Source organism: Coffea arabica, chromosome 1e, assembly GCF_036785885.1.
Source record: "Coffea arabica cultivar ET-39 chromosome 1e, Coffea Arabica ET-39 HiFi, whole genome shotgun sequence".
Taxonomy (NCBI): Eukaryota; Viridiplantae; Streptophyta; class Magnoliopsida; order Gentianales; family Rubiaceae; genus Coffea; species Coffea arabica.
In genome coordinates this window covers 11,247,872-11,319,960 of record NC_092311.1, presented here as the reverse complement: position 1 = coordinate 11,319,960, position 72,089 = coordinate 11,247,872, and the positions used below count along the sequence as shown (strand labels likewise).

The following is a 72,089-nucleotide window of genomic DNA, read 5'->3' as shown; positions in this document are numbered from 1 at the left end:
CACCTAATCTATATGACCCATCTACAGTAGAAAATTTTTCAAATAAATACTACACTATAATTTTTCAAAAACACCTAATCCATACAATTCTTCTATAGTTTTTTAAATACAACACAATAGTGTATTTTTCAAAGTACCATTAAAAACACCTAATCAATATGATTTATCTATAGTGGAAAGTTTTCAAAAACAACACTATAGTGTAATTTTTCAAAATACCATTAAAAATACCTAATCCATGCGAACCATAGAATATCAAGGCTAGAAAATTCAACTGTACCTACAGATGAAACTAGAAATATACTTTAAGGGGCAAAGAAAACTTTGACGTATCTAAACTTAAGTATGTAACATAACACATTTTCAAGTTTTGGTTGAGGCAAGAGTTTAAAATTATATTAACTGTTTAAATTTGAGGACAGTTTAAACCCCTCCTCACTGCCCTCTACTTCTTTCGATGAATACATCTGTTAGTCATCATTTGTAAATTAAAAAACATAATTAGCCAGCCTCTTATATGTTGATACATTTTTTCAACATTTTTTAAATCTTGACTCTTGCACAAAAAAGCTACTCAATTTTCACAAAACAGTAATATTGGCATCCAAATTCAAGATGGAAAAGAATTTTCAGAGTCTTAATGCAAAAACGTTCTACCATGTCCTTAAGATTTTTCTTTTTTTTTTTTTAATGCAAAAACGTTAACTTTGGCTTGGAATGAGGTAATTTCCCTTTCTCCTTAATCTTTTCAAAAAAAAAAAAAAAGAAACTAAGAGAAGAATTATATACTTTCCTCTAGAAATTTGAATGTTAAAAGTATATACTTCCACCAAAAGTAATAGAAAAGGAAAAACTTCTACCAAAAAAAAGAGAAAATGAAAAGAACAAGAAACTATGTTTGACAATATCTTGAGCATTATAACAGAAAATTTAGTGTTTGAGGATCATATATATCGAACTTTTCAAACAGAAAACATTAAATGGTCATTTGGCAGAGTTTTGAAACCGAAAGAAATCTTGAAAAAAAACTATTTTATTCTACAAATATGTGTTGACCTAATCTTCTTGTATCGAAGCTTCCCATGTATTCACGGATCACGAGAATGGTTTTGCATGTGCCTGAACCTGAACGTGCATTAATGAATACCAAAAAACTATGGTTCATAACAAATTCAAATCCAATGAAATTCCATCCTAGAAGGAAACTCACTCCTTCTTCCCTATGTATATAGCTTATGCTCGTCTAGCAATTTGCAACCCTAAAACAAGCCATGGAATTCCTGGGGCATCTCCTTCTTGCTGCACTTCTAATTAGTTTTAATTTGCTTGCAGCAAATGCCCAACACCGTGGAGTATTTCCAAGTGCTCGTGCCTTCAATAAAATTGATCGTAGTGCTGTCCCCTTATCTCCAAGCTTTGGTATAGATGTACTCAACCGGAGCAGTTTTCCCAAAGGGTTCATCTTTGGGGCTGCATCTTCTGCTTATCAGGTTCGCGATCTATTTATATGTAGTATACATGTAGTTTAGGTGCTCTTTTTTTTTTTTCGAAACGATATTAGTAATATATTGATCATCAACTAAACTTTATACTTGGAGCAAAGGCTGATAAGTGAATATTTAACGTACATTTTGTACAAATTTGGCATGAATTTTTGGTATGTTTTGAGAAAATTAAAGCCATATTTGGACTTTTTTGGTGATAATTGCTTAAATATTGTTTAAAGGTTCAAAACTTGATAAATGAGTGGATTAATGCGTTAATTTGGTGAAATTGTGAAGGTTATTGATGTATGAAATTCATGCACAAGCTGAAAGAAATGTAAGGGTTATCCAGAGGACAAAGTACACAAGAAATTGGGAGCAGAAATGTAGAAAATGGGAAGAAGTGAAAAACTGGAAAATTGCTCAACACGGATCCGAGCACGGATCCGTGTGTACAAGAGGGATCCGAGCCCTCGTCTGTACTTCTGGCGGAGTGTATCCGAGGTCAGAACGATCCGACCTCGGATCCATCATGGGAAGTCCTCGGATCCACTGATCCGAGCTCGGATTAATTTTCAGCCCTCGGATCAGAGGCTCGGATCTGTCTCTCTCCTCAGCAAGTGGAGTGTATCCGAGGTCAGGACGATCCGACCTCGGATCCATCATGGGAAGTCCTCGGATCCACTGATCCGAGCTCGGATTAATTTTCAGCCCTCGGATCAGAGGCTCGGATCTGTCTCTCTCCTCAGCAAGTGGCACAGCTGTTTTTCTTTACCTTTCTCACAACTTTTCCAGCTATTTTGAGGGCCAGAAATCGGTGGCACATGCTTCTGCAACAAAAGAGAAGACCAAATGAGTGTAGAAAAGAAAGAAACATCATATCTTTGACTTCTTTTTACAAAATCTGAGTGGAAGAAATTATGAAGGAAAAAGAATAGACTTTCTACCACCTTTTATGCAGAAACACAGAGGAGAAGCAAAAAAAAAAGAGAGGTAGCTAGTTTTCCTTCTTGTAACAAATTTTCTCTCTAGCTAAGAGTTCTTAGAGAAGCATTTTGGAGTTTCACTTGTAACCATCTTGTACAAGAACATAGCAGGAATTGGAGAGCTTTACCTTCAATTTGCTAAGCTTTCTTTTACCTTTCTTATACTTGTACTTCATGATGTTTTGCATTAATAAACTTGTGAGTTTGATTGTTAAATCATTCATGAGTAGCTAATTTTCTTTATCTAGGGAGTAGATGAAACTTATGGCTAAATAATATGAATTGAAGGTGATGTACACTTGTTAGATCTTTTATTAACTTGTCTACTTGTGTAGCTGTGATTACTTGTTGTTGATTGATCACCAATAGCTTGTTATTAGTTGTTATTGTTCAATGAGGATTGGTAATAACAATGGAAACACATGAGTAGAGCTTGAGTTGTATGTTCATGAAAATAGAGATACACTTAGGTGGATTATTTAGCATTTCATGAAATAAAACAGAGTAGTAGTAGTATTTCACCATGAAAATAGGGAAATCTATATTGCTCTAGGCAATTTCATCATGAAAATGAGACTTGGTAATTTTGGAAATGAATCTCTGGTTAAACAAGAATAATAGCAAGAAGTAAATCCATTAATTTGTGTTGTTTATTGCCATAAGTGGAATCTACATCCCTAGAATCTTCCTTAAGTGAAATTTCGCTATTTGCATTCAGCATTTGTTGAACTAGATTTGTAGATCAGGTTTGTAGATTACAGCATTATATTTTCTCTGCTCAATTTAATTGTAAATCTAAATAATAGAGAAAACAAGGGCTTAGTAATTGTTTAAATTGCTCCTCGTGGGATCGACCCGATACACATCTTGTACTACAATTGCGACCTGTATACTTGCAGTCCAACGGGTGTAAATTCGGAATTAAACTTGCATTGATAGTAAAAACCACCGTCAAGTTTTTGGCGCCGTTGCCGGGGAGCGGCAATATTAGGGCTTAATCATCTCTATTAATTTAGATATTTTCATTGTTTTTATTCAAGTTGTTGAATTAAAACTGCAAAATTTCTCTTGTTTTTATTTGTAGTGTATGCACCGGGCGTCTCGAGAAGTTGTACTTTTCGATCCAGAAATTGAGAGGACACTACATAGACAAAGGAGGAACACATTACAACAAGAGGAACAGGGGATTTGGCAACCAATAAAGGAAATCTTAATAGAGCTTCCATTTGAAGAAGAAATGGCAGAAAACGAAGCAAACAGGCGAGTTCTACGAGATTTTGCTGTACCGGGAACACAAGGATCTCAAACGAGCATAGCAAGGCCTTCGGTAAATGCTAATAATTTTGAGATTAAACCATCACTTATCTAAATGGTTCAACAGTCTCAATTTGGAGGTAATGCAGTAGAAGATCCTAATACACACTTAGCTACATTCTTGGAAATTTGTGATACAATTAAAATGAATGGAGTTAGTGATGATGCTATAAGGCTAAGATTGTTCCCATTTTCATTGAGAGATAAGGCCAAACTTTGGCTACATTCTCATGCTCCTAATACTTTCACCGGATGGGATGATTTATCAAGAGCATTCTTGAATAAGTATTTTCCACCAGGTAAGACTGCTAAACTCAGAATGGATATCACTAGTTTTAGCCAATTGGAAGGTGAATCATTATATGAGGCATGGGAAAGGTTTAGAGATTTGCTTCGGAAATGTCCACATCATGGACTGCCGGAGTGGTTAATCATACAAACCTTCTATAATGGTTTAGTTTTTTCTACTAAAACTATGATCGATGCAGCTGCAGGTGGAGCTTTAATGGGTAAACTACCAATGGGCCAATGAGAGAGGTAATACAAGACGTCACGCAGGTATGATAGAAATGGACACTCTCAATATGCTGAGTGCTCAAATGAATAATATGATGAAGTTGCTAAGTAGACAAGGTGGAGTTGGTCCAAGTTCATCTAATGCACATGTAGCGTGTTGTTCTATATGTGGAGGTGAACATGATACTAATGAGTGTGTTGATTCTGAGCAGGTACAATTCGTTAATAATTACAATCGTAATGCTCAAAACAACCCCTACTCGAATACTTACAACCCAGGGTGGAGAAATCATCCAAACTTTGGATGGAAGGACCAAGGAAATCAACCAAGGCCAACCAATCCACCGGGGTTCCAATCAAGGCAACCACAAGCTGAAACTAAACCGGGTTGGGAGATTGCAGTAGAAAAACTTGCTAAAGTTACCTCGGACAGATTTGAACGAGTAGAAGGGAGACTGGATCAACTCACTACAATGTACAGGAATGTAGAGGTCCAAATTGGTCAAATTGTTAGTTCTTTGAATAATCGAAATCAAGGAGAATTACCTAGCTAAACAGAGGTCAATCCTAAGGAGCATGTGAAAGCCATTACTCTTCGTAGTGGTAGACAATTAGAAGATCCTCCAGTGGTGGAAGTTGAGAAAGATGAGAATGAAAAACAAGAAGAAAAGCAGAGGAACCAAGAGGCGATTGTGGAGGAAAATAGTTGGGAGAATCCAAGAGAAAAGCAACCATCATTTTCCACTACCATTCCAATACCTCCTGCGATTCCATTTCCACAAAGATTAAAGCAAAATAAGTTTGATAAAGAGTTTGAAAAATTTGTTAAACTGTTCAAACAATTGCACATTAACATTCCTTTTGCCGATGCTATTTTGCAGATTCCGTCTTATGCAAAATTTCTCAAGGAAATCATGACTAGAAAAAGAAAGTTGGAAGACTGTGAAACAATAGCATTAACGGAGGAATGTAGTGCAATTATTCAAAATAAGCTACCACCGAAGTTGAAGGATCCGGGGAGTTTTTCTATACCTTGCACCATAGGTAACATTGATTTTTCTAAGGCATTGTGTGATCTTGGTGCTAGTATATCATTAATACCTCTAACGGTGGCTAGACAATTGGGTTTGAAGGAGCTTAAAAGCACTAATATTACTTTGCAACTAGCGGACAGATCTATCAGATATCCACTTGGAGTGTTGGAAAATGTTTTGATAAAAGTTCAAAAATTTATCATTCCAGTGGATTTTGTGGTATTAGATATGGAAGAAGATGTATCTATACCAATTATTCTTGGTAGACCATTTCTAGCTACTGCAGGTACTATTATTGATGTCAAAAATGGCAAGCTGAAGTTTCAAGTAGATGAAGAAGAGGTAGAGTTTAATTTGCATGAAATAAAAAAATACCCTTCTTTTACCGATCATGCTTATTCTATTGGCACAATTGATAAACTAACTCAAGAGATGAGTCAAGTCAACTTTGACTTAGATCCTCTTGAGTATTGTTTGATGAGTGTAGGTAAGCAAGAATATGTTTGTGAAGAAATTGAAGAATTGGCCAAGTATTTGGATTTTCAAGCACCTTATAAAAGGGGTAATTTTATGAAAGTCTTGGCCAAGGAAAAGGGTTTTCACAACCTTCAGAAATTGAACCTCCAAAGTTAGAGCTCAAGCCACTTCCAACTCATCTAAGGTATGAATTTCTTGGAGAAAATAGCACTTTACCTGTAATTGTTAGTGCTGACCTAGATGATGAGCAGTGTGCAAAGTTGTTAAGAGTTCTAAGAAGGCGTAAGAAAGCAATTGGATGGACAATTTCAGACATTAAAGGTATAAGTCCTTCTATATGTATGTATCGAATTTTATTGGAGAACGGTTGCAAACCAGTGGTGGAAACACAAAGAAGACTGAATCCAAACATGAAAGAGGTGGTAAGAAATGAAATTCTTAAGTGGCTTGACGCAGGTATAGTTTTTCCTATCTCCGATAGTGTTTGGATTAGTCCAATTCATGTGGTACCAAAGAAAGGTGGAATGACTACAATCATGGGTAAAAATGATGAATTAATTCCATCTAGACTTGTGGTAGGATGGATAGTGTGTATTGATTATCGTAAGTTAAATACGGTAACAAGAAAAGATCATTTTCCCTTACCATTTCTTGATCAATTATTGGAGCGAATAGCTGGATATGAATTTTACTGTTTTCTTGATGGTTTTTCAGGATATAATCAAATAGCTATAGCTCCAGAGGATCAAGAGAAGACCACATTTACATGTCCTTATGGCACTTTTGCCTTTAGAAGAATGCCATTCGGTTTATGCAATGCTCCTGCAACTTTTCAACGATGCATGATGGCTATTTTTTCTGATTATATTGAGAAAATTATGGAGATATTTATGGATGATTTTTCTGTGTATGGTTGACGGGTTTTTACTTTAAGTGCAAGTTTAATTCCGAATTTACACCCGTTGGACTGCAAGTATACAGGTTGCAATTGTAGTACGAGATGTGTATCGGGTCGATCCCACGAGGAGCAATTAAAAACAATTATTAGATACTAATTTACTCTATTATTTAGACTTACAATTAATTTGAGCAGAAACTTCAGAATTTAATTCAACTACAAGAGTTCTTAACTAGAAAATTGCAATATCTCAAGGGGAGTAGAATTCACTAACTATTAAGATCTAGGGATGTAGATTCCACTTATGACACAAAAGATCTAAAATGAATTAATTCAACACTTGTTACTGCTCTTGTTTAACCAATGATTCATTTCCAGAAATACCAAAATCACATTCTCATGATAATAATGGGTTAAAACAGATTAGTTTGTCCTAATCTCTTGGTAAATACTAAATCTGTTCTTATTCACACATGAAATGCAGATTTCATCCACTTGAATGTATTTCTATTCTCATGAATATACAACTCAAGTTCTACTTGTGTCATTCCATTATTTTTACCATTTCTCAATGAGTAAAAACAACTATAAACCTGTTATTGGTGATCAAACAACAACAAGTAATCAAGCATACACAAGTAGACAAGTTAATACAACATATAACAAGAATGAATAACAATCAATTCATATCATTTGGCCATAAGCTTCATCTACTCCCTAGATAAAGAAAATTAGCTACTCATGAATGATAAAACACTCATAACTTCATTAATGTAAATCATCATCAATTACAAATACAAGAGGAGTAAAGAAAGCCTTAGCCAAGATATGGTGAAGCCTTCAAAAATCTTCTTTGTTCTTCAACTTAGATGATTACACAATGAGATCCCAATTTTTCTTGCAATTCCTAGGTAGAGAGAATATGTTTTTCTGTAAGAAGCTAGCTACGTCTAGATGTCCAGACCTCTCCCTCTATCTCTGCATAAAAAACACTCAAAGGCTTATTTTTCCAAGTCAAATTCCAACTTTTGATTCCCCAAATCTAACTTTGTTATAATTGTCAATAACCAATGTTTTTGACTTGAAAATAAGCCACTTTTCTTGCCCTTTTGTCTTCTGAAGCATGTGCACCGAATTCCCTTGCATCTTATAGCTGGAAAGTGGTATGAACAAGAGAGAATTGGCTGAGTCAAATTGCAGAATTTCGGCTATAAAACGCGCCTACACAAAACGCGGCATAAACTCGCGTTTTGTCTACTCGCGTTTTCACTCTAGCCTTATTTCAACTGCAATTTTCTCCATGATAAAGGCCAAACTAGCTTTTGTGCAAAACACAAAAGTTGTAGCCCTTTGCGTTAGCTTTCCAATGCTTCAAGAATCATCCAAATCGGAGCTTTGTAACCTGAGATATGATCGAAATACTGAAGAGTGTCAAAACTGTCTTGAAGTGCAATTCTTCATTTGAACGTTTTTCACTTCATTTTTCTTTTCACCACTTAATTTCATCACCAAATCTCTATTTTTCACCTCATTTGCCATCCTTTGGTGATTGAGTCATCATTCCTGCATAAAAATGAAGGTTTTATCATTAAAATCACTAAAAATGCAATATTATCCACTTTTACCAAAAATATATAATTTTACCAAAAACCTCTTTATTTTAATTATAAAACTAAATAATCAACTCAAAATTAACTAATAAAATGCACTTAAAAATACGTAAAATAAACTCTTATCAAATACCCCCACACTTGAATCATTGCTTGTCCTCAAGCAATATAAAATTCTAACCATCAATGATCCAAAAAAAATTGAAAATAAACATATGTAGTATTTCAACTCCATTTTCTTGAATCAAGGTAAATAACCCTTATGTGATCTTTCCATTAAATTCAAGTACTCATAATATCAAGCAAAGAAGAGCCAAATATACCATAATTTTTACCAATTCAACTCAACTTCTTATTTTTATCCAATTTCGCAAGCAAGCAACTCCTATAGTCAATAAAGATGCTAACTAATCTCAGGATCAACTTCTTATTTTTCTTTTAAAGAGGGATTTATCTTACTCTTTTTTTTTTCATGTATATATTTTAAGGGTTAAATATTACTTAAGTTGTGAAAAATGCCTTTTGACGCGAAGATCGACATTTTTAGATGAAGATCCCCGGTTACTCAACATTTCACATACTCAAGTTGCTTTTCGTACTCTTAATTTAAGTACCGTTTTACGCGAAAGTCGACATTTGTAGATGAAGACTCCCGGTTACTAAGTACAAAAACTATTAGAGTAGAATAACCCTTTTTTTATATATATATATATAATAAAATTCCCTCTAAGAATAATCATGAGAAAAGTATGACACTTATTGACCATATTAATTTCTTATCTTATAAAATCAGATAAAAAGAAGAATTTTCATCAAATATGCAAAAATATAGGCATAAGTTTCTCCACTTTACTAGATATACTTTCCTATAGATAAAAATTATAATCACTTAAAAATCATTTCCAAATTTCATGAGAAAAGAAGTTTCAAAACCACATATATTTATTTCAAAAGGATAAGTGACAAAATTTTATTTATTTATTATGGTTAATAACATATATATGTATAAGGTTTTGTAAAAATTTTGACAGAATCTCCCCTTAAAAGTGGACTAAAACTCCCTGCCAGCAACCACAAGAAACATAATTTAAGCACAAGAATTATATCAAACACAACTAAAACCACAAGTATCACACATATTTCTCCCCCCCACACTTAAATTACACATTGTCCTCAATGTGTAGGGAAGGAAATAAACAAAAGTAGAAAAGAAAAGAAAGAAGTACTCCCCAAGTCAATGGCTGAGATCCGTATCAGCCACTAATCACGGACCACTGTCAAAATACAAGTACCTACCACATAGAAAACAGAAAAAATGAAATGAAGTTAACATCTTAAACTCCACAAATTAAGATAATTAGGCAAGCAATTCCAGCAACTAAAGATAGCTTCTGCAGTGTGCCAAGTCAGTCATCCCCCTCGGCATCATCGTCATCCTCTGCATCACGATTGGGCGGTGGATGAATGCCCAAATGATCTTCAATTCGGCTTAGACGATTATGGAGTAAAAATGAAGATTTGTGAGTTGGGTAGAAGAGAAGAAGAAAAACGCGGCTGGAAAAATGGAAAAGTGAAGAAATGTTCGGGAAATCGCGTTTTTGAAGCAGAAAAATGAACCGAAAACGCGACTAAAAACGCGGCTTCAACGCGCGTTTTTAAAGCCGCGTTTTCTGCACAAATCTCGCAGAATTGAAAACGCGGTTACGTATGAAAACGCGACTTTAAGTCGCGTTTATCTGTGTCGCGTTTTCCAGTTTTGCTCAGGCGAGAAAACGCGACTTCCTCCAAAACGCGACTTCAAATCGCGTTTTAAAGGCGCGTTTTCTGTTCTGCAGGCGCAGAATTGAAAACGCGATTCTGAGAAACGCGACTTGTAGTCGCGTTTTCGTGGAAAACGCGTTTTCTGCTTCGATTTTTAGCAGAATTTCAACTTTTGAAAAATTACAAAAGGTACCCCAATGACTCAAAATGCATCATAGATCATTCGTTTGCCAATTTTAAAGACTGGAACAAATGTAAAACATTAAAAACATGCATTTTACCCCTTTATAATGAATCAAAAACACCTTTAACGCAAATCGAGGGGTTGAGTTGTTTGATCAAAGTTCGCCTTTTTTGTACTCAATTGGTCCTCCTTGCCTTCAATTGCCAACCCTACATTACAAAAACAACAATTTAGCTAAAACATTGATTCAAACCACAAAATCACACCAAGTTAACAAATATAACCTAAATATTGGGTTGCCTCTCAATTAGCGCTTTTGTTTATAGTCGTTGGCTCGACTGAAAAAGTTGAATCACTTTAGAGCATTTAGAGAGAGATTTTCTCCCCATGGGTCGAAACTCCCGAGCCAATCCACCATGTGGTGAACCATGCATTGATCTTCATAGTCCAATTTCCTCAAATGCCAAGGAGGAATATTAGACTTGTCATAGAGAGGCTCAACTTCACCTTGGAGTGGATTTTGCTTGTCTTTTCTGAATTGGCACAACTTTTCACCATTTTCTTCATGGAATGGAGAATTTATTAAGCCAACTTCCATCCTTATCTTCTCCTCCTTTGTTCCTACACCATGAAAGTTAGTACCAAGGACATTTATAAATTTAACTTCTTCGGTCCTTTCTTGGTTAACCTTTTCATCATATGGCATATTAGACACAAGAGCAGTTGGCTCTATACTTCCTTCTTTATTATCCAAATTGAATTCCAATTCCTCACCATTAACCCGTAATATAAGCTTACCTTTTTCTACATCAATTATAGTTCGTGCAGTGGCTAAAAACGGTCGTCCTAGAATAATTGGCATTCTCACATCTTCTTCAATATCTAAGACAACAAAATCCACAGGTATTATAGATTGTCTTACCTTTATGAGCACATTTTCCAAAATACCCATGGGACGTGTGATTGACCGATCCGCCAATTGCAATGTAATATTGGTAGCTTTTAGCTCTTGAAGTCCCAATCTCCGGGCAACCGATAATGGCATAAGTGACACACTTGCACCTAAATAACATAAAGCATTAGAAAAATGCAATTGACCAATAGTGCAAGGAATAGAAAAACTTCCCGGATCTTTCAATTTAGGAGGGAGTTTATTCTTAATCAATGCACTACACTCTTCCGTTAATGCTATCATCTCATTATCTACAATTTTCCTCTTCTTTGACATGGTGTCTTTCAAGAAACGTGCATAAGAGGGAATCTGTGTTATAGCATCAATGAAAGGAATGTTAATGTGCAATTGTTTAAACATTTTGAAGAACTTTTCAAACTCCCGATCCTGTCCATCTTTCTTCAACCTGTGAGGAAAAGGTATCACATTAGAATTTAATTTGGGATGAAGTGCATCAATATCAATGATAACATGATCATTTTGACTTTCTTGCTCCCCTTCAATTGCTTGCTTCTTGTCTTTTTCACCACCTGAATTTTCAAAATCGAATCCCTCAACCGTTTTACCGCTTCTAAGAATGATTGCATTGACCTGCTCTCTCGGATTCACTTCGGTTTTACTTGGTAATTCACCAGGGTTTCTATTGTTGATCACATTGGCAATTTGACCAATTTGAACCTCCAAGTTTCTGTACATCCCAGCTAATTGGTCCAACCGCCCCTCAACTCACTCGAATCTATCCGAAGTCACCTTAGCAAGTTTTTCCACCGCGATCTCCCAACTTGGTTTAGTTTCAGCCTGTGGTTGCCTTGGTTGAAATCCCGGCGGATTGGTTGGCCTTTGTTGATTGCCTTGATCTTTCCATCCAAAGTTTGGATGATTTCTCCACCCCGGATTGTAAGTATTCGAATAGGGATTAGTTGGAGCATTTCAGTTGTAATTATTGACAAATTGTACCTGCTCAGAATCAACACACTCATTAATATCATGTTCACCTCCACAGAAAGAGCAACAAGCTACGTGTGCATTAGATGAACTTGGACCAACTCCACCTTGTCTACTTAGCAATTTCATCACATTATTCATTTGAGCACTCAGCATATTGAGAGTGTCCATTTCTATCATACCTGAGTGACGTCTCGTATTACCTCTTTCATTGGCCCATTGGTAGTTATTTGCGGCCATTTCTTCTATCAAATTCTGAGCTTCTTGGGGTGATTTACCCATTAAAGCTCCACCTGCGGCTGCATCAATAATAGTTTTAGTGGAGAAAGATAAACCATTATAAAAGGTTTGTATGATTAACCATTCCGGCAGTCCATGATGTGGACATTTCCGAAGCAAATCTCTAAACCTTTCACATGCCTCATATAATGATTCTCCCTCCAATTGACTAAAACTAGTGATATCCATTCTTAGCTTAGCAGTCTTACCAGGTGAAAAATACTTATTCAAAAATGCCCTTGATAAATCATCCCATGTGGTAAAAGTGTTAGGAGCATGAGAGTGTAACCACATTTTTGCCTTATCTCTTAATGAAAATGGGAACAACCGTAACCTTATAGCATCATCACTAACTCCATTCATTTTAATTGTATCACATATTTCTAATAATGTAGCTAAGTGTGAGTTAGGATCTTCTACAGCATTACCTCCAAATTGAGATTGTTGAACCATTTGGATAAGTGATGGCTTAATCTCAAAGTTGTTAGCATTTACCGTAGGCCTTGCTATGCTCGTTTGAGATCCTTGTGTTTCCGGTAGAGCAAAATCTCGTAGAACTCGCCTATTTGCTTCATTTTCAGCCATTTCTTCTTCAAATGATAGTTCTATCAAAATTTCCTCTATCGGTTGCCAAATCTCTTGCTCCTCCTGCTGTTGTGTGTGCCTCCTTTGTCTACGTAATGTCCTCTCAATTTCTGGATCGAAAGGTGCGACTTCTCGAGACTCCCGGTGCATACACTACAAACAGAAATAAGGGATATTATGCAACTTCAATGGTAAAAAAAACTGATTACAATATAAGATTAAATATAATCTAAAAAAAAAATAAAGCTATATCTAAATTAATAAAGATGATTAGGCTCTAATATTGCCGGTCCCCGGCAACGGCGCCAAAAACTTGACGGGTTTTTACTTTAAGTGCAAGTTTAATTCCGAATTTACACCCGTTGGACTGCAAGTATACAGGTCGCAATTGTAGTACGAGATGTGTATCGGGTCGATCCCACGAGGAGCAATTAAAAACAATTATTAGATACTAATTTACTCTATTATTTAGACTTACAATTAATTTGAGCAGAAACTTCAGAATTTAATTCAACTACAAGAGTTCTTAACTAGAAAATTGCAATATCTCAAGGGGAGTAGAATTCACTAACTATTAAGATCTAGGGATGTAGATTCCACTTATGACACAAAAGATCTAAAATGAATTAATTCAACACTTGTTACTGCTCTTGTTTAACCAATGATTCATTTCCAGAAATACCAAAATCACATTCTCATGATAATAATGGGTTAAAACAGATTAGTTTGTCCTAATCTCTTGGTAAATACTAAATCTGTTCTTATTCACACATGAAATGCAGATTTCATCCACTTGAATGTATTTCTATTCTCATGAATATACAACTCAAGTTCTACTTGTGTCATTCCATTATTTTTACCATTTCTCAATGAGTAAAAACAACTATAAACCTGTTATTGGTGATCAAACAACAACAAGTAATCAAGCATACACAAGTAGACAAGTTAATACAACATATAACAAGAATGAATAACAATCAATTCATATCATTTGGCCATAAGCTTCATCTACTCCCTAGATAAAGAAAATTAGCTACTCATGAATGATAAAACACTCATAACTTCATTAATGTAAATCATCATCAATTACAAATACAAGAGGAGTAAAGAAAGCCTTAGCCAAGATATGGTGAAGCCTTCAAAAATCTTCTTTGTTCTTCAACTTAGATGATTACACAATGAGATCCCAATTTTTCTTGCAATTCCTAGGTAGAGAGAATATGTTTTTCTGTAAGAAGCTAGCTACGTCTAGATGTCCAGACCTCTCCCTCTATCTCTGCATAAAAAACACTCAAAGGCTTATTTTTCCAAGTCAAATTCCAACTTTTGATTCCCCAAATCTAACTTTGTTATAATTGTCAATAACCAATGTTTTTGACTTGAAAATAAGCGACTTTTCTTGCCCTTTTGTCTTCTGAAGCATGTGCATCGAATTCCCTTGCATCTTATAGCTGGAAAGTGGTATGAACACGAGAGAATTGGCTGAGTCAAATTGCAGAATTTCGGCTATAAAACGCGCCTACACAAAACGCGGCATAAACTCGCGTTTTGTCTACTCGCGTTTTCACTCTAGCCTTATTTCAACTGCAATGTTCTCCATGATAAAGGCCAAACTAGCTTTTGTGCAAAACACAAAAGTTGTAGCCCTTTGAGTTAGCTTTCCAATGCTTCAAGAATCATCCAAATCGGAGCTTTGTAGCCTGAGATATGATCAAAATACTGAAGAGTGTCAAAACTGTCTTGAAGTGCAATTCTTCATTTGAACGTTTTTCACTTCATTTTTCTTTTCACCACTTAATTTCATCACCAAATCTCTATTTTTCACCTCATTTGCCATCCTTTGGTGATTGAGTCATCATTCCTGCATAAAAATGAAGGTTTTATCATTAAAATCACTACAAATGCAATATTATCCACTTTTACCAAAAATATATAATTTTACCAAAAACCTCTTTATTTTAATTATAAAACTAAATAATCAACTCAAAATTAACTAATAAAATGCACTTAAAAATACGTAAAATAAACTCTTATCAATGGTTCATCTTTTGATCATTGTCTTCATAATTTGGAATTGATTTTGCAGAGATGCGAGGAAACAAATCTTGTACTAAATTGGGAGAAATGCCATTTTATGGTAAAAGAATGAATTGTCTTAGGACACAAGATTTCCTCCATGGGAATTAAGGTGGATAAAGCCAAAATAGAAGTTATAGAAAAATTGCCACCTGCAAGCAATGTCAAGGGGATAAGGAGTTTTTTAGGACATGTTGGCTTTTATAGACGTTTTATTAAAGATTTTTCTAAAATAGTAAAGCCATTATGTGATTTATTATGTAAAGATACTCCTTTTCAATTTGATGACAATTGTTTGGTTGCATTTGAAAGGTTGAAGAAGGAATTGATTTCGGCCCCAATTATAACTTCACCCGATTGGTCACTACCATTTGAATTGATGTGTGATGCAAGTGACTATGCGGTTGGAGCAGTTTTGGGACAAAAGAAAGAAGGACGATTGCACGTCATTTACTATGCTAGCAAGTTGCTAAATGAGGCACAACTCAATTATGCAACGACAGAAAAAGAGCTATTGGCAGTGATATTTGCTTTAGATAAATTTAGATCTTATTTAGTAGGATCTAAAGTTATTATATATACGGACCATTCAGCTCTTAAATATTTGCTACATAAGAAGGATGCAAAACCTAGACTAATTCGGTGGATTCTGTTATTGCAGGAATTTGATGTGGAGATAAAAGACAAAAAGGGTTCGGAGAATCTAGTTGCAGATCATTTATCACGTTTGGAATATATTCCAATCAAAGATCAGGTTCTAATTCAAGAGAATTTTCCGGATGAGTTTGTCCTAACATTTAGAAATTCTCCATGGTATGCAGATTTTGCTAACTACTTGGTCAGTGGAGAGATTACAAAGGGGTTTAATTATCATCAAAAGAAGAAATTCTTACATGATGTCAAAAGTTACTTTTGGGAGAAACCATTGCTATATAAACATTGTGCCGATGGTATGATACGTAGATGTATTCCCGAAGATGAGGTACATAATGTTTTATATCATTGTCATAACCTTGAAACAGGTGGTCATTTCAGTACTTCCAAGACTGTGGCAAAGATATGGCAATCAGGGTTTTATTGGCCAACTATGTACCGAGATGCTAGGGAATATGTTAAAAATTGTGATGCATGCCAAAGAACTGGAAATATATCTCGAAAAAATGAAATGCCCCTAACTACATTTTTGGAAGTTGAGTTATTTGATGTATGGGGTATTGATTTTATGGGACCATTTCCTAGTTCTTTTAATAATAAGTACATCTTAGTAGCAGTGGATTATGTTTCTAAATGGGTAGAAGCAATCGCTTCACCTACTAATGACTCTAAGATTGTACTTAGATTCCTTAAAAAGAATATTTTCAGTAGATTTGGTATACCCAAGGCCATAGTAAGTGATGAAGGGAAACATTTTTGTAACAAACAATTGGATTCCTTATTGTTTAAATATGGTTGTAGGCACAAGACATCACTTCCATATCATCCTCAAGCTAATGGGCAAGCAGAGCTAGCTAATAGAGAGATAAAGCTCATTTTGGAGAAAACTGTGAATAAATAACGCAAGGATTGGGCTACAAAGTTAGATGATACACTATGGGCTTACCGAACGGCATTTAAGACACCCCTAGGGATGTCGCCGTATCGTTTAGTCTATGGAAAAGCTTGTCACTTACCTGTAGAGATTGAGCACAAAGCTTATTGGGCAATTAAATCTATTAACATGGATTTTAATCTTGCAGGTGAAAAGCGATTACTTGAGCTAAATGAATTGGAGGAACACCGACTACATGCATATGAAAATGCCAAAATTTATAAAGAAAAGATCAAATATTGGCATGACAAGCATATTATTCCTAAACAATTTCAGGTAGGACAAAATGTACTTCTGTTCAACTCACGCTTGAGGTTATTTCCAGGAAAATTGAAGTCAAGGTGGTCGGGACCATTTGAAGTTACTCAAGTATTTCCTTATGGAGCAGTGGAAATAAAAGGAGAAAATGGTGCTCCATTCAAAGTAAATGGCCAAAGATTGAAGCTCTATTTGGCCGGAGAAAAAGTTCCTAAAGGAGTAATTTACTCCTTAGGAAATGCAATGGAGAGTTAAAGAAGTTATAGGAGAGTCGAGCCAACGACTATAAACAAAAGCGCTTGTTGGGAGGCAACCCAATAATAATAGTGTATTTGTGTGTTTCTTACATTTTGGTGTAATTTAATTGACTAATTAGATGTATTTCACTTGTTTGTAGGAGGTACGGGAGTTTTATTATCCATCTTGGAGGTGCACTTGAAGAACATGTGTGAAAAGGGAGTCTTTCTTACCAAATTTTGTTTTAAGTGCTTAAAATCCCCATGCATATACATACATTGTGCATTTCAAGTATATTTAAGTGAGTTTTGGTGATATCATGGTTATAAAGGCTCATCGACTCATTTGATGTATATTTAATGTCCAAAAGTGCCATTTTGATGTAAAAATGCAAAAATGATCAAAGAACCTCACACCTCGATTTTCAATGAAAATGTGTTTGATGTGTTTTGAGAGGTTGGATATTGTGTTTATGGTATATTACATGTGTGTGGGAGGTTAGAATTGATAAAAAGTTTGTCCAATGTGTGATTTGGAATTGGTCGGAAAAGGGAGAAAAAGTTTGAAAAATTGCAGTTTCTGCAATTATTGCAGAGAAATAAGGATCCGAGCTCGGATCCTAAAAAGCCCAAAAAGATCCGACCGCGGATCCATTGATCCGCGCTCGGATCCATTCTAACCCAGACAAATCCGAGGGGTCGTCTGTGTTTCTGTTGGGACTGATCCGAACCATGTCGGATCCGAGGCCCTCTAGAAACGATCCGTCCTCGGATCCGTTCGCGGATATAGCAGAAACGAGGCTTCGTTTCTGCACTTTTCAAAATTCTTCTTCCCTCTTCTCACCGAAACCCTACCTCTTTCCTCCAATTTTTCATTTTAACCATCAAATCTCCAATCTTTCATCATAAACACCTCCACAACCCTTGTATGATCAGAAACCCTAAACTATTTCACCACGACACATCATCAAAAGTGGATTTTGATCTTCAAAAGGGGATTTTGGGCCGCACGGAAATTCTTTGATTTCTGAGTGAAATTGGACTTGTTTGTTCCTCATTCTTCATCATTATCATCCTCTATCATCTTCCCACACATTTGAGATAACAATTTGCGAATTTCTTTGACATTTTATAATTTCTTATTCTACATATTTCTAGTTTTTGGGAATATTATGATAAATGCATATTTGTTGGAATTTCTTGATACAATTGTGCTACATTGTGCTTAAATAGATTGTACAACTATTTTCATGCTTATTTTTGAGAAAACTGTGGATTTGGTGATATTTTTAAGAATTTTTCTCAATTTTTGGGCTTGAGCATTTTAGTGATTTATACTCTTGAATTTTGCTTTCATTGAATATATGAACTTGTTCCGAGGAGTATACATCACTGTTATACCAATTGAAAATGATATGCTATCATTAGAGCAATAGCCCATGGGGTAAAAGAGTGTGTTCCCAATTAAGTTAAGCACATTGAACCACTTTTACTTGAGATAATTAGTATTTGTTTGGATGAATTGGAACTCATGTGTATGTAAATTGAGTGTTATGAGTGTTATGAATTGGATTGGAGATATTCTCAAGTGTTTGAGTGTTCATTCTTGCAAATGGATATAATTTTCAATTGTTTGCACTTAATATGCATGAAATGATTTCCTTATTGGTAATATCTTTTCTAAATGTGGGAATTGGATTTGAGAATTGTTAGGAAGTTATTTGTTTAAATTTGGGTACATTTTGGCAGTGAGTTTAACCCTTTTTCAAGGGGAAACTCTGCCGAAATTTTCTTAAATTCTCATTTCACATATGTGAGCAAGTTTCTATGATTTCTAATGAACGTTCATCTTATTTTTGTATAGGAACTATGACTCGCACAAGGGGGGCTCGCATTCGTACTCCTACTCCTTCCTCAAGTGAGGAACACACACCCTCTTTGCATGAGGAGTCACCTGAGGAAGAATCTCCTTCGTCGGAGCCGCCACCTCGCTCTCGCCGGAAGACCGCGTCTACTAGCCGTGCCGAGCCACCTCCGGACTACAATACCACACGATTCACATCGCTTGAAAACCAACAGTGGTATGAAGCCGGACTGGACAAGGAGATCATAATAGAAAAGCATTTGGCACCGGAGGTGGACGCGTATTATCACATTTCTACAGCATTCAAGAGACTTGGATGGGAGAACATCCTTCAGTTGCCCAAACACTACTATCCCAATCTGGTCCGGGAGTTCTATGCTAATGTAGAAAACAAACAGAGCCACAGTGGCAACCTCATCGTCTCATGGGTTCGAGGCAGGAGAGTGGCTCTCAATCGAGATACACTGAGACGCTTCGTCCAACTCAAAGACGCAGGCGAAGATGTCAAATTGACCAAGGAGTTCACGGCTCGAGACCCTTGGCAGGTGGGAGAGGCGGTTGGACGCCTAAAGGGCCAATATCGAGAGAGAGGAACTGCGAAGAAGCTTACAGTTTACGCCGATTCCTTCGAGCATAGGTACCACTTGATTTTCTACCTCTTTGCCTTCAATATGGTACCAAAAAGAAGTGGAAAACGGGAGCTCCGCAACAGTGATCTCTACTTCTTGGACAAGATGATGCATGGTGTGGGTGCGCAGTTGACCGGTATTCCTCTACCCAGCATTATCATCAGCTATATGCGGACCACAGCTCGCATGAGGGCCGGCGAGACTTGCTTCGGATTCCCTCGACTGCTATCCCTCGTTTTTGAGAAGCTCAAAGTTCCTCTTGGAACCGAGAGAGCGGTGGTAACTAGGTCTGCCGAGGAGGTAAATGCTTCTATACTCAAGGCTTTGGGTATTTCTACGGATTTTGGAGCTGCTTTGATCCGGGACACAGGAGAAGCATCGACTTCCACTCAACCTCCGCCTCACACTGAACCACAAGCAGAAACTCAAGAGACGGAGGCACAGCAGACTCTTCCTCCTCCGGTTCCGCGACTACCTCCTCAACCGCGCTCCAAGTGGCAAGAGCTCCTCAATGCCATGTGCTGTATGGAGACGCGAGTCGTCGAGCGCATTGACCAGACGGAGCGGATGATGACTGAGCGCTTCGACCGACATGATCGCCGTCTTCGTGCGATCGAGGATCATTTCCATATCCGACGGTCCCCTACTCCGACACCTCATCAGGAGGAGGGCCATATTGGTACCTCACATGGTCCTCATGGAGCCGAGGAGGCAGTAAACCCTCGTTCCGAGCAGCCATGATGCTCTTTAGCGGATTAGCTCTTTTATTTCTTTATTTTTCTTTTCTTTTGTTAAGACAAACTTTGTGATTTGAGTTTTCTTTTATTTGAATCATCTTGTGCTACTTATGGTGTTTGGTACCCTTGTTGTCTCATTTTGGGCAGAATTTGGATGATCGTGATGATTAAGGGCTTCAAATTGCATCACCACCTATTTGAGAGAAGTTTCAGTTCTTTTACCTTCCTCTACAACGAGGACATTGTAGATTTTAAGTGTGGGGGAGGGATTACTATATCTTATGGGTGATTGTGTCTTGAAATGCATGATTGTAGTTGTTTATGGCTTAAAAATGTTGGAATTATATTTGGAGATATTGTCATGAGGATAATTTTTGTGAAATTGAGGTTGTTGGCAGGGAATTTCATCCATTTTTATGGGGAAACTCTATCAAAATTTTGTCTAAAATATTTTCCAATATTTCATTGCAAATCTTCCAATTAAATGGCCAAAATGTTAAAATTTTAAGTATCTAATTCTTCCATTGGATAAAATGATATGTGTATTTTGGACAAGTTTAGTTCTTATTTGACTTGGAATGAGTTATTATGCAATTAGGATTTTTTACATTTTAAAAAAGTATATTTGGTTAAATAAGAAAAATTATGCTTAGAATTTTGCAAGATTAATGATATTTCTCATTTTTACTTAATTTTATAAGTAAGTGATTGATATAGTCAAAAACAAGGCCAAATTCTTCCTTTAATTATATTTAGAGGGAAAAAGAAATTGATTGTTAAAAAAAAAATTAATAATAATAATAATAAATAAATAAATAAAAATATATTATTATTAATTTTCTACTCCAATGATTCACATACTGAGTAACCGGGGGTTGGCATTTACAAATGTCGACATTCGCGTAAAAAGGTATTGGAATTAAGAGTATGCTTAGCAATTTAAATAAGTGAAATGTTGAGTAACCGGGAATTTTCACCTAAAAGTGTTGATTTTCGCGTAAAAAGATGTTTTCACTATTTAAATAAGATGAAATGTGAATAAATCCCTCTAAATTGTTAAGTTTTGGGATGAGGAAGGCCATAAAATTAACTATGTGATTTACTTATTTATGGAATTAGGATAGAATGAGAAAATTGATTTGAATTTGTTGAAATTAAGGCATAATTATTTTTATTTAATTGAATATTATGAGTATTTAGTGTAATCTGAGAAATGGCATAATGATTGGTTTCTAGGTTTTTGAGGAATTAAATTTGACAAAAATACGTGTATTGATTTATTTATTAAATCATTGAAGTTTTGTGTAAAATTGCTTGAGGACAAGCAATGATTCAAGTGTGGGGGAATTTGATAAGTGAATATTTAACGTACATTTTGTACAAATTTGGCATGAATTTTTGGTATGTTTTGAGAAAATTAAAGCCATATTTGGACTCTTTTGGTGATAATTGCTTAAATATTGTTTAAATGTTCAAAACTTGATAAATGAGTGGATTAATGCGTTAATTTGGTGAAATTGTGAAGGTTATTGATGTATGAAATTCATGCACAAGCTGAAAGAAATGTAAGGGTTATCCAGAGGACAAAGTACACAAGAAATTGGGAGCAGAAATGTAGAAAATGGGAAGAAGTGAAAAACTGGAAAATTGCTCAACACGGATCCGAGCACGGATCCGTGTGTACAAGAGGGATCCGAGCCCTCGTCTGTATTTCTGGCGGAGTGTATCCGAGGTCAGGACGATCCGACCTCGGATCCATCATGGGAAGTCCTCGGATCCACTGATCCGAGCTCGGATTAATTTTCAGCCCTCGGATCAGAGGCTCGGATCTGTCTCTCTCCTCAGCAAGTGGCACAGCCATTTTTCTTTACCTTTCTCACAACTTTTCCAGCTATTTTGAGGGCCAGAAATCGGTGGCACATGCTTCTGCAACAAAAGAGAAGACCAAATGAGTGTAGAAAAGAAAGAAACATCATATCTTTGACTTCTTTTTACAAAATCTGAGTGGAAGAAATTATGAAGGAAAAAGAATAGACTTTCTACCACCTTTTATGCAGAAACACAGAGGAGAAGCAAAAAAAAAAGAGAGGTAGCTAGTTTTCCTTCTTGTAACAAGTTTTCTCTCTAGCTAAGAGTTCTTAGAGAAGCATTTTGGAGTTTCACTTGTAACCATCTTGTACAAGAACATAGCAGGAATTGGAGAGCTTTACCTTCAATTTGCTAAGCTTTCTTTTACCTTTCTTATACTTGTACTTCATGATGTTTTGCATTAATAAACTTGTGAGTTTGATTGTTAAATCATTCATGAGTAGCTAATTTTCTTTATCTAGGGAGTAGATGAAACTTATGGCTAAATAATATGAATTGAAGGTGATGTACACTTGTTAGATCTTTTATTAACTTGTCTACTTGTGTAGCTGTGATTACTTGTTGTTGATTGATCACCAATAGCTTGTTATTAGTTGTTATTGTTCAATGAGGATTGGTAATAACAATGGAAACACATGAGTAGAGCTTGAGTTGTATGTTCATGAAAATAGAGATACACTTAGGTGGATTATTTAGCATTTCATGAAATAAAACGAGTAGTAGTAGTATTTCACCATGAAAATAGGGAAATCTATATTGCTCTAGGCCATTTCATCATGAAAATTAGACTTGGTAATTTTGGAAATGAATCTCTGGTTAAACAAGAATAATTGATAAGAGTATATTTTACGTACTTTTAGTGTGCTTTATTAATTAGTTTTGGTGTGTTTTATTTAGTTTTATAAATAATTAACTAAGATTCTAGTGAAAATATGCATTTTGTGGTTAAAGTGTGAAAATTGCATTTCTATTGATTTTTATGGTAAAAACTTCATATTTTGTAGGTCTAATGATTCAATCATCAAATGAAGTGCATTGAGAAAATATTTGGATGATTGAAGATGGATTAAAATGGTGAAAATAAAATATGAAGTGTAAAAGGAAGAAATGCAATTTGAGGACAAAAATCAAGAAAAGTCAGCTTTGACAACTCAGACACATTTTCGTATTTTGACTATATCAGGAGCTACAATGATCGGATCAAGGTGATCTTGGTACCATTTTGAAGCTAAGAGATATATCTGCATTTGGTATGAAGACATCAAAGTCCAATTCGGCTGTTTTCATGGTCAAAATGTCAAAATACAGAAGTCAAAGTCTGCTGCTGAGAGCTGAAAACGCGGAATTGACCAGTCAGTGGTAATTTTATCATATCTCGGTCTAGACAGCTCCAAATTGGATGATTCTTGAGGCATGGGACAGCTGTTTCAATGGACTACAACTTCTATGTTTTGTACAAGAGCTAATTCAGCCGTAATCATAGAGAAAATAGCAGTTGAAGTAGCCAGATTCTGGTCAGAAATAGCTGCTGGTACAACCTGTTTTCTCCTTCAACAATTTACAGCTATGGATGAACGTATGACAACCAATTAGCAGCTGTAAAAGGGAGGTTTCAAGCCTCATTTCCTGATTGCATTCATCTATATATAGCCATGGACTTACAGGATTAAAAGAACTGGGGAGAAGGCTAGAGAAACTCACCAGAAATGTAGTTTTCACTAGAGTTTCCTTGGTTCATTAGTATAGTATAGGTAGAGTAGTTTATCCATCTTGTATTTGTAGTTAGATTTGGATGAATATTGGAGGGGCAAAGATGAAGAGGTTGATCTCATGTGACAAGGGTGATATCTCTTCTACTACTTTCTCTCTTGTATTGGATTTCATGTTTAATTATAATACAAGTTGGCTTTGTGTTTTTATTATGTTTAGTTAAAGTTTATGCCTAGAGTTATGGTTGAACTTGCTATATTTTGTTTGTGAGGTTTACTTGGTTATTTGGTGATATTATTTTGAGCACGTTATTTATCACTTTTGGTTATCTAATCATGATTAACTGGCCATTAATTATGATAATCTTAAGGTGTTAAGTTTGCAATGAAAATTGGAATTTAACACTAGTTCAAAGAAGTGATAAGCCTAGGGAGTACACTCACGAGAGTAGAGGTGCACCTATGTGGCTTAAGTGACTTGTTTCATGTAATTTCATAGAAGAAATGAACTTGTAGTTAATTTCATAACCACGAGAGTAGGTATGGCTTAATTACAAGTATAGTTGATTCACTACGAAAGTAGGTTTCACATACATTAGGAATTACGCCATAACTAGTCAAGATAATAGCATTCACTTAACCGATAATCTCATTTGCAAGAGTAGTAAGGAATTCCATATCTCTAGGAGCTTTCTAGTGTTATTTTCTTAAATTTTATATTTGTGGTAGTCTAAATAATAAAGGAGTTTGAAAACATCGGTAATTGCATTCTTCCCTGTGGGATCGACCCTTAATACCCTATACTCGCTCACGATTCGTATACTTGCGATAAATCGCGTGTGGGGTATTTAGGAATTTATAAATGTAAAACTTGATTGGAATGAGCTTAATATTATATGTATACCCCGCGCACGTCAAGTTTTTGGCGCCGTTGCCGGGGAAGATTTGGCAATATCGGTGTGAAGAGCAACTTTATTAGTTTAGACATATTATTAGTTATACTGTGAATGTTATTTTTTTGTGTTTTATGTGTGTATGTGTTTTATCACCTATTCTTCTTACTAATTTTGCTCTTAAGTTGTTTAAAAGCAATTTTAGGTGATGAGTGACGTGCGCGGGGTATACATATAATATTAAGCTCATCCCAATCAAGTTTTACATTTATAAATTCCTAAATACCCCACACGCGATTTATCGCAAGTATACGAATCGTGAGCGAGTATAGGGTATTAAGGGTCGATCCCACAGGGAAGAATGCAATTACCGATGTTTTCAAACTTCTTTATTATTTAGACTACCACAAATATAAAATGTATGAAAATAACACTAGAAAACTCCTAGAGATATGGAATTCCTTACTACTCTTGCAAATGAGATTACCGGTTAAGTGAATGCTATTATCTTGACTAGTTATGGCGTAATTTCCTAATGTATGTGAAACCAACTTTCGTAGTGAATCAACTATACTTGTAGTTAAGCCATACCTACTCTCGTGGTTATGAAATTAACTACAAGTTCATTTCTTCTATGAAATTACATGAAACAAGTCACTTAAGCCACATAGGTGCACCTCTACTTTCGTGAGTGTACTCCCTAGGCTTATCACTTCTTTGAACTAGTGTTAAATTCCAATTTTCATTGCAAGCTTAACACCTTATGATTATCATAATTAATGGCCAGTTAATCATGATTAGATAACCAAAAGTGATAAATAATGTACTCAAAATAATATCATCAAATAGCCAAGTAAACCTCACAAACAAAATATAGCAAGTTCAACCATAACTCTAGGCATAAACTTTAACTAAACATAATAAAAACACAAAACCAACTTGTATTATAATTAAACATGAAATCAAATACAAGAGAGAAAGTAATAGAAGAGATATCACCCTTGTCACATGAGATCGACCTCTTCATCTTTGCTCCTCCAATCTTCATCCAAATCTAACTACAAATACAAGATAGATAAACTACTCTACCTATACTATACTAATGAACCAAGGAAACTCTAGTGAAAACTACATTTCTGGTGAGTTTCTCTAGCCTTCTCCCCAGTTATTTTGAATCCTGTAAGTCCATGGCTATATATAGATGAATGCCATCAGGAAATGAGGCTTGAAACATCCCTTTTACAGCTGCTAATTGGTTGTCATACGTTCATCCATAGCTGTAAATTGTTGAAGGAGAAAACAGGTTGTACCAGCAGCTATTTTTGACCAGAATCTGGCTACTTCAACTGCTATTTTCTCTATGATGACGGCTGAATTAGCTCTTGTACAAAACATAGAAGTTGTAGTCCATTGAAATAGCTGTCCAATTCCTCAAGAATCATCCAATTTGGAGCTGTTTAGACCGAGATATGATAAAAATACCACTGACTGGTCAATTCCGCGTTTTCAACTCTCAGCAGCAGACTTTTACTTCTGTATTTTGACATTTTGACCAGGAAAACAGCCGAATTGGACTTTGATGTCTTTATACCAAATGTAGATCTGTCTCTTAGCTTCGAAAATGGTTCAAGAAGCATCTCAATCCAATGTATGTAGCCCAAGATATAGCCAAAATACCAACAGATGCCAAAGCTGACTTTTCTTGATTCAAATTGCATTTTTCCTTTTACACTTCATATTTTATTTTCACCACTTTAATCCATCTTCAATCATCCAAATATCTTCTCAATGCACTTCATTTGATGATTGAATCATTAAACCTACAAAATATGAAGTTTTTACCATAAAAATCAATAGAAATGCAATTTTCACACTTTAACCACAAAATGCATATTTTTACTAGAATCTTAGTTAATTATTTATAAAACTAAATAAAACACACCAAAACTAATTAATAAAGCACACTAAAAATACGTAAAATATACTCTTATCAATGAGAAGGGTAGGACAATTTGGAGGACAATGCTTGAGAAATGGAAGATTGGTAATGGATGATTACCAAGTGCAAAGCTCCTTCAACAGAGGTAACCAAGAAATTACTGAAGGTATGTCTTTTGAAGATGGTTTAAGGTGCTTGAAGGCAAAATTTGATGTTATGATGTTACAAGTTCAAATGGACACAATTATGCATGAAATTGAGCAAGGGAGGAATTTTAATGCTTTTAATTCTTATCATGTGATTTGTGACTTGTGTGGAGGTTATCATGCAACTAATACATGTATGCAAGCAGAAAATGTGGATTACTATGATGAATTAGAGCATTACAATCCTTATTTTGATCAATACAGTGCTAATTGGAGCAATTCTCTTTCTTATGGTTGGGAAAATCAATGTGCATATAGTGATTATCCATATTTTTATGATTACCAATCTGAAAATGTCCAATATAAAGCAAAACCATCTTGGGAGTTAGCTATAGAAAAATTAGCTAATGTGACTTCCGACCGTTTTGATAGGATTGAGAAAAGAATAGATGAATTAACTTCTCACTTTGGCAGAATAAATGAGCAATTGAATGCATTGTGTGAGGTTATTTCTTCTAATAAATTGCAAAATGATCCTAGCATGAATGGTAAGAATGTTGTATGTGAAAATGGATTGCATGTTGATGAAAATGATGAATCTCAATTGTGTTTCAATGAGCAAATGTCCATTTCACAAGATAATATCTTTGGAACTAACTTTGAGGCTCAAGAGGTGAGTTTTAATGACTCATTTTTCACCCCTCTTGAGGAGTGCATTGAAAGTGTAGGTTCTAAGGGTATTGCTGCCCAAGATACTCTCATGGCATTCCCGTTGGTAAGTTCTCAAGTGGTGCATATTCAAGGTAATATTTATGAAACACTTGGAATAGGTAAGCCACTTCCATTTCTCACATCATTAGATTATGTGGCTTTCGCGATAAAGCCACCTTTTAATGATCCACCACGGCCTAAAATGGTGGATTATTCGCTAACAAAGCCTCCTTGAAAAAATGAGGTGAAATAGTCAAGCTATTGACTATAAAGAAGCGCTTATTGGGAGGCAACCCAATGTTTGTTTAAGTTTATGTTATTTTGGGGTGATTTTATGTTTAAAGTATATGTTTGAGTTATTTTGTTATTTTTCATTTGTAAGTATTGGAAATGGAAGCAAAAGTGACCAAATGAGGTGAACAAGGCGAAATTTGATCAAGAAACTCAACCCCTCGATTTGAGTAATTGTTGTTTTTGATCCGTTAAAAGGGACTAAAATGCATGTTCTTAATGTTTTACATGTGTGCACATTGATAAATTTTACAAACAAATGATTTATGATGCATTTTGAGTGATTGGGGTATCATTTGTAATTTTTCAAAGTTGGCATTCTGCAAAAATTTCGCAGAAGAAAACGCATTTGGGCTGAAAACGCGCCTTAGAATCGCGTTTTCCATAATCGCGTTTTCGATTCTGCGCCTATACTGAAGAAAACGCGCCTTCAAAACGCGACAGTAAGTCGCGTTTTCTACCAAGTCGCGTTTTACAGCCTGATCAAAAATTGAAAACGCGACTTCAAATACGCGACTCTAAGTCGCGTTTTATAACACAGTCGCGTTTTAGATCCTGCAAGATATGTGAAGGAACGCGACTTCACAAAACGCGGCTTGGTGGCGCGTTTTGATGAGTCGCGTTTTCGGAGAAAAAAAAAAATTGCAGATTCCTTGATTCTCTTTTTTCTTCTTTTCCTCATATATATTTTCTTGTACCTTGAGTTGCTTATTGTGTATTTTTTTTAGGTACATCACGAAAACAAAGGATTGAAGTTACGGATCATCATTTTGTTTATTAAACCTTTGGTATCACTTTTGTTTCTCATTTTTCATTTTTAGGATTACATCACTAATGGTTATCCACTGAAACTCATGAAGCGTTGGAGATACACGGACAATGGATTTTGAAGCTTCATATTCAATCGCAACAATAGGGGAGTATTACTTTTCTTTATCTTGATTTTCCTTTTTACACATTGAGGACAATGTGTATGTTAAGTGTGGGGGGAGAATTGAGATTATATACATTGTATGTGATTGAATTATTAGTTGCAAATATTGGACTTGTGTTAAAATTCAAAATTTTTCTAAAATCTTGTCCAAAATTGCAAACTTGCCCCAAAAAGTTTCATATTTTTTCGATTTTATCCAAGGGGTAACAAGTTTCATACCATTAGTAGTTCAAATTCCTTCTACATTTGAGATAAATATATATGATTTGGAAACTTCTTTTCTCATTTAACTTGGAAATGACTATTATGTGATTATAATTTTGCATTTGTAGGAAAATATATCTTGTGAAGTGGAGAAAATTATGCCTATATTTTTTTGCATATTTGATGAAATTTCTTCTCTTTATTGGATTTTATAAGTTAAGTGATAAATATGGTCAATAAGTGCAATACTCTTCTCATGATTATTTTTTTAGAAAATTATTATTCCCTTTGCTATTAAAAAAAAAAAGAAAAAAAAAGAAAAAAATGATGAAAAATGAAAAAAAATGAAGAAAAAGAGAAAAACAAAAAACAAAAGAAAAAAGAAAATAAATAAAAATTCTTCTACTCCAATGATTCTTGTACTTAGTAACCGGGAGTCTTCATCTACAAATGTCGACTTTCGCGTAAAACGGTACTTGAATTAAGAGTATGCAAAGCAACTTGAGTATGTGAAGTGTTGAGTAACCGGTGATCTTCATCTAAAAATGTCGATTCTCGCGTCAAAAGGCATTCTCACGTCTTAAGTAATATTTAGATATGTAATATTAATAAATATCTTTTTAAACAGAATTAAAAGATGATCATGAGTTTAGGAAGCATTATTATTGACCATATGAGTTACTTACTTGTAAGATTGGGTAAGGATGAAAAAATTGATTTGAATTTGTTATAATGACGGTATAATTGGCTCTCCTTTACTTGATATTATGAGTACTTGAACTTAATTGAATAATTGCATAATAGTTATTTACTTTGTTTTGAGGAAATGAAGTTGAAATGCTACATATATTTATTTTCAAATTTTGGATCATTGTTGGTTTGTATTTCTTATTGCTTGAGGACAAGCAATGGTTCAAGTGTGGGGGTATTTGATAAGAGTATATTTTACGTACTTTTAGTGTGCTTTATTAATTAGTTTTGGTGTGTTTTATTTAGTTTTATAAATAATTAACTAAGATTCTAGTGAAAATATGCATTTTGTGGTTAAAGTGTGAAAATTGCATTTCTATTGATTTTTATGGTAAAAACTTCATATTTTGTAGGTCTAATGATTCAATCATCAAATGAAGTGCATTGAGAAAATATTTGGATGATTGAAGATGGATTAAAATGGTGAAAATAAAATATGAAGTGTAAAAGGAAGAAATGCAATTTGAGGACAAAAATCAAGAAAAGTCAGCTTTGACAACTCAGACACATTTTCGTATTTTGACTATATCAGGAGCTACAATGATCGGATCAAGGTGATCTTGGTACCATTTTGAAGCTAAGAGATATATCTGCATTTGGTATGAAGACATCAAAGTCCAATTCGGCTGTTTTCATGGTCAAAATGTCAAAATACAGAAGTCAAAGTCTGCTGCTGAGAGCTGAAAACGCGGAATTGACCAGTCAGTGGTAATTTTATCATATCTCGGTCTAGACAGCTCCAAATTGGATGATTCTTGAGGCATGGGACAGCTGTTTCAATGGACTACAACTTCTATGTTTTGTACAAGAGCTAATTCAGCCGTAATCATAGAGAAAATAGCAGTTGAAGTAGCCAGATTCTGGTCAGAAATAGCTGCTGGTACAACCTGTTTTCTCCTTCAACAATTTACAGCTATGGATGAACGTATGACAACCAATTAGCAGCTGTAAAAGGGAGGTTTCAAGCCTCATTTCCTGATTGCATTCATCTATATATAGCCATGGACTTACAGGATTAAAAGAACTGGGGAGAAGGCTAGAGAAACTCACCAGAAATGTAGTTTTCACTAGAGTTTCCTTGGTTCATTAGTATAGTATAGGTAGAGTAGTTTATCCATCTTGTATTTGTAGTTAGATTTGGATGAATATTGGAGGGGCAAAGATGAAGAGGTTGATCTCATGTGACAAGGGTGATATCTCTTCTACTACTTTCTCTCTTGTATTGGATTTCATGTTTAATTATAATACAAGTTGGCTTTGTGTTTTTATTATGTTTAGTTAAAGTTTATGCCTAGAGTTATGGTTGAACTTGCTATATTTTGTTTGTGAGGTTTACTTGGTTATTTGGTGATATTATTTTGAGCACGTTATTTATCACTTTTGGTTATCTAATCATGATTAACTGGCCATTAATTATGATAATCTTAAGGTGTTAAGTTTGCAATGAAAATTGGAATTTAACACTAGTTCAAAGAAGTGATAAGCCTAGGGAGTACACTCACGAGAGTAGAGGTGCACCTATGTGGCTTAAGTGACTTGTTTCATGTAATTTCATAGAAGAAATGAACTTGTAGTTAATTTCATAACCACGAGAGTAGGTATGGCTTAATTACAAGTATAGTTGATTCACTACGAAAGTAGGTTTCACATACATTAGGAATTACGCCATAACTAGTCAAGATAATAGCATTCACTTAACCGATAATCTCATTTGCAAGAGTAGTAAGGAATTCCATATCTCTAGGAGCTTTCTAGTGTTATTTTCTTAAATTTTATATTTGTGGTAGTCTAAATAATAAAGGAGTTTGAAAACATCGGTAATTGCATTCTTCCCTGTGGGATCGACCCTTAATACCCTATACTCGCTCACGATTCGTATACTTGCGATAAATCGCGTGTGGGGTATTTAGGAATTTATAAATGTAAAACTTGATTGGGATGAGCTTAATATTATATGTATACCCCGCGCACGTCAATAATAGCAAGAAGTAAATCCATTAATTTGTGTTGTTTATTGCCATAAGTGAAATCTACATCCCTAGAATCTTCCTTAAGTGAAATTTCGCTATTTGCATTCAGCATTTGTTAAACTAGATTTGTAGATCAGGTTTGTAGATTACAGCATTATATTTTCTCTGCTCAATTTAATTGTCAATCTAAATAATAGAGAAAACAAGGGCTTAGTAATTGTTTAAATTGCTCCTCGTGGGATCGACCCGATACACATCTTGTACTACAATTGTGACCTGTATACTTGCAGTCCAACGGGTGTAAATTCGGAATTAAACTTGCATTGATAGTAAAAACCACCGTCAAAGGCCCTCATTTCTTTACTAAAAGTGCTCAACAGCACAAAGGATTGATCCATTCCTTATCATGTATAATGTCTAACGCATAATCACCAACTCTAAAACTAACATGATTATTATTTTTAGATATAGCACAAAAAGAGCACATATGAAACAAAACTTTTAAGCTAAGAATATCCACAACTAGAGTATGCAGTTTGATATTAGAAGCATGTAGTTCAGGTGCTCATTCAATAGGTCATTATTGTAATGCTAGACTCTAGCTTTCGTTCCCATTAAGTCAGTTATGCTTCTCATTCCTAGGTGTTCTAAAATATTTGTTATGCTTAAGAGGTCAAACCATAATTTTTCTCAATCTTCATTTTATCTCGTCCTATTTAGTTATAGTACCTCATTTTTTTTTAATTATTAAATTTTTGTGTATTGGAAGGTAAGAGAGGGAATCATCGATCGGACAACATTACCATCACTAAATTATCTCTAAAAAGTTCTTATTATGTTTCTCCTTCTTTTGTTTTTTTTCCCTCCTCCGTAAGCATTCCTAAAAGTTTAGAAGTGAAATAAGGATTCAAATATTGCAACGCTGAGAATAATTACGATTTTCTCAATTTTTTTTTTTACAGGTTGAAGGCGCTTGGAACATTGATGGCAAAGGTCCAAGCAACTGGGATGTTTTCACTCACAAATTCCCAGGTTTACAGTCATTTTGATGCACAGATCTTCATTACTTCAGAATATATACATTGCATAACAGAATTGAAAGATCCATACATATACATCATGGTCAACAATCATTTTGATCCACCCCATATTTTCTCTGATCTTAACGACACTGTTTGATAGTGGTTCAACTTGTTTTCTCGGTGGTCAAATAGGAGTTAGATTACTTAATCACATCTAAGTGATTAAAATTTGATTTAAGCATTATGGGTTAGTGGTTTACGTTTAACCTTTTACACAAGGTCACATATATAGTTTGCTCAGATGTGAACCACTTCTAATACTTCAAATGACCAAATTTGGTCAAGGATATAGATTAAACACTGTGAAAATGCCAAGGGCTTAAAGGCATTTAATTTTGGGCAAGTTATTTACATGAAAAACGTATACTTTGAGAATTTAATATTGCTATTAATATATTGGTCCATCTATCCTATTAATTATTAATCAGTTCTATGCTATTAAGTTTCGCACTACCACTCTTCCTTCTCCAATTTTTTCAGCATATCCCAATAAATTGTTGCCCAAAAAAAATTATCAAAACTAATAGCCTAGTCTGACCAACTCCATTCTGAAACTACAGGTAAAATTTCAAATGGTAGTAACGGAGATGTGGCAGCAGACTCCTACCATCGATATAAGGTAATGCAAACCAAATCTTTTTGCTCAAATAAGTTAATAGTAAAGCGAAAATATCATACATGGAAAAATAGGGCACAAAAATCAACAAGCCCCGCAAAAAATATACCTTATTTAAAAAAAAAGAAGAAAATTCAGTTATTTTTGTTTATTTACGTTGACTACAATCATTGCCACAAAAAAAAAAATTGAACTACGTCTACAATGCTATCTTTCTCATGTGACAGGAGGATATCAAACTCTTGAAGGAAATGAATGCAGATTCTTATCGCTTTTCAATTTCTTGGCCTAGAGTAATACCTTGTAAGGCCTCACTATGTAAACCTTTATCTAGCGACGGTTTATTATCTACCCATTTTACCCAAATTGGAATATATTATATTGTTACTAAGCTATACAATGATTTGCAGATGGCAAGATTAGCAAAGGCATAAATGAGAAAGGAATTGGGTACTACAATAAGCTCATAGACGAAATTCTAGCTTATGGTATATAAAAATCCAATGCTTTTTAAGACCATATGATCTTGATCATTTGGTTGTGTTCATCATCTAATTCAACATCTTTGAAATATGAAATGCACAGGTTTAAAGCCAATTGTGACAATTTTTCACTGGGACTTGCCCCAAGCCTTAGATGAAGAGTATGGAAGCTTCGTGAGTCCTAAAATTATGTAAGTCAAGATCCCTCTTCCTATAATATTACTATCACAACCTAATTGATATTAATGAACTCTAAACATGGGTGATAATTTAGTCTAGAAGTGATAACAAGCAACATATACAACACAAACTAGTTTATTTTTGAAAAAAAAAAGGAAAACGAAAAAGGAGCAAAAATAGACATACATAACACAATTTAGTTTATTTTGTTTATTCCACATATATCCAGTATAGCAAAACATGATTCTGCGCACACTAAATATTATAGCAAATATAACAACTGGTTGGAACCAAATAGAAGACAACCTTCACTTGCCCTATTCTATCAAATTCAGCCCAAGAAATCATTTATGCAATCAAATGATAGTGTTCTATGTACTGTAAGAGTCAATATGCTTTTGGCTCTTGGATTTGATGACGTTTTATACTTTCCAGAAAGGATTTTCATGACTACGCAAATCTACTGTTTGCGAGGTTTGGTGATCGAGTGAAAGATTGGATCACATTCAATGAACCTTGGACCTTTAGTTCAAATGGTTATGATAGTGGAACCTTTGCCCCTGGTCGATGTTCTGCTTGGATGAATAATAACTGCACCGGTGGAAATTCAGGGACAGAACCCTACTTGGTGGCACACCACCAACTTTTGGCTCATGCTGATGTAGTTAAATTATACAGGAGAGTGTATCAGGTTATTGTTGCACTTCTAATTCAAACTAACATAGAATTTGATCCTAATCAATATTGAGTTCCATAATTACTATTACTAATTGAATTGTGCATATGTTTTAGGCTCTCCAAAAAGGACAAATTGGGATTACACTAGTCACTGCATGGATGGTGCCATTTTTAAATTCACCTCTTGATCAACGAGCAGCCATTCGTGCCCTTGATTTCATGTTTGGATGGTAAGTGTACCAATAAACGTTTGATGAAGAAGATAGCTAACAAAGTATGTATATAAATGGCCTTTCAGAAAAGAAAAAAAAAAAAAAAGCCCTTTCGAAAAAAATAAGAAGTTTTTTGGGCCCTCATTGAGGCTTTAGGAAATCGAAGGCTCTCTCGGCTTAAATACAATTAAGTTGTACTAGTTCAACATGATTTTGTCCAAGCATCTAACTTCCAATTTTAAAACTTCACTTGGCAATTTATTATTATTATTATTATTACTTTAACGTCTTTCCAATGGATACCTAATCTTCCAATGTAAAATTCTCTTTGACCATAGTGTTTTTCCCAATTGGTGCGCAGCCAGCACCCAATGGAGCACCTAATTTAAATAAAAATATTATATGAATGTGAACACTCAAAAATATATTGTTTTTGTTCGTAATAACACCTCAAAACTCTCTTACTGAAGACCAATTTATCACTTGCTTGCTAAACTAGTTACTGCATGTCAAAGAGTTTTTGAAGACTGGAATAACCTTTATTTTCACCATCTTTACAAATTAGATAGCCACATACTATAATTATGTAGGATGTTAACTTCTTGTATTAGTCCCCATTTTAACACTTACCTATAGAAATGCCCCACGTACACAGATTAATATTCTCGTGTAATATTAGGAATGCTTTCTGTTAGAAAGATCAAGATTTCTTAAAATTTTTATATTCAACATGAGGAAACGTCTTGTGCTCCTTGTGACAACCCCACTTTCCCCTAAGGCGAACCAAAGGGGTTAGCGGATTGCCTGCCCAGCTCTCGCCAGGACTAACGGTGCAGTTAGAGCGATCTATTGCGTTCCGGAACATACAACGCGCGTAAACAAGTCAAAATGTCAAAATAATAAAAAAAAAATGAAATCGGAGTCAGCCATGAATAGTAACTGACCCGTCAGACCCCAACCAAATATCAAGCAAACATTCACATCTTGAAATTTAGCATTTACAATCCAAAGTGGCATACAAAAGTATTCAAAAGTGGATACATGGATGGTTTGCCAAATCAAAAGAGAAATGGACCCAAAAGTACATTTAGGGTTTCAATCAATGAGCTATACAAAAGATATGTCCAACTAGCTCAATTCGGCAACCAACTATCAATTGCAGTCCAAAAGTATTTATTTTCCTGTAAGGAAAACAAAAGGAATAGGGTGAGCTTACGCCCAGTGAGATAATACCACTCAAACAGCAAAGTTCACATGAGCATAAAACTTTTCATTTCAATTCATCAAAAGTAAACACAGGCACACAATAATGGTGATAAAAAGATACGGACGGCTCTCAAGAGCCCTTTTCCTCGTTTGCATTCTTGATCAGATCATCTTCTCATTGACTCTCCGTCAATGTTTGAAAGTAACCAACCGTAGACTTCACTTTACTTCCATTCCTTCCACCCAACATACCCCTACCGGGCCCGAACTCCAAACACTTGCACTTTGATATTACTCGAGTATACCGGAATCGAGAGTCTCTCATACTACAAGATTCCTTATAACTTTACCCAAGGCTCATTAATTGTCACGACCAAGCCCTTGCCGGCTCGATTCAATCAATTACCAATGGGGTTGAGCTCATTGAGAACATTTGTAGTCGTTGGAGACTCGTCCAAACGACACCAAATCATGTATTTCATTTCATATAACATTTCATATACAATTCCAATAACTTTTCAATAACATGCGAAACAATAAGTGAGAGTGATAAAGTACACTCTCACTTCAATCAATTAACATTCAACATCTCAAGTTCAAATATCAAAGCCATATAATAGCACACAAGTGAGTAGTACACTCACCAAGCTAGCAAATGTGGTTTCATGCACTTCCGTCAAAAGAACGTTGTGCACCACGGTCACGTCCTAAAACATGCAAAAAAATACAATTAGACTCGATAACGAGTCATAAACCAAGGCCAAACATGACCCCAATAGGGTTCCATAAGCATATACGAACATTAAAGGAAACCAGAAATTTCGGAAATGTAACTAGCTTTGGCCCTGAAAAAAACAGTTTTTGTCCTCATTTTGCGGTAATGGTACCAATTTCACTACGATTATCGGATGAGGGTGCAAGACCCACCATTTCGAAGCTAAAAGACAGGGCTACAACATCACAGAAGGTCACTCAACCCATTTTTGAGTGAAAACAGGTCAAAATGCAAGATACTACATCAAAAACGTAAAACATATTCACCAAAACGCATTCTAGCGGAAACATCATAACTCAGGCTCTCCAAGTCCAAATCAAGAAATTCCAAAACCAACTGAAATCTAAGAAACAGGGCTAAATTTCATCAGAAGGCCTCAACAACCAATTCGGAAACAATTCCAGCCAAAACAACCAATTACAGGCGCAATTCTTACATTCGGGTAAAACCAGAACAGCAATAGTAATTTCGACTTTTCTCACTCTACGCTACTCCGATTGACCTGAAATTTTGTAGACACCTCTAAAATGTCATTCCCTACAACTTTCATGTTTTAAGCCAAGGCCAATTCGGCCTCTAACTAGGACCTAAAAATTCGGGCAGAATGTAGCTTCATGAACCCTAGGTTTTTCAATTTTCTTCCAAAACAGAAATTACTTGCAATCTTCCACTTTTTCCACCTTCTAGATGCCTTATATGCCATTTCCAATCATCATAGATAGCCACACAATCATGCTTATATTAAAATAGAAAAATCCCCAAAAATAATAAAACTTCATCACTTCAACCACAAATCAAGAAATAACCCATAACTTTGCATCTCATACAACCACTAAGCCTGATTTAAGCATCAATTAAGGGAGGAGGGTGGTTCTTCACAACTTACCTTAGAAACAAGAGAGAGAGAGCTATTGGTCACCTTAACTTTCCAAATAACTTCACCAATCACCTCAAAATCACTAAGTGGAGGAGTTTTATGGAGCAATTACAAATTTAACCGGTTGAAGTTGGAGATTGAGCAAGGTTGGAGACCAAAATTGTGGAGAGTTTTCTTTCCTTTGTGCTTGAAAGAAGTCGGCCAAGAAGAGAAACAAATGGTGAATTTTTTGGTCAATTTTGATATTAATTTGGTAAAGGCATGAATAGTGGTCAAATGACAAGACTAACTCTTATGGTGACACTTGTCACCTTTTAAATAAATGTTCACCAACCTTGTCTCTCTTATATCAATCCACTTAGCACCCTCTACTTATCTCTTAACACCCGGTAAATTAATTCCAGTATTCAAAACTTAACCTAGTTGGCCGAATTTTTCCGAACTTTTCGCACTAGTGGGTCCCACGTCCGGTATACGCTATTAATTTCTCAAAATCCATTTGATACGAGAAAAATCATCTAAAAACTATATCTGCCCCTTAGAATTATCTAAAATTTTTCCTACTCACGAAAATGCAGAAAACATGCCACGGAAAATAATAAAACCTAAAAAATGGGAAAAAAATACGGGTTCTCACACTCCTCTTGTAAAATTACGTTCTATGAATAAATTTTGGAGTGGTGTCCGTCCCCGTAAACAGGGTTAGCCAAAAACAACAAAAGAGTGCATGCGTACCTAGCTATCACCTATTCAATAAAACACTACATTCAATGATTACCTTGGCTAGATATTGACACCTATTTTCTATTGGCATGTGTTACAGGTTTATGAACCCTTTGGTATATGGTGATTATCCCGCTTCAATGAGAATTCTTGCCCGCGACCGACTTCCCAAATTTACATCAAAGCAATCTAAAGAACTGATAGGGTCATATGATTTTCTTGGATTAAATTACTACACAGCTAGTTATGCTGCCCATGTTACAACTCCTCCAAATAAGGTGAATTTAAGCTATAGCACAGACCCGCAAGTTAACGTTACAGGTGAGTTTAGTTCAGTTTGCAGGATATATAGCTTCAAATTTTGCAAACATTTTACCAGAAATTTATTCATTATTTATTTTTATTATTAAATTTTGAATAACTTAATGTTGCGCACTATAATGTCAGCGAGCCGCAATGGGAAGCTCATTGGCGCACAGGTAATTCAAATCTTTTAATAGCGTACAATTATATTATATCTACCAAGTTCCAACTGTTGAATTTTAATAAATCAATTGATATTTTGAAAATATTTTGTATAACTCCATGCAAATTTCGAAATTGACTATGCAGGCTGCTTCAACTTGGCTTCTTCTTCTTCTTCTTCTATGTAATTTTCATCAAATCACAAGAATAATTGATACCACATGCATTCCTACATGTTACTCTACCAATGTACATTAATCTCAATTTATATCTTATTGTTTCAGGGGTTGATGAAGTAAATAATCCCACATTACCACTTAAGCAAGCTCTTCAAGACAGCTTTAGAATCCGATACTACTATCAGCACCTTCAGTATGTCCGAAAAGCAATCAAGTGAGTATCTCCTAATACGTCAGTGAAAATCATTAAACAAATTACTTGGTCAAGTTAATTAAACTTTATATTTTGAACCCATTAATGGGGCTTTATTTCACTAAACTTTGTTCATTTTTGTGTTTTATATAAATGTAGAAATGGCGTTAGAGTGATGGCATACTATGGATGGGCAATTATTGACAATTTTGAGTGGAGTGCTGGATATAGTGTCCGTTTTGGAATCAATTATGTAGACTATAGTACCTTAAAAAGATTCCGTAAGCTCTCTTCTTACTGGTTTGAGAGATTCCTCCGCAAGTAAAAGTTCACATATTATTCAGCAGCGGCCATGCTTAGCTCTATTCCACTCCGAAGATGCAACAAAGTGAAAGATAACATTTGTCGAACTTTATTCAGTTTCTATGCCTTTTTTTTTAAAATTCAGTTTCTATGCTTTGATTCAATAATTGAAGAATGAAGTGGAATGAATTGTAAGACCTCTAGTTGTTAATCAATATTATTACTTTTTTTTTTAAGAATGCAAATCATGCTAATCCAACTGAATTTTCTCATAATATCACTCAGCTCCCTAATAATTTGAGTTTCAATCATTATGGTCCTTTAAGTTTAAGCAATTACAACTAGAAATTTTTAGATGAAATAATATGTGAATTGAATTAAATATACGATAAATATGATCCCAAATTTCTAATAAAACACTTTGTATTGGCACAACATTATTGGAGCTTTTGTCCCTGGTCGATGTTCTGGCTGGACGCAAAATAATTGTACAGGTGGAGATTCAAGCACCAAACTATATTTGGCAGAACATCACCAGCATTTAGCTCCTGCTGAAGTAGTAGGGTTATACAAGAAACACCATCAGGTTTTCTACTCTTTCAAATCCACTCATGTTTGGTTGGTGAGTTAGAATCTTCTCCACAAGGTGCTATTACTTTTGGCATTTGTGACAATTATCTTGACCATGGTTAACTGTAAAACCTATAAGCATTGGCCAATATTGATTACAAACAAACCAGAAGAAACACAAAAAATTTCCACTTTAGTTTAGAGAATTAAGTACAAAATCGAAAGTATTATAAAGATATAAGTAGAAATCACCAACAGTTTTCAAGTGATGGACTCCTTATTTAAATTAGGTTGTGATAGAAGAAAATCTTGAACATCCTTTGAAGCTATTATTGAATTTCTGAAATATTTGGAAGTCCATTTTGAAAATCCCTTTTTTGCACTCAGGTGCAAATAGAATGGACTAGACTCCTTTCCATTGAATAGGAGAAATTCTTCATGCATACTCCAATAAAGTTCAAACTTCAAAGTAATCCCGTGTTATTCACTCCTTTTGTGCTAATCCACATTATGAACAATTGTGACACTGGAAATGGATAGTAATTAACAATGATCCACGATTTCTACAAGTATATAGAATCGATCGTAATAATAAAATTATGTGAAGTATTCTAGGGGTTGAATCCATAGGGACAAGTTAATTTCCTATACTTTAATTATTATTAGAAGAAAACAATAAAATTCAAATCGCAATGGAATTTTTTTTAGCTAAATATGGAGGAAAATAAATAATCAAGTCAGAGGAGATAAGTGTGAGAAAACAATTGGCAAGAGACTAGAGTTTTAGATTTTCATCTAGAGGTTGAATTAATTATTTAGTTATTTTTTTAACAGGCCAAGAACATATCACACAAAAATATTTTAGATTATCTCTTGGTAATCTAAATTGTACTCATTAAACCTTACGCCTCTCTGGAGATCAAAAGTATTTGATTTGACCCGTTTAAATTTTTGGTGATTTTGATTACACCATATGATGAGTGATTAATTTATATAATAATTGAATAACATTTTATATTATTTTTAGTCACTTTGGTTATATTATTGGAAGAAAATGAATCATTTTGGCTATAATTGGTGAAAAATGATCTTAAGTGATTAAATGAGATTTTATCACTTTTTACTTGTATTTTGTACATTTTGACAGCTTTGACACATTTTCGTATTTCAGCTATATCTTGAGGTATAGTGATCGGATTGAGATGATTCTTGAACTAATTTGAAAATAAGAGATAGACCTACAACTTTGGTGAAGACATCGAAATCCAGTTCTAAGGTTTTCTAGGTCAAAAAACTGAATTACAGTAGTCAATTTCTATTGGTCGAAGCTGAAACAGGGTATTGAGCAGTTAAAGGTATTTCAGTCATTTCTCAGCCTACACAAATCCTAATGAGGTGATTCTTGATGCATTGAAAAGCTAACTCAAAGGGTTACAAGTTTTATGTTTTGGTCAAGAGTTAATTCATCTTCTATTATCAAGAACAGTTCAGTTGAATTTGAGGCAAAATTGGAGCAGTAGTGAAGTTTGAACAGAAATTGCACAAAAAGGTCACTGTAGCAATCCGGCCGGAACTTGGCCGGATTTCTGGCCGGATTGTGGTCAGAAAAGGCTGCTCTTTATGCGGATAACTTGATTTCACCTCCAATAAGTCACATGTAATGCTAGACATGTGACAAACACTTTGCAGCTGTAAAAGGGTGGTGTAAACCTCATTCATTGACCACCTTTTACCTTTATATAGCCAAAAACTTGCAAGATTCAAGGAGGGACATACGGGAGAAAGCTTGGGAGTACAGAAATGTATTTCTTCAATTTTCTTAGTGTTAGTTTAGTTTAGTATAGAGTAGTATAACTCATCCACTCTTGTATATTGGCTAGATTAGGATGAAGATGGAGATGAATAAGGAGGAGTTGAAGCTCAGGTAACATGGGTTATCTCTTCTCCAACTCTTTATCTTTTGTATTGGATTCTTAAATATGATTAATATGCAAGTTCTGGCTTTTGTGTTTATTATGTATCTTTAAAGTTTATGCCTTGGGTTTGGTTGAACTTTCTGTGATTGTTAGTGTTTATTATTTGGCTATTTGATTGCTATGAGTTGAGCAAGCTATTTAGCACTTTAGCTCTTTCAATCATAATTAATCTGGTACCATTAATTGTGATTATCTAACGTGTTGTTTTTGCAATGAAAATTGAGATTTAACACTGGTTCAAGAAGTGCTAAATATAAGGAGTACACTCATGAGAGTAGAGGTGCACATATGTGGTTTTAGTGATTAATTTCATGTAATTTTATTGAAGAAATGAACTTGTAGCTAATTTCATAATCATGAGAATAGGTATGGATTAATTATAAGTATAGTTGATTTACTACGAAAGTAGGTTTCATATGCAAAAAGAAATTACACCATAACTAGCCTAGATAGTAGTACTCGATGATCCAAATATAGCACTTGCATGAGTAGTTAGGGACACCATAACCTAAGGAGTTTTCAATTGTTATTTTGCATAAGTTCAGTAGGTTTTATTTCTTATATTTTATTGATAGTCTAAATAATACAGAAGCTTTAGTAACACCGGTAATTGTTTAATCTTTCTCGTGGGATCAACCCGATACACGCCCTAAACTACTAATTTGACCTATATACTTGCAGTCAAATAAATCGGGTTTTAACTTGTACGTATATCAAAAGCCCGTCACCATAGAAATCCTAAGCTACTCTTGTATTTCGGCTAAATATTTATCTATCTAGTGCACGGTTTTATATTTCTTCCCTAAAAGTATGTCTATGGTGATCAAGCATTAATATGAAATTAAATTAGGATAGATAAATCAAGGCAAAAATCGAGAATTTAACTACGATAAATAATCAATACTCTTTCACAAAACCCTAACCCTGGAAATAAATTAGTTCAACATAGACCTAGGGAAAATCATGAATTCAAAGAGTAAATACAAATATGAAAATAAGAGTAAGAAAAAATTCTCAATTTACCTTGCTCTAATCTCCGTCTTGATCTCTCTTTCATTCGCGTGTGCATGGATCTTAATCTCGTGAGAAGAAGGTTTAAGAAGATATAAAGAGATGAACTAAATCTAGTTTAGTTGTTTTTTAACCCTTTAAACGATCTAGATAACCCCTGTTTATAACTTTCTAAAATTGTAGCTGAATTAAATGGAATTAGATTTCTTAAAGTCGAAAAAAATGAGCCCGCATGAAGTTTCGGAGAATGTCCAGATCAAGACTCACCCCTATCATTGGGCAAAGCTAAAAAGCCATTCGAACCAAAGGAAGACCAGCCCAATGATCAGTTCAATGACCACACACAGATCCGTGGGATCGGTCCGTGGATCCTTGTTATCCAGGTGGTCCACATTTTTGCTTCCCTTGGTGCTCCTTCCTAGAGGTGCTATCGAGCCGAGTCGAGCTCGAGTAGCACCATACTCGAGCTCGAACTTGATTAAAATTTGTGCTACTCGAGCTTGAGCTCGATCGAGCTCGATCGAGTAAAAAAATTTGAACTCGAGCTCGACTCGATGAAATAAAACAAAACTCGAGCTCGACTCATTTGAGGTCGAGTAAGCTCGAGTAAATATCAAACCCGAGCTACTCGAGCTTGAGCTCGAGTTTTGAAATAAATCTATAATTTTTTTAAAAAATATATAATATAAATATATAATATAAATAAAATATGAAAGCTCGATTAAGCTCGGCGAGCACTCGAGTACTTATTTCTTGAGCTCGAACTCGACTCGTTAAATTTAACGAATAGCTCGAACTTGAACTCGAGCTCGATTTTACCGAGCTCGAGTCAAGTTTTTGATCAAGCTGCTCACCCCTACTCCTTCCCATGATTCACCTTGTTCCAGAACTCCTAAAACCAATCCATTTTATCTCAAATTGAGCTTTCTAACTATGAGAACAACATAATATCAAATTAAGTGGTTTCTATTCAAATTATAGCTCAAATATCACAATTAACTAACAATTTACACATATAAAATAGTACAATTTATACCCTATCAAACAACTAATATCCATATTTCTTATTTTTTTTCAAGGATTGATGAATTAAATGATCCCAATTTATCACTCAAAGAAGCTTTACAAGCCAGCTTTAGGATACAATATTACTTTCTCCACCTTTTGAATGTTAAAAAGGCAATTGACTAAATTCCTCTAAAACCTCCACCTCAGCAAAAGTTTTTTGAATTATTAATAGTCTCAAATTTACTTTTATGACATATTAAAAAAATATTCTAATTTTCCCAATTATAGAAAAAGTAAAAATCAATATGATACATGCTTTTATATTTTTTCTTCATTTATTGCAGTAAGGGTGTCCGAGTTAAGGGATATTATGGGTGGGCTCTAATGGACAACATGGAATGGTCCACTCCAGCACTTACACAGCCCACTTTGGAATAAACTTTGAAACGCCTCCGCAAGCTCTCAGCATATTGGTTTGAAGATTCCTCCGCAAGTGAATTGATGCGTAAGAAAATTTTCAACATTAACCTTGAGAGACGTATAGAATTGGGTAGAGGCAGGGGAACAAATACAGCAAAAGGTAGAGTTTCCTTGAATAGACAAAACACATATGTACTCTTCTTTTCTTTTCTTTTTCCGTAAGCACCAATATTTCTTTTCGTTGACATTAATACTATTTTCATTGCTCTATTGTACTTGTCAAGGGGAAGTAATAGGTGCACATTGCCTTGTAAATGCAGTATCCATTTTCACTAAGGAAAATCCTGTTCGACATGCAACTTATGCGATAAAAACAAATTAAAAGATGTCTCATCTTTTTAATTATAGGAACTTGTATATTTGTATCTATGATTTAGAAATGTTGTTATTTCAATTGCTTTTTGTAGATGGACTATTTTAAAACTAAGTCCATAAACACTAGATTTCTAGATCTCTTATGGACAAATTGGGCAGTGCAGTTCTCAAATAAATTTTTCTTTATAATTTTTTGGAAATGGAAGGTTTTGAATTCAAAAGATTTTTTTTTTGAATTCAAAATCTTCTATTTAATTATAATCCTTTCTTCTTATCACCCAATTTGACCCTCTCTCTTGTAATTTTGGTGATATCTAACACATAGCAATTGATTATAAAATAAATTATCCTCATATTTGTATGGCTATCAATGATTTAACGATAAGATTATGAATATTAAGTTTCGTCCTTTATATAGACCCAAAAATCATAAAAAAAAATTATTTCACTAATCTTTTACCTAACTAAATATTAATAAAACATCAGCATATAGACATGAAATTTGAGAAGTACAAATGGTTTCAAAAACTTACAAAATGATCTGAAATTAAATAAATATTAAATATGTAGCGAACTCATTTTTTTTTTAGAAAAATTAACTGATTTTATTACGAATAACCATGAATACACAAGCTGAGGGTACAGACATGCCTACCCAGCTACCCGCCTCCGAAACGATGGGAGTCCCAACCTATCCATTCTAATATTCCACTTGACTAACCGGGGGAGATCAGTAAAATCATTAAAAACCTGTCCTACATTAGAGTCGACACCAAAATTTGCCAGCCGATCCGCCGATGGATTTGCTTCCCTGAAACAATGCAAAACCATGAGAAAGTGTTGTTTAAACTGGAGCAGCTCATCCAGCTCCCTCTGCAACTGCCATGGACACACGTACAAGCGCCCTGAACGACCCGAACGAGTGTAAAAGAGTCTGCCTCAAAATGCAACTCCAGATACCCGCATGCAATACAATATTGGACCCCTAGCAGGAGGGCTTGTAACTCGGCATGCATTACATTGGCTAGGGAGGAAGTCTTGGGCTGCTTAATAACCTGTTATGGTGTCCCCCACCTAGCCGAGGCCTTTTGGTGAGGCATAAGCCTATTGTGTTGTCCAGCAACACCAGGAACAAAACCCACGGCCCAATGGGGTGGCTAACTATGGGACAATATTGGCTAGAGGTGTTAGAATTGGTATCAGAGCTGACTCCCGACCCCGGTGTGCCAGCGAGTACACTGGTTCCCTAAGGGGGGTGGATTGTAATGATCCCACTGACGTGTGCGGGGTATACATATACAATTAACTCATTCACAATCAAGTTTTACATTTATAAACTCCAAAATACCCCACACGCGATTTATCGCAAGTATACGAATCGTGAGTGAGTATAGGGTATTAAGGGTCGATCCCATAAGGAAGATTGCAATTACCGGTGATTTTCGAACTACTTTATTATCTAGACTACCATAAATATAAATGTAATGAAAATTAACACTAGAAAGCTCCTAGAGATATGGAATTCCTCACTACTCTTGCAAATGAGATTACTGGTTAAGTGAATGCTATTATCTTGACTAGTTATGGCATAATTTTCTTATGTATGTAAAACCTACTCTCGTAGTGAATCAACTATACTTGTAATTAAGCCATACCTACTCTCGTGGTTATGAAATTAACTACAAGTTTATTTCTTCTATGAAATTACATGAAACAAGTCACTTAAACCACATAGGTGCACCTCTACTTTCATGAGTGAACTCCCTATGTTTATCACTTCCTTGAACTGGTGTTAAATTCCAATTCTCATTGCAAATTTAACACCTTAGATAATCACAATTAATGGCCACTTAATTATGATTAGAATATCAAAAGTGATAAATAACTTGTTCAAAATAATATCACCAAATAACCAAATAAACATCACTAACAAAATATAGAAAGTTCATCCATACTCTAGGCATTAACCTTAGAAATACATAATAAACATAAAATCTAAAACTTGTATATTAACCATACTTAAGAATCCAATACAAAAGATAAAGAGTTGGAGAAGAGATAACTCATGTCACTTGAGCTTCAACTCCTCCTTCTTCATCTCCATCTTCATCCTAATCTAGCTAATATACAAGAAGGATGAACTAACTAGCTAAATTACCCTACACTAAGGAAATGGAAGAACTACATTTTTGTGGTAATTCTTGCACTCTCCAAGCTCCTGCAAAAAATTGCTAGCTCCAGAGAATATGACCAGCCTTAGTTTTTATCCTATAATTCTAATATCCTCCATTCACCTACCGTATTTTTCTTCTCCCTTTTGATTCTCTAAATCTGGTGTCAACGAAGTCAACAAAATAAAGTTCCAACCTCTTGATTCTGCCGTATATTTTTTACTTGAAAATAAGCTATTTTTCTTCCTTTGTGCATCAAAAACATGTGCAGCCTACATTTTCGCTCCAACTCTAGCTGGAAAGTAGTGTGAAGATGAGAAAAATGGCTGAGCAAATTGCAGAAATTTGGCTGCCATACGCATTTTCACTTTTGACCTCACTTCAACTGCAATTTTCTCTATGATAGCCACCGAACTGGTGGTTATGTAAAAAACAAAAATTGTAGCCCATTGAATTAGCGTTCCAATGATTTAAGAATCATCTAATTTGGAGATCGGTGGACAGAGATATGGTTGAAATACCATAGATTGGTCAATTCTGGGCTTCAGCTTTCGACCATCCAGATAAGTTTCTGTGTTTCAACTTTTTGACTAACAAAACGGCTGAATTGGACTTTGATATCTTCATACCAAATGTAGATATATCTCTTAGCTTCAAAATGGTACCAAGATCACCTTGATCCGATCATTGTAGCTCATGATATAGCCAAAATACCAAGATATGTCGAAACTGTCTTTACTTGAATTCCCTCAATTGAATGTTTTGTACTTCATGCCTTCTTTAAACCACTTCAATTCATCAATTATCATCCAATTTTCTTCTCAATTCACTCCAACTGATAGGGGTGGGCAAAAGTATCCGCTAACCCGAAAACCCGTCATATCTGATCCGATCCGATCCAAAAATTAGGATATCCGATTTTTATTATTTGATCGGGTCAAAAGAGGGTCGGGTACCCGCTAAAATGCGGGACGGGTTAGGATCACATAATTAAAAATCCGCGGGTACCCGATCCGCCCCGCATATATATATTTTATTTTATTTTATTTTATTTTTATACACACACTATAAAATAATAAGAACTAAATAAGTAATTTTATTGAACAAATTGCATTACAAATATGAGAGACTATAGTTTATTTACAAAATTCATTTGTAGAGGCCATGATCTTATGTTTTATAGAAAAAAGTTTAATTAATGTGGAACATATATTTTAAAAATTGTGCTACTTATTTCAAACTTTTATTGATTTCAAATTCTTTTAATTTTTTTCCTTTATCTTATATTTTCTTCACATATTTTTTTCTTGGCGGGAAACCTTTTTTTAGAAAAAAAAATATTTCTTAAATCTTAGATGAATGTGTAAAATATAAAATTAAATTAGTATAAATCATTTTTTTTAATTAAATGATAAATGGGGTGGGGCGAGTACCCGTTGATCCGACCCTATCTCAGCGGGTACCCGATTATAGGGTACCCGTTGATATGCGGGGAGGGTAAGGGTCAAAAAATGGCTGACCCGCAAGGTGCGGGTCGGGTCAGCCAAATGGTGAATGGGATGGGTACCCGACCCGTGCCCACCCCTACCAACTGATGATTGAGTCCTTAAACCTACAAAAACCTGAAGTTCTTTCCGTTAAAATCTATATAAATGTAATTTTTGCCAATTAAACCGCAACATAGATATCTTGACCAAAACCCTAGTTAATTAAATATAAAACTAGATAAAACACACGAAAACTAACTAATAAAACATACTAAAAATACGTAAAATATTTACTTGTCAAATACTCCCACACTTGAACCATTGCTTGTCCTCAAGCAATTAGAAATACAAACCAACAATGATCCAACATTTTAAAAATAAACATATGTGCACCATTCAACTTCATTTTCTCCAAACAAGGTAAATAACCATTATGTAATCTTTCATTAATCCTCAAGTACTCATAATATCAAATAAAGAAGAGCCAATTATACCACCATTATAACAAATTCAAATCAAATTTTCATCCTTACCCAATTTCACAAGCAAGCAGCTCATATAGTCAATAATAATACTTCCTAAACTCATGATCATCTTTTTAATCTATTTTAAAAGATATTTATTCATATAACATATCTAAATATTACTTAAGACGTGAGAATACCTTTTAACGTAAGGATCGACATTTTTAGATGAAAATCACCGGTTACTCAACACTTCACATACTCAAGTTGCTTTGTATACTCTTAATTCAAGTACCATTTTACACGAAAGTCGACATTTGTAGATGAAGACTCTCGGTTACTAAGTACAAGAATCATTGGAGTAGAACAAATCTTATTATTTTTTTCTTTTTTCCTTTCCACTTTTTTTCTTTTTTTTTTGTAACAGCAAAGATAATAATAATTTCCTCAAAAGAATAATCATGAGAAGAGTATTGCACTTATTGACCATATTTATCACTTTACTTATAAAATTAAATAAAGAGAAGAAATTTCATTAAATATGCAAAAAAAAAATAGGTATAATTTTCTCCATTTTACAAGATATACTTTCCTACAAATTATAATCGCATAATAGTTATTTCCAAATTAAATGAGAAAAGAAGTTTCCATATATTTATCTCAAATGTAGAAGGAATTTGAACTACTAATGGTATGAAACTTGTTACCCCTTTGGATAAAATTGAAAAAATTTGAAACTTTTTGGGGCAAATTCATAAATTTGGACAAGATTTTGAAAAAATTTTGAATTTAAACACAAGTCCAATATTTGCAACCAACAAGTCAATCACATACAATGTATATAATCTCAATTCTTCCTCCCACACTTAACATGCACATTGTCCTCGATGTGTAAAAAAGGAAACCAAGATAAAGAAAGTAATACTCCCCTATGTTGTGATTGAAACGTGTGAATATGAAACTTAACCATCCTTTGTCCATGTATCTTCAATGCTTCATGAGTTCCATTGGTGTCCATTAGTGATATAAACCTAAGAATGAAAAATGAGAAACAAAGGTGATAACAAAGGCATTCATAAACATATAACGGCGATCCGTAGCTCCTATGCCTTTGTCTTGTGATGTATCTATATAAAATACACAATAAACTACTCAAGGTACAACAAAATATATGAGGAAAAGAAAAAAAAAAGAATCAAGGAACCTGCATTTTTCTTAAAAAAAATGTGCTCAGAAAACACGACTTATCAAAACACGCCATCAAGCTGCGTTTTGTGAAATCGCGTTTCTTCACAAATTTTGCAGCATTGAAAACATGACTATGTGAGAAAACGCGACTTTCAGTCACGTATTCAAGGCGCGTTTTTGGTTTTTGATAAAGGCGTGAAAACTCGACTTCATGTCACGTTTTATTGGCGCGTTTCCTTCAATATGGGTGCAGAACTGAAAACGCGATTTGATGAAAACGTGGCTCCAAGGCGCGTTTTTCAAGCCAGGTGCGTTTTCTTCTACGAATTTTTTTGCAGAAATCCAACTTTTGAAAAATTACAAATGGTACCCCAATTTCACAAAATGCATCATAGATCATTTGTTTGCTAAAATACTCAATGCATGCACATGTAAAATGATCAAAAAATGCATTTTAACCCCTTCTAACAAATCAAAAACAACAATTACTCAAATCGAGGGGTTGAGTTTCTTGATCAAACTTCACCTTTTTCACCTCATTTGGTTACTTTTGCTTTCATTTCCAATACCTATAAATGAAAAATAACGAAATAACTCAAACATATAATTTAAACATAAAATCACACCAAAATAACGTAAAGTACTAAAATATTGGGTTGCCTCCCAACAAGCGCTTTTTGTTTATAGTCGTTGGCTCGACTATTGAACCTCATTTCTCAAGGAGGATTTGTTAATGAATAATCCACCATTTTATGTCGTGGTTGATCATTAAAAAGTGGCTTAATAGCAAAAACCACATATTCAAATGATATGAGAGGTGGAAGAAGCTTACCTATCTCAAGTGAGTCATAGATATTACCTTGAATATGCACCACTTGAGAATTCACCAAAGGAGTTGCCATAAGGGTTTCTTGGACAAAAATACCTTTAGAACCTATACCTTCAATACACTTCTCAAGAGGGGTGAACAATGAGTCATTAAAGCTCACCTTTTGAGGTTCAACGTTAGTTCCAAGATACTATCATGTGAAATGGATATTTGCTCATTGAAACTCGAATTAGATTCATCATTTTGATCAAAATATAATCCATTTTCACTTGCAACATGCTCACCATTCAAGCTAGGGTCATTTTGCATATCATTAGAAGAAATAACTTCATACAAAATATGTAATTGTTCTTGTATTCTACCAAAGAAAGAAGTTAATTCATCTAACATTTCCTCAATCCTATCAAAACGGTCGGAATGTGAGAACTTGCAAATTCCTTATTTTTTTTCTTTAAAAATTTCCTTTTATTTGGAAATTATTACTTTCTAATAGCCATACTACCCAATCACCCCACAATAAATGCAAATGAACCTAGAAAGTAGGGTTTCACTTTTCATTTTTTAGTTAGCGTGAATTAGGGTTTTACGCCTATCCATAGTGCGACTATTCGGTACGAAGTGTGGATCAAATTTGGTGATTAAAAGTGAGTTTTAGAGGATATTAAGTGTGGGATTAGAGGTGATAATAATAAATTAGTGAATTATAAGTTAAAACCCTAGTATACGTGATTTAAGGAAAATCGGCTCGAACCGACGGGTATCGCTCACTACCGATTGACCACACCACTTGACTACCACTTTCTCACCATAAAATATTATTGATATTGGTGCAAAATATCTCCCTTATCCTCAGCCCTCTCCCTTATCTCCCTTATCCATAGCCGTTTAATAGGCTCAAAGTCATACAAGTACAAAATTGAACTAGAAAGATGTCCGGAAATGTAGTTTAAGTTATAAAACAAAAGACAGATTTGCCGTCACTTAGCGTAACGGGCATTGGGGTGCAATTTATACCGTTTCGAAGCTAAGACAAAGGCCTACAACTTTGATGAGAACACTGAGTCCAGTTCGTAGTGTATCCAGGCCAAAATTTCAAATTACTGAACCAGAATCTAACATTCGGGCTAGTTAACTGCACTATGTGTAACTAACAATAACTCATGCTACCGAAGTCCGATTAAGACGTTTTTAAGGCCGTTGGAAAGTTAAGACATAGCACTACAACTTCTGTGTTTTGGCCAAATGCTAATTTAGTATGGATCAGGGTGAAAAAATACAGTCAGATTGATGAAATGTCAAAATTGTCCATGAAGCTCTATCTATGGCAGTCAGGGGTATTTTTATCTTTTCACATGCTACAGTACTCAGATTGAATTGAAATTTTGTAGAAAACTATAAAATATCATTCTTTACAACTTTTATGTTTTGTACTAAGCCTAATTCAGCCTCCATCATGGTCGAACAGAACCAGGTAAAACAGGGTATCTTCAAAACCGAAAACTGGAATTCATGCAGTCCAATGCTAATTTTCTTATTTCTGGCTTGATTCACTACCTCAACTTCTTATACAAGATTATAACCATCATATACCATCTACCCAACAAGAAATATAGTTGTAAACCTAAACCCTAACTCAAGAACATGCACCATATCCATCCAAACCATTGAAATAACCATCATTAACCAAAAATTTAAGGTGCTATACCAACTTAAACAAGATTAAAAGTAAGAAAATAGTAAACCAGCATTATTACCTTACTAAAGTTGCTTTCAAGAGAAACCCTAGCTTGCCCTTCCAACCTTTTACCAACACACAATTACCTAAGCACTCAAAGGATGATTTAATCGGTTTAGTTTCTTGATTTTCACTCAAAACCACTAAGCTACAAGATGATAATGGAGTTTCCTTTCCTTGTGGTGTTTTCTCTCCCAAGGTTCAGCCACAAGCTAGAAAAAATGAAGAAGAATGAAGCTCAAGAGGATTTTATGGCTTAGTCATAGTTTGGGTCAAAGGTCCTTGGATTAGTGCCACTTGTCACCACCAATTTCCATCTCAATTTTTTTCTTTTCCTTTGGTTTAAATGGTCAAATTTTTTGGCCCTCTTGATCAGCTTTAGAGCTGATATTTAAGCTCTAATATCAATGAGATTAACTTGATAAAAATGGTGGTCAAATGGTGGGTTCAATCGGTAGTGAACGGTACCCGTCGGTTCGAGCCGGTTTTCCTTAAATCGCGTATACTAGGGTTTTAACTTATAATTCACTAACTTATTATTATTACTTATAATCACACTCTTAATATCATCTAAAGTCACTCTTAATCACCAAATGTGATACACACTCTGCACCGAATAGTCACACTACGAAAAGGCGTAAAAATCCTTATTTTCGATAACTTGAAAATGAAAGGAAAAACCCTTAATTCTATGTTCATTTGCACTTATTGTGGAGTGATTGGGTAGTAGGGTCATTATAAAATAATAAAGTAATAATTTTCAAATAAAAGGAAATTTTTAAGAAAAATATAAGGAATTTTGCAAGTCCTCACAGGGTGTAATTTTATGGTTATTTACATGATTAATCTTTTCATCCCCTGAAATTTTATTGCCCTAAATTTTAACTTGGGGAAAAATTTTTGCCTAGTTATCGTGAATCCCCTAAATTAATTGTATCCTCTACTTCTTGGCCCATTTGGGAAGGACTTGTTGTTTCCCAACTATTTTTTGTACAAAACCCAGCTACAGCTGGACTTGGTAGGAGGAGAATTGAACAAAAATTCACTAGCGGTTCGAAACTTCTGGTTGTTGTCGTTGGTAGTGTAAAATGTTGATCACACTTTCTACTTCTTTCCCTCATTAGACAAACCTATCCAACAGACTTAGAAAACATTAAATTAGTGTGTTTTGCCACTCATTTTTGGGGTTGGTTTAGTTTATCTAACAAGCTAATTGGGGCTTTTGTATGGGTATGCAAAACAGGAACAGATGGGATGTTATGTGCTTGATTTGACCCAGTTTTTTTCCTCCTCAAATTGAGTATGATTGAGTAGGCTGGGTATGTGTCATATGGAGGGGTGTCCATGACTACAAATCTACTTCGGTTTTTTTTTTCAGACTTGGGAGTTGATGTTGTATAGTTTGAGATGTATAATTTTAGGAATGGCTTAAATTAATTGGAGCTTTCTTTTGCATCTTTTGTAATGGTACATAATCTATCTTGTTTTTAATGAATTGTTGTTATTTGTACCTGACATGGACTTTACTGAAAATTTGTTTTATTTGATTGGGTTTTCATTGTTGGTATTTGGCAAATTTAAGTTTCCATACATAGTGATCTGTCTTCAATATAATATTATATGTTCTTATTCTTGATGTTAGGATAAAGGGCTGCATAAATATGGATAGGAGTTGGATGTCAATTAAGAATTACCTAGATCCTAAATATTTAGATGGAGTCAATGAATTTATTAGGTTTGCTTTTTAAGATAAGGATCCTATTTGTAAGCTTCCATATCCTAATTGTCCTGAATATGTTGAAGAATCTGATTAGCTGTACTTGTGCGACTACTTTTCTAGTCCAAAATTTAAGGTACTGGGACATATTCGATCATTTAACATACTTCAATCTCGATATTGACAAAGGTTTGAAATCACAAGTGTAGGTGATAAGTGAGCGAAATAAGATAAATAGATCAAAACAAAAAACTGTTCATATAGCTGGAACAAAATCTTTTCTACGGCATAAAGCTGAACGGATAATTAAATATACTAGCTGGTCTTTTATATTGCAAGTTTGGTTCATTAACTATTACTGTGCTATAGGAAGCAAAAGAGGGAAGATTAATTGGACCGATCGAGCTAAATGACATGACTCATTTTAGTAGGAAGAAAAATGCAATGGTTGACGACACATCAACTCAAACTCAGTAAGAAAAATACCATTTGGGATATGTCTGATGAATGAAGGCCTTGAAATGTGATGGATGTCCATAAACATATGACCAAACTATATGTCCAGATTGTTCTTGATTCAAATTTCCTTTGTTAAACTTGCTGTGAAAATTTTCCAACACTGTCTACTTCGATGTAAAGCATCCTGGTGGTTACTATGTTGATCAAATTCTGTAGATAAATAGATAAAAGCTGATGTCATCTATTGGCCCTATTTTCATATATGAAAATGTCTTTCTTCTTTAATTTTGTTTCTTTTCTTCCTTTGGTTTTTTGTCGTGGCCAATTATAATTTGCTCTTCCAAATCAATTCTGAAAATGTGCTATTCTAGATGAAAATGTACTGTTCTATATGGCCCGTATACACTAATCTTTTGCTATAAGTGATGCTAGGCTAATATTGGTCAAGAGTATTGATTACCTATTGTAAACCTTGATTGCTAATTGTGTACTCTTCGCTTAGAAACAACATCAGATATAAGACAAATATTTATGTGCTTATTTGTGGGAAAGTGGATGGGAAAATTGATGGTTTCTCTCATTACTTGGATCTACTTAATATGCGGCTAATCACTTGTACTATGTTGCAAGCAACTTGCTTGGAAGCCTCTTATAGGGAGATAGTAAAAGATGGCTTTTGCCAAAACTATATTGTTTCAATAGCATTTTGCAATGAACTTTACTTGAATTGAAGCTATGTACACGACAATTGATTAACAATGATTTATTATGCACTTAATTTGTTATGTTCATGTGAATCAACTGCATTTTTGGGTGGATAAGCTAACCAAAGTTACTTTTAATTTGATGTTTTGCTCATCTTCGTATTCACTACTTATTTTCCTTCCTTAATGCCGAAAATGGCAGTTCATTCAACCTTTTTGGAAGATCAATGAATATTATTGAAATTTCCAACACTAGAGTCCATGCCTTTGATTGACCGACATTGGAGATGAATATGTCTTTTGTTCATGCAGCTCACTCACGAGTTTTCTATTTCTTTATTTCAGTAGTCTTTTGTAAAACGACCTTAATTTGATGTAAAATTTGGGACTCCTAGACCCCTTATCGAAACATTTGTTTTACGATGTAGAACTTATATGACACTTGGAGATAATTTGTGGTATATTGGCATGAAGCTTCTAATGCAATTACAACTTTTATTTGTTTTTTAATGGCATGCAAGATATATTATTTTTCATTTTTAGATATAATTGTAGTAGGAAAATCTTCAAATTTCATGGTGATAAAGTGTTGTCATTGAATTAGAATTCTCCATTGATAACAACCTATTGTCATAGAATTAAAAAGTGTTTAGTGACAACAAAAGTTGTCAGTAATTAGTCTATACCAATGACAACTATGGATTAGTTTTAGTGACGACAATGCTTTGTACATCATTGACAAGATACTATGTCACCACTAAAAAGTACAACAATTATTGACGACATCAGTTGTCACAAAACAGTCCCATTCACTGACGACTTTTAAGGTCGTCATTATGTACTTTTACCGACGGGCCTTCAGTGACGACTCTGTGACAACTAGAAAGTTGTCAATAAAAGTTATCAGTGACGACATTTTATTTTTTTGTGACAAAAATGGCTTGTCATTGAAAACCAATTTTCTTGTAGTGCGAACTATTTGGCAAAGAGTGGATCCGTGAGAGTCTAAGTCCTTGTGCGGTACCTGTTTTACTTGTACCAAAGAAAGATGGAGGATGGAGGATGTACACTGATTGTAGAGCGTTTAACATCATTATGGTAAAGTATCGTCATCTCACCTCAATTAGATGACATGCTTGATGAATTGCATGGTATTATAATTTTTATTAAGATTGATTTAAAAAGTGGATACCACCAAATTCGCATGAAAGAAGGTGATGAATGGAATATAGCATTTAAAACAAAACATGACTTGTATGAGTGGTTAGTTATACCATTTGGACTAAGTAATGTATCTAGTACTTTCATGAGACTTATGAATCATGTTTTGCATCCATTCATTGGTAAATTTGTGGTGGTTTATCTTGATCACATCTTAGTATACAGTAAAAGTTTAGACAAGCATGTTATACACTTGCAAGCTGTCTTGAACGTATTTCGAAAGGAAAAGCTCCATTCCAACCTTAAGAAGTGCACCTTTTGATATAGGCAACCCTAGGGGAAGACCCTCCTAGAACCTCCCAACCTTGTAATTATCAGAGTTGGATCTTTTCTCCCAACAGAAATTGAACTCGATTGTTCTCATGAACTCAAGACCTCTGACACACAAAGGTAATCAGCAACCTTAAGCAAATAAGGATGGATGAAGCGACACCACGATTAGGGAACAAGCTAATCGATAAAGTCTGATTTGAATCCTAAGCCATGAACTCAAGAATTCAAGAGTAAGTTCGATTAAGAACTTGAAGGAAAATTCCTCACGATTTCTGGTTGTAATAATCTCTCCTTTACTCTTACAAGAGGTGCCTTTTTATAGGCTAAAACTAGGGCAAAATCCGGCCCACATAAACCTGGAAGAGATTCGGTCCGCATAAAAGAGCTTAAAGAGCTAGCTCTTTAAGGCTTTCCGATAAGGCCCAATAAGTAATAAAATACTCAACGCCTAACAACTACTAAACGGGACAGTCTTAAAACAACTACCAACTAAGCTAACAAGTATGAGATCACTCCTTTACTTCAAACGTACAAGTGAACAAAGTAACTTCATGGTCCATCAAATCTTCAAATTTAACTTGCTCCTTGCTTGTATGGTGAATGATCAAGGCTCGTAAAGCTTCCTTCACCTTCTTGGTTCTTGATCTTGTCATCGGACCACCAATGTTGATCAAAGGGTCCTTGACCCAAGGTTGAAGTTGTTGCACACCCGTATCCGCATCATTCCCTCTTTCCTCGAAAAGATTCGTCCTCGAATCTTCAAAGTCTCCTCTTGAAAGTGAGTTGTCCGCAAATCGATGGTGCGCTTAAAGGACAACAGTGTTGGAAGTAGACGAATGACTACGAGCCATGTTGCATGTCGTTTGGTCAGCTTCGGGAAGCGCTCAAACAAGGACATGCGCCAAGGTAGGAAAGAGCTTGTGTAAGGCGTGTGAAAATCCCAAGTGGCAATCCAAAACTCTCTAATTAGCCTTTGGTCATGAAGCTTCACATTGACACCTTGATTGTGCAAAGGTGTAAAATCCAGCACTAGTTGACATTGATTTGAATCATCTTGCATGGATAAATTGGGAGCAACTTGTTGCATGGATGAGACACTAAACAACTCGTGGAGGACAGCTTTGGGATCTTGCGTGACACACAATTTCTCATCTTCCAACATATAAGGTAGCAAACAATTGAATTCCACCTCATGAGGGTTACTCGAACTAGCACAAGTTGAAGCTGACAAATTGAGCACTTGGCCACCAGCTTTTGGCTGTGTGAATAAGCATGAAAGATCACCACCTTTAGTTGGAATAAGCACAAAATCAGGTTGTAAGTCTTTAATCAAAACTGAAAAATTTTGGACAACTTTACAACCTACAAAAACAAAATAACCTTCAACTTGAAACAAATTAGAAATTGGGTAAAGAAGTAATGGTACATCATCAACTAAATGGTAAGAAGGTATAGAATAAGTTTTAAATGTGAATACTCCCTTTGCCACTTCATTATTCCTTCCACCAATTAATTCAACTTGAGAAGGCATTGCTAGCATTTTACACTTTTCTTCAAAATCTGGATAAGAAATACAAGTGTTAGGATGAAAATTATACTCAAAAAAAGGTAAAGATGATGAATGACCCATAGGTAGCAAATGAGAGTCAAATTTCGGAATTCTCCCTTCATGGTGGATTTGACGTGATTCCCCTTTGGTATGGACAGATTTGAATTGAAATTGTTCCATGAGATGATTCCAAATAGATTCAATTCCTAAAAGACAAACTCCATGGAAACTAGTGAATTTTACAAGTGACTTTGGAATGGAGCATGGCATGACTAACTTCACTTGACTTTGCTTAATCTGCACAAATGAAGAAACACTAAATAAAGCAAAGGTAAGTTCGTTAGAAAAACAATAAGCCCTCACATTTTTGCTCAAAATCGTCTCACTTTCTCTCTTTTTTTCCTTTTTACCACTCATCTCATCAGATTTTTCCATCTCTTTATCTAGTTTAACGCCCTCAATTGTTTTCTCATCATCAACCTCCTCAACAAATGGTTCAATAGGATGAGATACTCCTTTGTTGGGAATAGGGTCAGCTATCTCCTTCTTAGAAAACTCACTTTGATAGCATCCATTTGACTCCATTTGTTTTTGGTGTAGAAGACGTTGATATGTCTCCCAAAATGACTCCGCATGAGGTGGTTCAACTCTAAGTTTAGTCTTAGAAAATGCTGAATGAACCTTCTTATCACCTCTTGCATAAACCGGCTTTAAAGAGGTAGATTGCATGGAACCCCTCCTCTTGAGAGATTCATTCTCTTGCTTGAGTTTATGTTCGTTCTCTCGATTGTACAAGTCCGTGGTATAATGGAAGGGTACAAATCGTTTCCTCATCACTTGCTTCATTTCAGTCCAAGTGGCAATCGGTTGTTCCCTATTTCTCCTTCTTGTGGCACATACTTGCTCCCACCAAATAGATGCATAATCTTGAAATTCAATAGCTGCAAGTTTCACCTTTTTCTCTTCAGAGTAATTGTGGACTTCAAACACTTGCTCAACTCGCCTAACCCAATCCAAGTAAGCTTCAGGATCATTTTTCCCATGAAAGGTAGGCATCTTAGTCTTGATGGAACCAAGATTGTCATCGGTTCTCCTAGGTCGGTCTCGGCCTTCCCTCGCTTCCTTGTGGCTTTTCCTTGATCGGAATGAGGTGTTAGAATGATACCCCTCATCATCCGCATCATGCTCAACACTCTGAGCACTTGAAGCCCTATTGGGAATATCTCCAGTACCTCGCATCTCAATGGCAGCCACCCTGTCGGTTAGTTGTGTCACCACAAATTCAAGCCTCCCCGCTTGTTTTTGGAGAGTTTGGAGCACCAATTTGAGTGACACGTCGGTCTCAGACGGCTCGGCCATGTTCCCCTCTTGAGACATATTGTCCAACCTGCAAAACAAGTGTATCCTAGTCTACCTTGCAAAGCACTCGTGTATCACTGAAGAAAACACACTCACTCTCAATTTTCCTTCTCGAAGTTCTTAAGACAACTCAACTCTCAAAAATTCCAGAATTAAATACCCTATAAGTAATAAGACACAAAGCAGAATTTTTTTGCGAATCCTAGAAAACAAAAACTCTACCTGAAGTTGGAACTTTTTTTTTTTCTTTGAGCTGTTGTTTTGCTGAGTTTCTGGTCAGTATTTTGGAGGGTAAGTGGTGCTTTTGGGATGTTCAAATAATGCAAGAACCAGTCCTCAAATTTCAGGGAAATCGGCTCGCAAAAACTAGCTCAACCGATTTTAGAAACCCAAGAATTTAAAGGCGGTGTGGCTAAGGTGTTTGTGGCGGTTTAGGTTTGATTTTGGAAACTGATTTTGGGGTGCTTGGGGTCTGGTTAGGTAGTTTGGAGTCGTTGAAATTCAATTAAGATTGGAAACTCAAGAATTGGAAACCAATCAAGATTTGGAGACTCAAGTTTTTTTTTTTTTGGGAAACCAATCAAGATTTGGAGACTAATCAAGAATTGGAGACCAATCAAGAATTGGAAACTCAAGATTTGGGAAACTTGATATCCTTTGTGTGAGAGCCAATTCTTTCTCTTCTTCCTTTTTTTTTTCTCTTTCGTTTTTTTTTTCCTCTTTTTTTTTTTCGGCTCTTCAAGGAACACAAATTCAGATCACACCAACAAGTTCAAGAAAATGGATGAAAGGTTATGCAAATTTCAAGAAGGCCCTAGTTCTTGATTTATTGTTCAAGAACTTTCAAAACAAGACTTGGTGGTTCAAGAACTTCAAGAATTTTGTTCAAGGAGCTCAAGAACTTCCCCAAACTATGTTGTGGTGTCTAGGGTTTGCAAGAACAACAACCAATACTCAAGAAATAGGCAAAAACAGAATTTCAGCAATACTCAAAAGAAAATTCCAGCAATACTCTAGCAACTTGGACACTAAAACAATATAAGATACGTGACTCTTTTTTTTTTTTTGTCTTTAAACCCTAACAACCCAAACACAAGTATAACAGACTCAAGAACAAAAGTTGGACAGAAAACACAAAAAGGCAGCACCCAAACAGTTTTTTTTTTGACTCGGATGAACAGTAACGTGAACAGTCGCTACAGTACGATGAACAGTGTTTCGGAACAGTAACGATGAACAGTAATCGCTACAGTTTTTTTTTTTTGGAAAAAGACAAACTAGCAAGATATGAACAACTTCAATTAAAAGAGAATTAACCTGATGCTCTGATTACCAACTGATATAGGCAACCCTAGGGGAAGACCCTCCTAGAACCTCCCAACCTTGTAATTATCAGAGTTGGATCTTTTCTCCCAACAGAAATTGAACTCGATTGTTCTCATGAATTCAAGACCTCTGACACACAAAGGTAATCAGCAACCTTAAGCAAATAAGGATGGATGAAGCGACACCACGATTAGGGAACAAGCTAATCGATAAAGTCTGATTTGAATCCTAAGCCATGAACTCAAGAATTCAAGAGTAAGTTCGATTAAGAACTTGAAGGAAAATTCCTCACGATTTCTGGTTGTAATAATCTCTCCTTTACTCTTACAAGAGGTGCCTTTTTATAGGCTAAAACTAGGGCAAAATCCGGCCCACATAAACCTGGAAGAGATTCGGTCCGCATAAAAGAGCTTAAAGAGCTAGCTCTTTAAGGCTTTCCGATAAGGCCCAATAAGTAATAAAATACTCAACGCCTAACAACTACTAAACGGGACAGTCTTAAAACAACTACCAACTAAGCTAACAAGTATGAGATCACTCCTTTACTTCAAACGTACAAGTGAACAAAGTAACTTCATGGTCCATCAAATCTTCAAACTTAACTTACTCCTTGCTTGTATGGTGAATGATCAAGGCTCGTAAAGCTTCCTTCACTTTCTTGGTTCTTGATCTTGTCATCGGACCACCAATGTTGATCAAAGGGTCCTTGACCCAAAGTTGAAGTTGTTGCACACCCGTATCCGCATCACCTTTTGCACTAATCAACTTGCATTTTTAGTCTATGTTGTAAGTGAAGTATACAAGTTGACCAAGCAAAAGTGAAGACTATAAGTAAATGGCCAACTCCTACTACCATGAGTGAGGTATGGAGCTTCCATGGTTTGGCAAGCTTCTATCTACGCTTTGTCAAGGATTTTAGCACAATCGCAGTGCCTCTTACCTATATTATCAAGAAGAGCGTGTCATTTCACTAGGGAGAAGAACAAGCTAAGTCTTTCCATTTACTTAAACACAAGCTCACACATGCACCTATTCTTAGTTTACCTAAATTTGACAAAGTTTTTGAAGTTGAGTGCGATGCTTTTGGTATAGGTGTTAGAGCTGTTCTACTCCAAGAAGATAAACCAATTGCCTATTTTAGTGAAAAATTGAATGGAACTTCGCTAAACTACTCGACCTATGACAAAGAATTGCTAGCCTTAGTTCGAGCCCTTCAAACTTGGCAACACTACCTCCGACCTTGTGAGTTCGTCTTGCACACTGACCATGAGTCGCTCAAATATATCAAGTCCCAAACTAAACTGAATAAGCAACATGCAAGATGGATCGCCTTCATTCGATAGCTTTGCTTTCGTGATCAAATACAAAGCAGGTAAGATTAACGTAGTAGCTGATGCACTCTCTAAACGATATACACTTATCATTATATTGGATGCTAAGTTGCTAGGATTTGAGTTTATTAAAGGTATTTATGCTACTGATCCCGATATTGGAGAGATATTCACTTCCTTGCCACGACACACTCGTGGCAAGATTAATGTAGTAGTAAGATCAAATACAAAGCGGGTAAAATTATTGTAGTAGCTGATGCACTCTCTAAACGATACACACTTATCACTACATTAGATGCTATGTTGCTAGGGTTTGAGTTCATTAAAGATATTTATGCTACTGACCCCGATTTTGAAGAGATATTCACTTCCTTGCCACGACACACTCGTGAGCATTACTTTATCTCCCGGGGTTTCTTGTACTATAAGGACAAATTGTGCATTCCAATGAGTTCATTGCGCAAACTCTTAGTTGGAGAAGTATATGGGGGAGGACTTATGGGACATTTTGGCATTACTAAGACATTGCTAGTTCTCCAAGAGCAATTTTATTGGCTCCGGATGAGAAGGGATGTAGAGCGACATATAGAAAGGTGCATGACCTGTTACCATGCAAAATTCAAGATAAATCCTTATGGTCTTTATACTCCTTTACCAATTTCAAATAAATCTTGGGTTGACCTATCCATGGACTTTGTGCTCGGTTTGCCTAGAAGTAAAAAGGCTCATGATTTAATTTATGCTGTAGTTAACCGTTTTATTAAGATGGTACATTTTATTCCTTGTCACAAAACTAATGATGCTAAACATGTGGCTGACTTGTTCTTTAGAGAAATAATTCCTTTGCATGGAGTGCCTCGCACCATTGTATCTGATAGGGATGTTAAGTTCCTTAACTACTTTTCAAATTTAGTAAAATAGGTACCAAATTATTATTTTCTACTTCTAACAACCCACAAATTGATGGCCAAACCGAAATAGTTAATCCAACTTTGTCTGCTTTATTACGAGCAATCATTAAAAAGAACATTAAAACTTGGAAAGATTGCTTGTCACATGTTAAGTTTGCCTACAACCGCACTATACATGACGTGCGTGGGGTATACATATTACATTTAGCTCATCCTAATTAAGTTTTATATTTATAAATTTCTAAATACCCCACAAGTGATTTATTGCAGGTATACGAATCGTGAGCGAGTATAGGGTATTAAGAGTCGATCCCACAGAGAAGATTGCAATTACCGGTGTTTTTCGAATTCGTTTATTATCTAGACTACCATAAACATAAAAGTAATAAAAAGTAGCACTAGAAAGCTACTAGAGATGTGAAATTCCTTACTACTCTTGCAAATGAACTTACTGGTTAAGTGAATACTATTATCTTGGCTAGTTATGGCGTAATTTCCTAATGTATGTGAAACCTACTCTTGTAGTGAATCAACTATACTTATAGCTAAACCATACCTACTTTCATGGTTATGAATTAACTACAAGTTCATTTCTTCTATGAGATTACATGAAACAAGTCACTAAAGCCACATAGGTGGATCTCTACTCTCGTGAGTGTACTTTCTAGACTTATCACTTCTTTGAATTAGTGTTAAATTTCAATTTTCATTACAAACTTAACATCTTTAGATAATCACAACTAATGGCCAGTTAATCATGATTAGAAAAGTAAAAGTGATAAATAACTTGTTCAAAATAATATCACCAAATAATCAAATAAACATCATAAACAAGATATAGAAAGTTCATCATACTTTAGGTATAAACTTTAGAAACACATATTTAAATACAAATCCAAATCTTGCATTAACAAAACTTAGAGTTCAATACAAAGATAAAGATGTGGAAAGAAGAAAATCCTTGTCACTAGAGTTTCTTGAGCCTCTCCTTCTTCACCTCCCTTGGCCTCCTTGTTGAGCCAATATAAGAATGAATAACAATCAAAACTACCTAAACTAATGAACTAAGAAAAACTAGTGAAGACTACATTTTTGTAGAGTTCTTTCTAGCCTTCTCCCGTTATAAAAATGGTCTCCAAAGGCTGCCATTTATAGAGAATTCATGAGGAGTTGTTTCTAGTTGGCAAAATTGTGAAACTCTCTTGAATTGTCTTTCCAATTTTTTAACTTGTTTTTGGTCAGATACAATCGAAATTGATGGTTGGAATTGAGTTGGAAAAGTTGTGTGAAAACAAGGCATGTTGGTCAGCAATTTGCAGGTATCAAATATGTTTTCAACTGCTATTTTCTTGATGTGGTAGGCTGACATAGCTCTTCTATAAAACACAAAAGTTGTAGATATTTGACTTAGCTTTCCAAAGCATCAAGAATCATCTAATTTGGAGATCTGAGGACCAAGATATGATCAAAATACCACTGACTAGACAAAGCTCTATTGTCGGCTTTTGACAGCAGACTTTGACTTCTGTATTTCGACTTTTTGACTAGGACTACGGCTGAACCGGACTTTGATGTCTTCATACCAAATGTAGATCTATCTTTTAGCTTCAAAATAGTTTAAGAATCATCTTAATCCAATGTGTGTAGCCCAACATATAGCCGAAATACCACAGGTTACCAAACCTGACTTTTCTTGCATTCTTTTGTTCTCAATTGTATTTCTTCTTTTGTACTTCATATTCTATTTTTTATCACTTTAAACCATCATTAATCATCCAAATATCTTCTCAAATCACTCCATTTGATGATTAAATTATTAAACCTATAAAAACATGAAGTTTTTACCATTAGAATCCAAATAAATGCAATTTTTCACACTTAAATCATAAAATGCATATTTTCACTAGAATCTTAGTTAATTAGCTATAAAACTAACTAAAACACACCAAAACTGTGATACCCCAACTTTTAGTATACTATTGTTGTTTAGTCTCAAATAGGATATTACGGTTTCTTTATTTTATTATTTTGTTTTACAGACTAGAAACCCTAAAATTCTTGAAATAAAGTCTAATCAAAACCCTAGTTTCATTTGTGACTGACCGTTTTTTCAAATTTCACATATTTCAACCGAAACCCTAAATTCAATTTATGGAATTATAAAATCCCTCATGTTTTCTTAAAAATGCCCTTTTATTGAAAATTATGATTTTATAATAGCCCTACCACCCAATCACCCCGCAATAAGTGCAAATGAACATGAAAGTAAAGGTTTTCACTTTTCGTTTTCAAGTTGGAGCAAGTTAGAGTTTTCACGTGTATCCGTAGTGTAATTATCCGGTACGGAGGGAGGATCAAATTTGGTGCTTAAGAGTGACTTTTAGGTGAGAAATAATATGTGATTAGAAGCAATGATAAAAAGTTAGTGAATGGGAAGTAAAAACCCTAGTACGTGTGAATTAAGGAAAAACGGTGCGAACTGACGTGTACCGTGCACTACCGATTGAACGTACCACTTGACCACCACTTTCTTACCATACAAGCTCATAAATATTTGAGCAAAATATCTCCTTATTTCCAGCTGGCTTTGACCGAAATTTAGGGCTAAAAATGCAAGGAAAGAAAAAGAAATTTTGGTTGGCTTTGGTGGTGACAAGTGTCACTCACCTATGGCCACTTGCTCAAGCCAAAAGTCCAACCTTCTTATCCTCCATTTTGCTCCATTTCCCTTCATTTTCTGCTAGCTGGCCGAGACAAGAGAGGAGAAAGAGAGAGCAAGAAACAACCTTCCTTCATCTTGAGATTGAGCCATCCAAGTGAGGAAACAAAATTCTAAACCGATTAATTTGTGAGTTGTGACTTTGGGAAGTTACAGGAACCAAAAATTTCAAGAGGAGGTGAAGTATTACTCTTGCAAGCTCTTTTTGTTGAGATATAAGGTCTGACCATGGCTTTGGTTCTTTTATTTTTTTTGTTTAAGTTGTTATTTAGCTCATGTTTTGGTTAGATTAGTAGTTATACAAGTTGTTGTTATGATTTTGAGGTGATGTATGTGAGTTAGGGTTTGATGATTTTCTGCCTATACTTGTTGTATGGATAATATATGTTGTATTTAAGCTTATATAAGAGGTTGTGGTGATGATTGAGGCAAGAAATGAAGAAAGTTTCCATTGAAATCCCAAAATTCCAGATTTCTGGAAAATTGGACTTCAGTTCTGTCCGGTTCCATTTTGTGATGTTAGAGGCCGAATTAGGCTTGACACAAAACATGAAAGTTGTAGAGAATAATATTTTATAGTTGATTACAAAATTTCAACCCATTCGGAACAATGTATCCTGTGAAAAGACCAAAATACCCTCGCTGCCCTAGGATGTTTCCAGTGATCCGTTTTAGACAGTTTATCCGTTTGGTAGTGTTTATTCACTATGATCCGTGCAGATTTAGCCATTTTCCAAAACATGAAAGTTTTAGTACTCTGTCTTAGCTTTTCAATGCCTCCAAAAACACCTTAAACGGACTTTGGTAGCCTAAGATATGGCCATTTAAATGTATTACGGTTATATAGCCGATTAGTTGGAATTGGATTCGGTAAATTGGGAATTTGACTGGGTTACACTGGAAATTGGACTAAGTGATCTTCATGAAAGTTGTAGGCCTTCGTTTTAGCTTCGAAATGGTATAAGTTTCATCCCAATCCGATAAGCGTAGCTTAGGTCGAGTCCGTTACGTAAAACTCTATCAAATCTGTCTTTTACTAAAGCTTATTTCCGCACTTGTTGTTAGCTTGATTTTGTTCTTGTATTGTCTTGAGCCTATTGAACGGATATTGAAATTAGATTGTTGTGTGTGTACTTTTGGGTTTGGCTGAGAAAAATAATCAAGCCAAAAATGGCTGGAAAATTAGGTAAACACAAAGGGCATGCTGCCCAAATTTACGCTTGAGGACTAGAGAAATATACTTGCAACTTGAGTAAGGGTTAAAAGTGATTACCACTTGAACTATTTAGGATATTTGCATCTTCTTTTACCGAGGTATATAAGTAAGGACTTGGCCGAACTTGTACCCTTGAGAAATAAAATAATGATTGATCGGAATACGTTTTCCTTGTACTTTTGACTCAAATGACATTTCCAAGTATAATGTTACAAAGTTATATAGTTTGAAAAGCGAGCGAGTGTTTCACTAATATTCTCCAATTGAATTTCAATTTCTTGATTCTTATTGAACGAAAAGTTTAAGTTTCGAGCCTTAGTTACTTTTAAAAGTTCTTAAACAATGTTTTATCGCAGATTTGAACTCCGCACACGGAGTAATACCCGAACGTTACTCGTAAAGGCACCGCATTTTGGGTGAGTGCTTCCAAATACCTGGTTGACCTGGACACTTGTTCACAATACTTGTACATAATTGATATGAGATTTGTTGATCGGGCAAGAGTGTACTTTATCGCACTTGCCCTAACATGATCTATACTTGTTTATTGTTGCAATTAACTTGATATACTTGTACTGCAATTAACTTGATATACTTGTACTTGATGTGTAAGTGTGGAGCGGCAGTATGTACCACACTCAATCCGAGTGGGAGGTGCCTCTCATTCCCATCTCCATACTTTTATTTTAATTCAGTCGATTGGAGTGTTACCTCATCGACTTTTTGGGGACCCCAAACCCCATTGGCTAGTAATCGAGTCAAGCCGGCAAGGGGTTTGTCGATTAGATAACGAACCATGGGTCGTTAGTTATGTCGAGTGGAGTGATATCTCCTCGACTAATCGGTATACTCGAGTATTATCACCCGTGTTTATTGAGGATTTTGGGCCCAGTAGGGGGTTTGAATGGTGGACGGAGAGTAGCGTAAGTGGTGCTCTACTGGATTGGTTACTTACTTGAAAGTTGACGGAGTGTCAACTATTACTTGATCAACCTCTGGTGAAGCAAAGGGAATTTGGCTCCTGAGAACCATCCGTATCCTTATACTTTGGAATGATTATTGTTTATTGGATTATTGTTTCTTTTGAAAAACTTTTATACTCGCTCACTTTGAGATTTGCTACTTGAAGTATTATTGTTCACTTTTATGAACTTTTGATGCCATTAACTTGCTACGTTGATATTCGTACTTTCAAAATGGTCAATTTGTTATTTGAAATCTCAATGGGCTTTTAGCTCATTCCACGCCATTTATTTTTCTTACAGGGGGTACGAGCTAGGTATGAGACATGTACAGACTAGCATAGCCTAGTTGTTTTAAATTTTGAATATGTACTCATGCTAGTACCCGACTAGGGTTGATTGTACTCGATTTATGAACACTTTGGAGTATTTTGGTGTGTAGAAGCTTTGTATCTGGATTTGAGTAACAATGCATATATTAAGTGGATGTGTTATTCATTTTCTATGGATGTACGTTCTTAGTTTTTTTTTTTTTTTGAGATACGAGTGAGTGAGTCCTGGCGAGAGTTGGGCAGGCGGTCCGCTAAACCCTGGGGTACGCCCTAGGGGAAGGTGAGGCCGTCACAAAAGCTAAATAATAAAACATACTTAAAATTTGTAAACTATGCACTTATCAAACTCCCCCACACTTGAACCATTGCTTGTCCTCAAGCAGTAAGAAATAGAGACCAACAATGATTCCAAACTTTGAAATAAATATATGTGCAACATTCAACTTCATTTCCTCAAAAACAAGGTAAATAACCATTATGCAATCATTCATTAATCCTCAAGTACTCATAATATCAAGTAAAAGAGAGCCAATTATTCCGCTATTATAAGAAATTTACGTCAATTTCTCATCCTTACTCAATTTCATAAGCAAGTAATTCATATGGTCAATAAAATGCTTCCTAAACTCATGATCATCTCTTATTCAAACTTAAAGAGAGATTTATTCATATAATATAACTAAATATATACTTAAATTGTGAAAGTATTTTTTTATGCAAAGATCGATATTTGTAGATGAACATCACCGGTTACTCAACACTTTACATACTCAAGTTGCCTTGCATACTCTTAATTCAAGTACCGTTTTACGCAAAAGTCGACATTTGTAGATGAAGACTCCCAGTTACAAAGTACAAGAACCATTGGAGTAGGACAAATTTTATTCCCTCTTTTTTCTTCCTTTTCTTTTTCTTTTTTTTTTCAAAGCAAAGATAATAACATTCCCTCAAAAGAATAATCATAAGAAGAGTGTTACACTTATTGACTATATTTATCACTTAACTATGTAAAATCAAACAAAGAGAAGAAATTTTATCAAATTTGTAAAATATAGGCATAATTTTCTCCATTTTGCAAAATATACTTTCCTATAAATACACAAATTATAATCACATAATAGTTATTTCCAAGTTAAATGAGAAAAAAAGATTCTAAATCACATATATTTACCTCAAAAATAGAAGGAATTTGAACTACTAATGGTATGGAACTGGTTACCCCTTGGATAAAATTGAAAAAAATTTTAAACTTTTTGGGGTAATTTTGCAATTTTGGAACCAACAAGTCAATTACATATAATGTATGTAATCTCAATTCTCCCCCCACACTTAACATGCACATTGTCCTCAATGTGTAAAAAGGAAAATCAAGATAAAGAAAGTAATACTCCTCTATTGTTGAGATTGAAACACCTGAATATGAAGCTTAACATTCCATTGTCCACTCATCTCCAATGTTTCATGCGTTCTTTTTGATAACCATTAGTAATATTAACTTTTTCACCTCATTTGGTCACTTATGCTTCCATTTCTAATACCAACAAATGAAAAACAACACAAAACCCAAACATATAATTTAAATATAAAATCACACCAAAATAATCATAACATTGGGTTGCCTCCCAATAAGCGCTTTTGTTTATAGTCGTTGGCTCGACTTTTTCACCTCATTTCTCAAGGAAATTTTGTTAATGAATAATCCATCAATTTAGGCCGTAGTAGATCATTAAAAGGTGGCTTTATAGTAAAAGCCACATAATCTAATTATATGAGAGATGGAAGTGGCTTACCTATCTCAAGTACTTCATAGATATTACCTTGAATTTGCACCACTTGAGAACTCACCAAATGAGATACTATGAAGGTTTCTTGGGCAAAAATACCTTTAAAATCTATACTTTCAATACACTCCTCGAGAGGGGTAAGAAATGAGTCATTAAAACTCACCTCTTGAGACTCAATGTTAGTTTCAAAGGTACTATCATGTGAATGGATATGTGCTCATTGCAATAGAATTGAGCAATAGAATTGAGATTCATCATTTTCATCAAAATGCAATCCATTTCCACATATAACATTCCCACTATTCATGCTAGGATCATTTTGTATATTATTAGAAGAAATAACTTCACACAATACATGTAATTGTTCTTGTATTCTACGAAAGTGAGAGGTTAATTTATCTAATCTTTCCTCAACCCTATCAAAACGATCGAAAGTCCATTAGCTAGCTTTTCTATGATTAAATCAAATTGATTAGGATAATTTTCTATAGCTAGCTTCCAAGATACATTACAATCATTAGCCAATGGTTCACTTTCTAATTCCCAAGGTAGAGGTGCATTAGCTAACTTTTCTATTGCCAATTCCCAAGATGATTTTGATTCATAGTGGACACATTCGGATTGGTAATCATATAAACAAGGAGAAGCACTATTAGCACACTGATTATCCCAACCATAAGCACAAGAATTGCCCAAATTAGCACCATATTGATCAGGATAAGGATTGTAATACCCAAATTCATCATAATAATCCATATTTGATGCTTGCATACATGTATAAGTAGCATGATAACATCCACACAAGTCACAAATCATATGATTAAAATTAAAAATATTAACATCCCTCTTTTGCTCAAGCATATTCATAATGGTGTCCATTTCAATTTTTAACTTTATAACATCAAGTTTAACCTTTAAACACCTCAAATCATCTTCAAATGACATACCTTCGGTTATTTCATGGTTACCTCTATCCATGGAGCTTTGCACAGTAACCTTCCGCTGCTGATCTTCCACTTCTCATGCCTTGTCCTCCATATTGACTTACCCTCCTCATTACAAAAAATTACTTTTAAATAATTTCAAAAGCAAGATTAGTTAGGAAGGATAGATTCAAAGATACAAACTAAAACAAAAAACAAAAATTGGCACAACAAAACACTAAAAATGACATAAAATAAATAAGACACAA

At 35.0% G+C, this 72,089-nt stretch overlaps 1 protein-coding gene and 2 non-coding genes across 3 annotated transcripts; 2 read left to right on the top strand and 1 right to left on the bottom strand.

Annotated features, from left to right (window-relative positions):
- Positions 1-4,094: 4,094 nt before the first annotated feature.
- Positions 4,095-4,201, bottom strand: LOC113719484 (small nucleolar RNA R71). Its single transcript, XR_003454902.1, has one exon. It is a non-coding gene; the product is annotated as a small nucleolar RNA R71 (small nucleolar RNA).
- An 8,330-nt stretch (positions 4,202-12,531) lies between these two features.
- LOC113719641 (small nucleolar RNA R71) lies at positions 12,532-12,638 on the top strand. Its single transcript, XR_003454948.1, has one exon. It is a non-coding gene; the product is annotated as a small nucleolar RNA R71 (small nucleolar RNA).
- A 21,120-nt stretch (positions 12,639-33,758) lies between these two features.
- On the top strand, positions 33,759-35,164 carry LOC113691653 (beta-glucosidase 12-like). Its single transcript, XM_027209900.2, has 5 exons — positions 33,759-33,830; positions 33,938-34,015; positions 34,113-34,200; positions 34,625-34,880; positions 34,982-35,164. Exons 1-5 carry the CDS (start codon positions 33,779-33,781, stop codon positions 35,099-35,101), a joined length of 594 nt encoding a protein of 197 aa, XP_027065701.2. The 5' UTR covers positions 33,759-33,778; the 3' UTR covers positions 35,102-35,164.
- Positions 35,165-72,089: the final 36,925 nt, after the last annotated feature.

Coding starts and splice junctions, on each gene's coding strand:
- LOC113691653 (XM_027209900.2), top strand. CDS start 33,779: ATGAATGCAGATTCTTATCGCTTTTCAATTTCTTGGCCTAGAGTAATA. Junction 34,016..34,112: donor AGACGAAATTCTAGCTTATG/GTATATAAAAAT, acceptor TGAAATGCACAG/GTTTAAAGCCAATTGTGACA. Junction 34,881..34,981: donor TATACAGGAGAGTGTATCAG/GTTATTGTTGCA, acceptor CATATGTTTTAG/GCTCTCCAAAAAGGACAAAT.